This window comes from Amborella trichopoda, chromosome 11 (genome assembly GCF_054954075.1).
Source record: "Amborella trichopoda isolate Santa Cruz 75 chromosome 11, AtrichopodaSantaCruz75HAP2 v2.0, whole genome shotgun sequence".
Lineage (NCBI taxonomy): Eukaryota > Viridiplantae > Streptophyta > Magnoliopsida > Amborellales > Amborellaceae > Amborella > Amborella trichopoda.
The window spans coordinates 34595299-34667387 of NC_142346.1; the positions used below are offsets into that span (position 1 = coordinate 34595299).

Genomic DNA, 72089 nt, shown 5'->3' on the forward strand with positions numbered 1-72089 from the left:
TCCTCAGATATATCGAGAACATACCTATTTCACTCAACATCCTTTCATCCTTAAGAGCTAAAAGACTTTTAAGGACAGTTGATCAAATCAAAAGGCCGTCCACTGGTGTGAATGGGGGCTTGGGCATTCCTGATCACAGCAAAGTCCATGAAATCAGATGGCCAATCCTCCATGCACATTGATATGACAAATATCGTAGTCCCAATAAAAAAATAACACCTAAAATAATATCAAAAAACTTTTAAATAAATAAATCTATATAGAAGTTACTTGGATCTGTCTAAATCACACGAGGCATTTAAGGTTTGTTGGAGATTCTAATTCTCGAATCCCCAATTTAATCGATCACCGAATATTACACACTCAATACCAAATACGTAAAATCGATAATCCAATAATAAGCTGAAGGATCGTGTGCTATAGTTTAAGAAAATAAATTAAAGATGGAAAACATAGTCATGAGAGAAAATTAGAGAGAGAAACCATAACACAAATTTAACGTGGTTCACCTCGTAAGGCTACGTACACAAGCAAGCTGGCAAGTATTCCACTATCAACAGAGAAATTTATAACGGGATACAATGTTACCTCAAATGACAAAATTGACGAAAAATATCACCAGAAATACCTTCTTGTGATCACCTAGAAAACACGATTTACTTCGCTTCACTTTGGATGATCATCCTCATTTGTGGTTGCTTAAATTTTTCCCAAGTATCACGATTGCTATGTCACCTAGATAATATAGATGTCCCTAAATTAAGTTACTAATGCTTTGCATTTTTTTTTTTTTTTTGGTGAAGTGAGAGCCTTAAGTGTTATATATGGAGAAATGTATGTCTAGTCATTAAAGCACATGAATATATAAAATTTCAATTTAAAATCTTGGGGAACCAAGCACACACAGTATTTTAAAATTTTAAGGTAGTGAAATGAAGGGTGATGACATTGTTATATGAATATAATTAGAAATAATAAAAATTCAAAAACAAAAAGTTCAGGCAATTCTGATTCGGTGGTGATCCTGCTAGCCGCAAAACCCTAGGTCTCTCTCATACTCCGAGCATGCACCCACAATCGTTTCCATGTTATATGATATACCAATTTCTTTTTTTTTTCTTTTAACTTTTTTACATAGTAGAAATGGAATCTGTGACATCACATTGTGTCCGGAGGGGCCTAGCCAAGGGCCTAATCCATATAAGATAAACGTAGCGATCTTTTTTCTCTCTCTCTCTCCCTCAGGCCCCACAATGCTTTCCTCCAAGGTTTTAAAAAACATATTAGTGACCCAGATTGTCTATCCAAAAAATTGGTAGATCAGTGGTCCAAATTGAAGAATTGTTGTGATCGGTTAGATCAGGCCTTAAAACATTTTAAATATAATAAAACTCTATATCATCATCAAAACCTTTTTCCAACTAAAACTAAAAATCCCTATAAATTGGGTGCATTGCATTATGTACTTTTTATTCTTTTGCATGAATGCCTGAAAATTGAGACGTTGTTTTTTGTCAAAATTTCTATTAATATTAATTTTGATAGAAATGTTAATTATGACTTTTGATAAATACTAATGACTATGTCAAGTTCTTTTTCTTTAACAAAATGAAATAAAATAAAAGAACCTAAAAGGGAGAGCGAGTGGAAAGGGAATTATGACTAAAATAAGGTAATAGGAAAAGACAAGCAAAATATCGAGAGACATAGAAAACGCAAAATGTTAGGCAAAGAAGCAAAATGTTGAGAGAGAGAGAGAGAGAGAGAGAGAGATTTAGAAAAGTTTCACCCTTGTGCATTAATGAATTAGCCACCCACGTGAAAGACCATTAAGATGACACACTTATCTCAATTTAATAAAAATTTCCTCATGCAATTATATTTTTCATAGTAAAATAAGTTTAAGTGAAATGAAAAATTGAAACTTAAAAGTATTTTAAAAGTTCTATATTTAAAAAATAAATAAATAAATTCTTACTAAAATGAAAATAATGAAATCTCTCTTTTCCTCGCATGTTCGAAAGTAGAAAATGGTTCATTGGAAATAAAACTAAGTGAGAAATAAAATTTCTTAATCACAAAAATCATTTTCTCTGTTGTTTCTTCACTAAAAGATACAAAATTAGCATAAAAGATTGCAAAAATATAATATAAAAATTAGTATCAAATTAATATTAATAGACACTCTGGTAAGAAACAACATCTTAATTTTCTGGTATTTATGCAAAATAATGAAAGTACATAATGCACAATTCTCATGTTTTGAAAACTCAAAAAACAATATTTATAGGGATTTTTACTGATTTCTAAATAATTTTATGGCTGAATCCGATCGATCCAACCAATTCTCCGATCTAAACCGTTTTTCCACCCATCCACCTAATTTTTTGGATGGACAATCTAGGTCACCGGCCTGTTTTTTAAAAGCTTGGGGTGGAGAGCATTGTGGGGCCCTTTGAGAAAGAGGAGACCGCTAGCTGCATCTTATAAGGACTGGGCCCTTTGCCTAGGCTTGTCAAGATACAATATGAGGTAAACGGTTCTATTTTTACTATGTTAAGATGTCGAAAACAGAAAAAGAAGTGGTTGTATCCTATAACAAGGAAACTGTTGTGAATGCATATTTGGAGTACGAGAGAGACCTCGGGTTTTGGGGCGATCCAGTTCCGGGGAACCAGGAATCACTGAACAAGCGTCGGCCGAACTTTCTATTTTAATTGTTTTATTATTTCTAATTATATAGTATAACAATGCCATCACCCTTCATATCCAAACCCTAAATTTTTAAAATACTGTGTGCGCCTGGTTCCCCTAGATTTTAAATTGAGATTTTAAGTATACTTGTGCATTAATTACTTGATGACATGCTTTAATTACTAGATCACACTTCACTAATTTTAGTCACATCTATTTTATCCATGCAACCGCAATACGTGGGGAAAATTTAAGCACCACAAATGAGGATGATAATACATTGTCAACAATTAGGAGTCTAGATTTCTATATATATGGTCTATGAACATCATTTTTCATGCTTCCTTTTCTTAAATTTGTAAGAGCAATGAAATATATGGCCATTCTTGCCCTCTTCTTGGTGCTACTGTTACTCTACGTAGGTAACAATTTGAACCCTATTTTCTTTTCATTTATGTGCATTTCAAGTTTTTGACATAATATTTTCTCTTTAGTTGGCTACATTAAAACATTATTTAGGTTATAAAGAATGAATTCGGGAGTGAAACCTATAGCCTACTCATACTAAGCTCTTGTTCTTGTATAATAATTTGTAGTTCTACAATATATGCAGTGCTATTATTTGTCAACAACTGTAGTTGAAAGGGTGTCTACTATAGTTATTATCAATGTTTTGAAACTCATCTTTGTCCTCAAGGCTCAGCCCTGGCCCAAGCAAAGTTACTTGAGAGAGTCTGATTTAACTCGTCTAGGTAGTCTAAACTCCTAAAAATCCAATAAAATTAAAAAAAATTCAAATAAAGTGTTAGAAAATAGTAATAACCAAACTAAACCATGAAGTTTCTATAAAGTGTAGGATTTATGAAAACAAAATTAAGCCTTGCTTCAAATCCTTGTTTGGAAAGCACTTTCAGCAATTGAAATCTCCATGATGATTCTAAAATCAATTTCCAAAACCGACAACAAAATTTGAAACTAAAAAATTGTAGAGATCTCATGGATATGTGAACACTTTTTTTGAAAACGAAATGGATGGTTTAGATAATTTGTTACAATATACATTATTTTTAGAGTTAAAACCCTATTTTTTTTCACAAACATAATGTTCAAAGGAACAGGGCCGGGCGTCTGTCGCGAGGCCTACTCTCTAGATATACGAATAGGGCCCAGGTTGGAATTCACCACCTTAATACAAATTATGCTCGAAGTTTTGATTTTTGTTGATTCCATCTTATTTCCTTCAATTTTTATGGCTTTGTAGGTTGTGGAATGGCCAAACAAAAGATGAAGTGCATCAGCGATATATATAAGGATCATTGCAACAAGCTGACATGCAAATTGGCTTGTGTTAAGGAATATTGGAGCCTACTTAGCAAGGCTGTCGACGCTCATTTTTGTCACGGATCAGGAATTTGCATTTCATGGGTTAGTTTCCCGTTTTCTATAAATGAGATTTCAATTTAACGAATGCTTTTCATTACATCCGAAGTCACACATTTATGCCTTAGCTCAGTGATTTGGAGTTCAAAAAGTAATGCAGATTTGGTTATTCATGAAGAGTTAAAATATAGGGTGAGGTTTGTATAGAGCCTAGGCTCTAAAAAATCAAATTAGAGCCTACCTTCTAATAGTATCAAGAAATGTGGTTTCATTATTGGAAATCTTTGTGATTGCTTTAAAATATATTTGCAGATTTATTTATAAGTTTAAAGCTTCAAAAATAGTGTAGACCGACGTATCTATGAAAATCTAGAAAATTGAGGGTCCAAAAATGTGTTACAAACTGTACTATTTTCAAAACTTGCAATTTATTTTTTTTTCATGTCCATGCATCTTGATATCGAGATGATCAATTTGAAGATATTTGAGCATCAAAACAACCTCTTCTAATGAAATTTTTGATGTAGGATCAAATTGTTTAGAGCCTCGGCTCTATTTAAACTTTTCCATAAAATAAATGTTTCAGACAGAGTTTTAAATAGTCTATTCTTCATTGAAAATCCATTTTCTACAATTCATAATTGTAAGATTGTTGGCTAATAAAGTTTGGAAAACATTTATATAAGGGTGAGGCTCTAACAATCAAATTAAGGTGCACCACATAAATACATTAGAAAAGGTTGTTTCAATGCTGAAAAACCCTAAATTCGATCATCTTGATCTCAAGATGTAAGGCTATGAGAAACAATAGATTTCATGTTTTGGAAATAGTACATCTTGTAATGTATTATCTAGACCATCAATTTTTAAAGTATTCATAGATTTGCTCGATCTACACTATTTTTTAACTTTAAATTTTATAATTAGAGTTCAAAATAAATTTTCAGACCATCCTAACGATTCATTATACTGAAATAACATATTTCGATACTATTTGAAGGTGCATCCTATTGTGATTGTTTTGGGCCCCAGCCTTATACAAACTATAACCATAAAGTTCTCGGGCCAAAATCCACCTCTAAGAAAGAGTCCAAATTTGAAAAAGTTATACTCCCTGGGGCAACAAAAATCTATCCAAATGACATAAGTATACTTCCTTGGAGTAACTTTGACTTTTCCTTTGTCATTTATGGGTGTTAAGGTCAGTTCAAGTCCAAGCCAACCCAGATCCAGATTTTACCCAAATGGGTCCGAGATAAAAAAAATAGAAAACAAAAATAAGGAAAAAGTTTATATGATGTTGCAACTTTAAAACGTAGAATTAGTGATGAAATGTTGTTTTAATGTTAAAAAATCCTTTAATTGATCATCTCGACATTGAGATGTATGAATATGAAAAGAAAAAAAAAAAAAAAATTTGAATCCCTTAAATAGTGCATCTTGCAACACATTATCTAGACCGTCCATTTACAAGATTTTCACATGTGTATAGATCTACTTGATTTTAACCATTTTTAGAGTTTAAAATTTTCTAATTAGATATAAAAATGATTTTAAGATAATCCTAAGTATTGTTTATAACAAACTTACATGTTATGATAAAATTTGGAGGTGCCCCTTAATTGGATTGTTTAAGGTTGTAACCTTGTAGAAACCACAACCTACAAATAAATTTTATTATATATTATCAAAACATAAAAAAAAGTTATTGTACACACACACACTATCCATTTATCTGTCTTACTAGGAGGTCGCAACTATGTCCAGTCATTAGATGTCAAATTTAATGGCTTGGAGTGTGTCACACAGTTCAATGATTTTTTTTTAACCTTGAGTTTACTAAATAACACACTCAAAATCACTATTCCTACAGGATTGTGAGCTCATATTAAAAGGAAATAGTATCTTTGTATACATTTCTATTATTATATATACTTGTTGAGTCAAGTCAATTTGACTTCGGAACTAACTTGATCTGATAGGGTCTAAGATGAATACAAATCTAACACTAACCCATTAGATCCAATGTTTAGGTCTAGATCCAACCAAATTGCTACCCCTGTATGTCATATCAATGTCGCTTGAGGACTGGCCTTCTGATTTCATCGACTATGTTGTAATCATGAAATGCACAAGCCCCATTTGTTTGTTTCTTTTTTTTTTTTTTTTTTTTAACGAAAACCCCGTTCATACCAGCAGATAGCCTTTTGATATCATCAACCATCCTTAAAAGCTTATTAGCTTTCAAGGATGCCTTATTTGCGTTCACTTGCTTAACACACTCCCCTATAAATGAACTTGTATTGATTTTATGGATAGTGCTCGTTCTTTAATGAACTTGTTTGCTTTATTATTCAGGCATTTATGTGGGATTGATTATTTTCTGCGATAAAATTTGTGAAGCTTTTTGGACAGATAAGCAATTCTTAAAGTATTTAAGTAAGATTTCAACTCAAAAGCAAGCAACCCATATTGTGTGTACAAATTATGGTAAGTATTTTAGAAAAATTTAAAAAAATGGTAAAAATATGATGAAACCTTATCTGGATTGCACTTTGGGCATTGGAAATCTCTATAATGGCTTTAAATCAATTTCCATTATTGACCATGAAATTTGAAGCGCAAAAAATAGTACAAATCTTGTGGATCGTGAATACTTTTTTTTTTGGTGAAATGAACTGTTTAGATAATGGGTTACAATATATGGAATCTTTAGGGCTTGAGATCTTGATATGTTTTCACAACCATAATTGTCAACGCTGAATAATCGACTTGAAAGTTTTCTAATGACAAAACTGTAATTTTTGGTGAGTTTTAAGGTGAAGTTTCACTTATTTTAATAGGGCTGCGGCCTTATCAAAACATTTTCCTTGTCTTAAAGCTACAAGAAATACATTTTCCTTTCCTTAAAGCTACAAGAAATATGTAGCGCTTCATTGTGAACAAACTCTCATACTCAAAAAAAGAGCCTGAGCTTAATTGGTTAGCACTTCATGACCTGCAACACTACATCCTAGGCTCAATTCTTATCAAGGGTAGGGGCCTTTTTCTCACTGACTCACCCAAAAAAAAACAAACTCTCATTCTAAGAAACACTCACTTTTTAGACTCACCCAAAAAAAACGAACTCTCATTCTAAGAAGCACTCACTTTTTAATCTACTCATCTTTACTGTGTTGTGTCATAGCAATCTAATCAACGGTTGCAAAATTATGATGGGCTCAATCACATCGATTATCTCACGTTTTAATGGATCTCACTTTCTTTCCATCGCAATTCATCCAAAAATTAATTGACTTCAACACTCAAGACCATAGATTTGGATAGTCACATTGGGAGTATTCATTATCAATCCAAGAAAAAAAATTAAACCAAAAGAAATTACAGCACAAGAGGCAAAGTCGCATTTAAGGTTCCAAAAACAAAAGATGTTGCATTTATTTAAAGCAAACCCAATTATTCCACATCAACATAGCCTTGCTTGATTTAACCTAGCATTTATTTGATTTAACCAGATAAGATAATTCGTCATTATCATAGTTTTTTCTCAATTAATTGCTCGGCTAGAATTAGGATAACAAAATGATGAATATGGTGGCTAGCATGAATGTGTGCACTAGCAAACGGTGGGACCAATGTAGTCACTACTTCCTCCTCCCTTAAAATGATTTATGCAGAAGAGGCCGCATGAAAAAATATTGCAAGTTTTAATGGGAACCTTGTTTGTACAGTCGCCTTGTGCCATTTCCTCACCTGCAGGGGAGGGGCGGGAACTGTTATAGCCAAAAGACTTCCTACTCCTGTGGACTACTATCTATTTGTTCCTTCAAACAAAATACATGTTAGGGATACGTTTTAGATTTCAAATTTTGGGGATGTAATCTCTAAAACACATATACTAATCCCAATTCAAAAACGTTCCTAAAGAAACTCTCTATGTAGTAGAAAAAAATAGCGCCTCAAAATTGAATCGAGACTGTCCAATTTTTGTAATGCTGGATTAATGTGCCCTAAAACTCAAAATTTTAATATTTTATTTTTAAAATAATCATCTAATTATTCTTATATGGTTCCCAAAATTTTGGACAAAACAAATATTCCCAAATAGGTGTTTTGGACGAGGGAGAGATGCACAATATACTCCAATGGGAGCATAGTGCACTTGCTCATTGCTAAACACCCCACCAACAATAAAAATAATATTAGAGATAAAGAGAGTGAGAATTACTAACTCATTGCAAAGAAATTTGAAAGAATACTATCATAAGCTATTTTGAACATGCTAATCCAAATATACTTTAATTATTTAAGTACCTGATAGGGTCTAAGATAGTCTCAAACCTAGCAATAACGCATTGGGTCCAATATTTAGGTCTAGACCCAACCAAATTGCTAGCCCCATTCATACCAATAGATGGCCTTTTGATATCATCAACCATCCTTAAAAGCCTGGTAGCTTTCAAAGATGGCTTCATTGCATTGACTGGCTTAACCCACTCCCTTATAGATGAACTTGTATTGATTTTATGGATGGTGCTTGTTCTTTAATGAACTTGCTTGTTTCGTGTGTTTGCTTTACGGCTCGGGTATTTATGCCGGATTGATTATTTCATGAGATAAAATTTGTGAAGCTTCTTGAGCAGACCAACAATTCTTAAAGTATTTAGGTAAGATTTCTACTCATAAGCAAGCAACCCGTGTACAAATTATGGTAAGTATTTTAGAAAAAATAAAAATAATAGTAAAAATAAGATAAAATGTTATCTGGAAATCACTTTGGGTATTGGAAATCTCTATAATAGCTTTAAATCAATATACAGGCTATGAAATTTGAAACTAAAAAAATGGTACAAATCTTGCAGATCCGTGAATACTTTTTTTTGGTGAAATGAACTATTTGGATAATGGGTTACAGTATATGTTATCTTTAGGGCTACAAATCTCGATATATTTTCACAACCATAATGATCAAGGCCGAATAATTGACTTGAACATTTTCCAATGTCAAAACTACAATTTTTGGTGAGTTTTAAGGTTAGGGTTTACTTATTTTGATAGGGCTTCTGCCTTATCAAAACATTTTCCTTGTCTTAAAGTTATAAGAATTACATTTTCCTTTTCTTAAAGCTACAAAAAATATGTAGCACCTTCTTTTTAAGCTGCTCATCTCTACTGTGTTGTGTCATAGCAATCTAATCAACGGTTGCAAACTTAGGATGGGACCTATCACATGGGTTATCTCCCGTTTTAATGGATCTCACTTTCTTTTCATCGCAATACATCCCAAAATTGAATGACTACAACACTGATTTGGATAGAAAAATTGGGAGTATTCATATTATTCATCCCAGAGAAAAACTAAAACCAAACGAAATTACTGCACAAGAGGCAAAGTCCCATTTAAAGTTTCAAAGACAAAAGATGTTGCATTTATTTAAAGCAAACCCAATTATTCTACATCAATGTAGCCTTGCTTGATTTAACCTAGCATTTATTTGATTTAACCGGATAAGAAAATTTATCATCATCATAGCCTTTTTTAAATTAATTGGAGTCGACTTGCATTAGGATAACAAAATGATGAATATGGTGGCTCGCAGGGATGTGTACACTCGCAAATGGTGGGAGCAATGCAATCTTTGTTTCCTCCTCCCTTAAATTGATTTACGCAGAAGACGCCACATGACAAAATAACTCAATTTTCCATGGGGACCTTGTTTGTGCAGTCGCCTTGCGCCATTTCCTAACCTAGAGAGAGAGAGGAAATTATTATTGCCAAAAGACGTCCTACTCCTGCGGACTACTATCTATTTGTTCTTTCGAGCAAAATACATGCTAGGGATACTTTATAGATCTCAAATTTTGGAAATGTAATATCTACAACCCATATACTAATCTCAATTAAAAATAGTTCCTAAAGAAACTCTCTATGTACTAGAAAAAATAGCACCTCAAAATTGAATCGTGACCGTCCAATTTTTGTAACGCTAAATGTACGTATCCTAAAGCTCAAAATTTAAATATTTTATTTCAAGATAATCATCTAATTATTCTTATATGGTTTCTGAAATTTTGGAATTAAAATCTTCCTAAATAGGTATTTTGGGCAAGGGAGTGATGCCCAATAAACTCCCATTGGAGCATAGTACACTTGCTCATTACTATATACCCTACCAACTATAAAAATAATATTAGAGATAAAGAGAGTGAGAGATAATATCTCATTGGAAAAGAAATTTGAAAGAATACTGTCGAAGCTATTTTGAAAATGCTGACCCAAATAAACTGTAATTGTTTTAATATCGATGATTATTCTTCTATGGTATTTTAATGGGTAGATGGTGCATTTTTTTTTGGTAATTTGAACTTTTGTTTTGGTTAATCCGTAGGAATGACGGGCCCTACCCTGAAAGGGGTGCAATACAAGGATTTCCCATCGGGTCAAAGATTCAACAACTTTACAAAGATTTATACTATCGAAACCATATTTCTCGATACTATTTGAAGGTGCTATTTATTTTGGTTGTTTGGAGCTTCAAGTCTATACAAATCGCACCCCATAAGAGAATATTACTCAATAAATATCTTGAGGGATTTTATAATGATGTTGTGCAAAATATAAGTCAGAGTTTATGGGCTCAGCTATGTGACTCGGACTTGGCCAAGTTACTTGGAATTGATGACGTTTGAATATCTTGAGGGATTTTATAATGATGTTGTGCAAACTATAAGTCAGAGTTTATGGGCTCGGCTATGTGACTCGGATTTGGCCAAGTTACTTGGAATTGATGACGTTTGATGGTTTGCATGTAACTCATAATTTATAAACAAAGGTTTAAAGGAGCATAAAATAATCACTAGTATTCATGATTTGATCTAGTTGACTCGAACGCGGCTGAGTAACTCGGTCACTTTATCTTGCCGAAATCAATAGTAGCCTACAAACTCGGTAAATTAAAAATTAGACATAAAATCATAAAAAGTATATTTATTTAGTATATTAGATATTCCTATATAATTTTGAGGATGAATCAAGAATTTTTTTAATCGTTTGCTTAATTTGTATATTTTTCCCTTCTTGAAACTTTCATGATAACTCTAGCTCTAAATATTTTTTTTCAAAATCCAACTGTATATCCATCTTTCATAAATTTTAGACTTTTAATCTTATTTATGGTGTAGTTTGGCTTTTACTATTTTATGACACTTTATTTGTTTATTTCTTTTTAGAGTACTTTACATACAGACCCTAAAATTTTACGTAAAGTACGAAACACTCTATGTATAGGTGAAATTTACAAAGAACATCGGTCAGCCTACTTTTTTTATTTTTTTTCCAAAGTGCCCCTCGATCAACTCTAATTATAATTTTTTTTAGCTTTTTCGTCAGTAGGGCAGTGCTTTAAATCTTAGGACATTGTCTTACAAACGAAAAGGCTAAAAAAAAAACTTAAAAAAAATCATAAAAATTCGGGTTGACTGAGATGCAATTTTGAAAATAATGAAAAATTGGGTTGACCGACCTTCCTTGACTTTCTGTCTATAAGCAGAGCTTTTTATATTTTACCTAAAATTTTAAGGTTCGTATGTAAATTACTCTTCTTTGAAATTTATAGGCTTTTAAGGAATGTACACTACCCAAGCGAGTTCCATCAGACTCTCTTAGGTTTCACTCCCCAATTCATTCTTTATAACCTAAATAATGTTTCAATGTAGCTAATTAAAGAGACAAAAACTTGAAATGTACATAAAATAAATAGAAAATTGTGTTCAAATTGTTACCTGCAGAAGAGAGTAACAGTAGCACCAAGAAGAGGGTGGGAATGCCATGTATTTCATTGCTCCTACAAATTAAAGAAAATGAAGCATGAAAAATGATGTTCATACACCATATATATAGAAAGACAATGTGTTATCATCCTCATTTGTGGTGCTTAAATTTTCCGCAAGTATCGCGGTTGCTCATGTCACCTGGATAATATCGCTGTGCCTAAATTAAGTTAGCATGCTTTGCATTGCTTTTTTTAGTGAAGTGTGAGCCTTAAGTGCTATATATGGAGAAATGCATGTCTAGTAATTTAAACACAAGTATACATAAAACCTCAATTTAAAATTTACGGGAACCAGTACAGGCGCACATAGTATTTTTAAAATCTAGGGTTGGCATTCGAAGGGTGGTGACATCGATATACGAATATAATTAGAAAAAATAAAAATTCACAAAATAGAAAGTTCGGCTAGTTATGATTCAGTGATTCCTGGTTCCCCATAATCAAATGGCCCCAAAACTCCAGGTGTCTCCATACTCTGCACATGCACCCACAATATTAATGTGGTTGTGCGGTTTTCCACTCATACGCTTGAGGATCAATTTCCTGTATGCTTGACATCTCTCCCTTGAACTCTTTTACCCTTACTGCATGGGCTTGTTGAGGTTTGATGTCTTGTATTCTGAGGAAATATATCTGCCAAAGTTCGGATATATCCGTACATGGGATTCGATATATCTGGGACTTGATATATATATTCGTATAAGGGTATTTCGATAATTTGTACGATCTATCTGGGACTCGATATATATCGTTGCGATTGGGGGTTCATCCAAAAGTTGAGGGTTCAGAGAAAAACGCAGATCTCTTTGTAATTAAATAAAAATAGAGTGGCGTGAGGAAGAGAACAAATTGTAACCCTATTTTCATTGCTAGTAAAGAAGTTCTAATCTCCCGTAGACGTATGCATGTTGCTGAACCACATATATCTTTTAGTTGTGGTTGGTTGTCTCTTTCTTTTGTGTTTGTTTCTTCTTTTTTGTTTTCATGGATTGCTTTTCATTTCTACAATTTGGTATCAAAGTCTACATGGTTATTCCACGTTATGGGGTTTGCTACCACGATGAGGGGAAAGGGCTCAAGCATCAAGTATGATATTGAGAGGTTCAATGGAAAGAACAATTTCACCCTTTGACGACGAAGGATGAAGGATCTTTTGATACAACAAGGTCTGGCTAAGGCTTTGCTAGGAAATTGAAGAAACTAGCAAAAATAAACGATGAAGAGTGGCAAGAGAATGAGGAAAAGGCAATACGTGCGATTCATCTGAATCTCTCAAATGACGCCTTGCGTTATGTGGTGGATCTCGAAACTGTTCCGGAGGTTTGGACAAAACTCAATAGTATCTACATGATGAAATCTCCGACGAATAAGTTGTTCTTAAAGAAGCAGTTGTATTCTCTTCAAATGGAAGAAGGCACAAATCTGCTTGAACATCTCAGCGAGTTCGACGAGATCATAAGCCAGTGAGCACGCCTTGACGTCGAAATCAAGGATGAAGACAAGGCCCTACTTCTGTTGGCTTAACTTCCAGGATCATACGATCACCTGGTTACGACTCTACTTTACGGGAAGAAGACTCTTGAGACGGACGAAGTTACTGCTACTCTTATATCAACGAGACAAGGAAGAATACTAGCAGTATTAAATCTCAAAGAGAAGGTTTCTTTGAAAAACACAAAGAGAGTCATGAAAGGGGCAAATTAAATCAAAAGAGGTATGAAAACTGAAGTTGGTCAAAATCAAATGGGAAGGGCAATTGTATTTGCTATTACTGCAAAAAGGAAGGTCATAAGAATAGAGACTGTCCGAAAAGAAAGGATGATATAAAGAGGAAAGAAATATGAAAAACATCTGATGAAGCTAGCGTGGCCGATAGCTTTGACGGAAACGATGGAGATCTTCTCTCTATATCTTCAGGTAAGAATCAATTTACTAATTCTTGGATTTTAGATTCTGATTGTTTTTTTCACATGTGTTCAAATAGAAACTGGTTCGAAACCTACAAATCATATAGTGGTGGGTCTGCTCTAATGGGGAACGATGCGGTATGCAAGACTATTGGAATAGAAACTATCAAAATCAACATGTTTGATGGGATAGTATGAACCTTATCAGATGTGAGGTATGTCCCACAATTAAAGAAAAACTTAATATCTCTGGGGGCTCTTGATTTGAATAGTTACAAGTATACAACAATGGGTGGAGTTCTTAAAGTTAGTAAGGGATCTATAGTTGTCTTGAAAGGTCAGATGACTGGGAACCTATATAAGTTAATAGGGAATCAGTTATAGGTGGAGCTTCTGTAATCACAAATGTTGACTCCAACACAGATGCCACAAATATCTGGTATATGCGTTTAGGCCATATGAGTAAACGAGGAATGATGAAACTTCATAAAAGAAAATTGTTGAAGGGTGTCAGAGCCTGTAAACTGGATTTCTGTAAGTATTGTGTTTTCGGTAAACAGTGCAAGATTAGATTCAAAACTGCAATTCATATGAGCAAGGATATACTAGACTATGTACACAATGATGTATGAGGACCTTCACCAATCAAATCCAAGGGTGGGGTAGAGTACTTCATTACTTTCATTGACGATTACTCAAGAAAGGTCTAGGTCTACTTCATAAAACACAAAAGTGAAGCATTCACGAAGTTTAAACAATAGAAAGCAGAGGTAGAAAGGAAGACATGAAAGAAACTAAAATGCTTGAGAACAGATAATGGAGGGAAGTACAAGTCTAGAGAATTTTAAGAACTTTATAAAGAATAGGGGATTGTATGTCACTTTACCACACCAGAAACTCTTCAGCAAAATGGTGTGGTTGAGAAGATGAACATGAATCTTTTGGAAAGAGCTCATAGTATGAGATTGAATGCAGATTTGAAGAAAAGCTTTTGGGCAGAAGCAGTTAACATGGTCTGTTTTATCGTTAATAGGTCACGATTTACGGCAATTGATTGTAAAATTCCAAAGGAGATGTAGACAGAAAAGCCAGTAGATTACTCTATGCTGAGGATCTTCAGATGTCCAGCTTATGTCCATGTGCAAAGTGGGAAACGTTCTAAATTAGACTCTAAGTCTAAGCAATGCATCTTTCTCAGTTTTGAGAAGGGAGTGAAGGGATTCAAGCTTTGGGTCCCACTTCACATAAGGTTGGGCTTAGTAGGGATGTTGTGTTTGATGAATCTCACATGGTAAAGACAATCAACATGCAAGATGACAAAGTGCAAGTAGATGAAAGTGATGAAAAACGATCGACAGTCAAGGTGGATCTAGAAGATCCTGAAACACCAGAAGAGGAAAGATCATCTAGTAGCATACCAGAACAACAGCAATCACATGGTGAACCCTATAGTTTGGCAAAAGGCAGAAAGAAGCGTGTTCACAAAGCCCATATGAGATACAGCTTTGAAGACATGGGAGCCTTTGCTCAAACTGTTGGTACTGGGGAAATCGATTCCTTCGAAGATGCTCTAAGTGTTACACAGAGTGATAAATGGATGATAGCCATGATGGTGGAGATGGAGTCTCTGAAAAAGAACAAGACTTGGGAGCTTGTCAAGAGGCCCAATGGAAGGAAAGTGATTGGGTGCAAGTGGATGTTTCGAAAGAAAGAGGCAGCAATAGAAAAAGAATGTGAAAGATTCAAGGCTAGGCTCCTAACAAAAGGCTACACTCATAAGGAGGGAGCTGACTACTATAAAATATTCTCTCCAGTTGTCAAGCACACTTCAATAAGGCTATTGCTTATTTTAGTAGCCATGTTTGATTTGGAGCTAGAACAGCTTGACGTGAAGACAACGTTTCTTCTTGGTGATTTAGAAGAACAAATCTTTTTCAGAAACCTGAAGGTTTCAAGGTGCATAGAAAGGAAGATAAAGTTTGTTTACTCAAGAAATCACTTTATGGTCTTAAGCAATCTCTTAAGCAGTGTTACAAGTGTTTCGACTCTTTCATAGTGCGGATTGGCTATTCAAGAAGTGAGTATGATTGTTGTATGTATTTTAAGTTCATGATGATAATTCTCTTATTCTCCCGATTCTTTATGACATGCTCATCGCTGTCAGGAATGCATGAGACATAACTTTTCTTAAGTCTATATTAAGTTCTGAGTTTGATATGAAGGATCTAGGGGCTGCTAATATGATCCTTGGTATGGAGATTCATAGAGATAGAATTGCAGGTAAACTCTGGGTAACTCAGAAAAGGTATGTTGAAAAGGTGCTGGAGCGTTTCAACATAACTTTTCTTAAGTCTATGTTAAGGTTTGAGTTTGATATGAAGGATCTAGGGGCTGTTAATATGATCCTTGGTATGGAGATTCGTAGATATAGAAGTGCAGGTAAACTCTAGGTAACTCAGAAAAGGTATGTTGAAAAGGTGTTGGAGCGTTTCAATATGAAAAAGGCCAAGTCAGTTAACACTCCATTGGCGAGTCATTTTAAGTTATCTAAACGGTAGTCTCCCACTATGAATGAGGAGATAGAGCAGATGTCTCTGATGCCCTATGCTAGCGTAGTCGGAAGCCTCATGTATGTTATGGCTTGTAGCAGGCTGGATTTATCTTATATTATCAGTGTTGTCAGTCAATATATGAGTAATCCTGGAAGGGAGCATTGGAATGCTATTAAGTGGATTTTCAGATATCTGAGTGAGACGTTAGATCTCGAAATTATGTTCAGCAGGAAGAGAAGCTCTACAGAACTGGTGGGATATATTGATTCCGACTATGCTGGTGATTTAGACAAGCGAAGATTTACTATAGCGTATGTCTTCACACTAGCAAGTGGATCTGTTTCATGGAAGACAATGCTTCAACCCACGATTGCCTTGTCTACGACAGAGGCAGAGTATATGGCAGCAGTTGAGGCTGCAAAGGAGGCGATCTAGTCGACTGGTATGGCTCGTGAGTTGGGGGGGAGTAAAAAGGGTTGCATTGTGATAATTAGAGTGTCATAAATCTTGCAAAGAATCAAGTGTTTCATACAAGGATAAAAACACATTGATGTGATATATCACAAGATCAAGGAGCTTGTGTCAGAAAGAATCATTCACCTGAAGAAAATTCATACGATTGACAACCCTGCAGATAGGCTTACAAAGCCGGTCACCACAAAAAATTTCAAGCTTTACTTGGACTTGCTTAATGTCTCTCATTGTTGAGAGTGAGGGAAGCACCCCATGGCAGGTAGGGGTGTAGTAGCGTACCTTTATGGAGGTACGGGCATGAATACAACTTCAGGGTGGCTCGATAGAATTCAAGCCAAGATGGAGATCGTTGAGGATTGATGTCTTGTATTCTGAAAAAATATATCTGCCAAGGTTCAGATATATCCGTACATGAGATTCGATATATCTGGGACTTGATATATATATGTATATCCGTATAAGGGTATTTCGATAATTTATACCATCTATCTGGGACTCGATATATATCGTTGCTATTGGGGGTTCATCCAAAAGTTAAGGGTCAAGGGAAAAACGCAGATCTCTTTGTAATTAGATAAAATTAGAGAGGCGTGAGGAAGAAAGCAAATTGTAACCCTATTTTCATTGCCAATAAAGAAGCTCTGATCTCCCGTGGACGTAGGCACATTGCCGAACCACGTATATCTTTGCGTTATGGTTGGTTGTCTTTTTTTTTGTATTTGTTTCTTCTTTCTTATTTTCGTGGATTGCTTTTCGTTTCTACAGGGCTGTCTTCCATACTCTTCCTTGAACTCTTCTAAGTAATGTTCTTAAATCACCTCTGGAAGTTCTCTACCAAATGACACATGCAAAACCCTGGATAGCAGTCCGGGAAGATACGTTCTAGTAGTTGTAATAGCCATTTTTTTCAGTCCGAACAATCACAAGTCTTGCTGTGTATAGAGCAACTCCTTCAGGCAATTAAGAAACTATATCAAAGTATGTTTGCCCTCATTCTCTACTACAGTGAACGCTATTGGAAACATGCCACCATCAACATCCGCATTGATAACACTCAACAGAGTCTCTTTGTATGTTCCCTTAAGAAATGTCTCATCTAAACCAATGAGAGGCCTACAACCATACAAAAATCTCTTGAGGAAAGGATGAAAGCACAAAAATATATGTTGGAATCTATAGTCACGTTCTGTAGGTATGTATCTTAAAGTTTGGGGTTTGGTGACTCGTAGCTTCTCCATATATAGGGATAGCTCTATATATGACTAGTTATGTGACCTCAGAATCATTTATGTCACAACAACATCACACCATGTTCGCATTGAACATCATTCTTAATATATTTGGGTCTCATAGTTATTTGGTCGGTCAAACGGGGTTTAAATTTCCTCATTACCTACTGGCTTCGTGCTAATGGATGGTGAGTCATTCCCAATTGATCCATACAAGTGTGGTGATTTAACAATTCTCTCACCTTAAAATAATTTGTGGTGGAACTCTAGAGCATTGCACTATCCAGTTGTACCCCTCCTTAGGTGATTAGAATTAAAAGATCTTGGGACAAAATTTTGATATATATAATAATCTTCTAAATGATTACTGAGTAACCTGACATCCTCGAATTATTGTCGTACATAGAGATGAATATGTGGGTAGACTGAACTGCATAGAGAATCCGATAGATGCATATCATCGGGATCAAGTCGGATGTGTCTCGCACTTTCGGAGTCCGCATCACATGTATGTACTACATTTTGGACGATGGGAATGGGCACTGGTTGAATGGGGCGGCTGAAAAGGTAAGTTCAAAGGATTCAATAAGTGTTAATTATAAATCTTGAAATACACGATAAATATATATGTCATAAGTATTACCTGATCCTCGTTGATGGTCCTCATGATGGAGCTACACCCACTACATTTGTTTGATGTTTCCTATGTATTACTTCGCATGGTTAATTCGCAATACGTACATGACCATTGGAAGCCACCAACAACATACATGTCACATCTGCATCTTTGTTTACTTCTACTAAACTATCTCTTTCTAGATATATAATTGTCAAATTTCTACAGTCACAATGCGTAATAGATTGGTCCAATGATTCACTCCCATTATACAAAGTAGTTTTCACATTCTCACCCTGATATAAAATGGAATTCTCTCATTCTATATATAATTTTAAAAATCCCCCCAAAAAATATGAGTTCAAATTAGAATCATTCAATTTAGTTTTTGATTCATTGCTGCTACTACAATTATTGACTTGTCTATAAATATTGTTGAGATCCAACACATTTGCAAAGTATTCAACAAAATTCTTAAGAGAGGCACTAATGGAGAAGCCACCTCAAGATTGTTACCGAGTGGGATTTATGTTGACCCTAAATTATCAAGAAAAATAGTAAAAATATCCTAGTGATTTTCATGCATTGCACCCCCATTGCCAAAGTAGTCTTATGTATTTTACTTTTATTTTCATCCATTGCATCCCCATTGCCAAAGTAGTCTTATGTATTTTGCTTTTATTTAAGATTTTTCTATGTATACGTAGGGGCCTGTTATAATACCAAAAGCAATGCATTTTTTAATTATTTTACGTTCTTTTTTATTTTGTTTTCTTGATATGTAGGGCCTGTTATGATACAATAGGTAATACATCTTGAAAGAGTTCTTAATTATTCCTTAACTATGGTCTTGGCCATCTCTATGTAACTTTTGGAGGAATTTGGGGAAGCAATGTCTGATCAACCCAATTTATCTGATGTTTCTTATCAGGTACAAAGGACTCAATTTATCTGATGTTTCTTATCAGGTGCAAGGGACTATATCATTTCCAAGTCAATGTGCATATGTGGTGCTACGAATGTCATGGAAAATGATCTACTCCCTGATAAGACTCTTATGGCTACCATCAATGGCATCTTGGAGCCGAACACGAGCAGTGCAGAAAATGGTGGGAGCTGGGTACAAGTTCAAGGTATGTGTGCTGATCATTTGGGATCTTTTTTTTGTTTTTTTCCAAAGGAAAGAACTTGGACATGCATGTCCATGTCATTTTAATGTGGTTTTTGGATAAGGGGCCCTCTAATTATTATTTTATCTCTAATGTGGTTGTGCACATCAGTTTTCTCGACAATGTGAGATCATGTTGTTGTTTGTCTACTTTAACAATGTATATTTGCTTTATGGAAATTGTGAGGAAACTAGTAAGATTGTATATATTCTACAATGTGGTATACTTCCATATTGCAATAACATCTTCATCTAATTCCATAGGATAGGTTTGACATGCCCCAGGTGTTCAACAGCAGAGGAGCCATAGAAAAATTGCTGTAAGAGTGTGATGATGAAGATTCTAGAGTTACAATTAGTATCAAGAAGCCAAAGTGATGCATTTTGAATGGGGAACAAAGATAGTTTGTATGGGACAACAAAAGTAGGAGGCTCTAGTTTGAAGTGTGTTGATAAAGATATGGGGTTTAAAAGTTATTAAGTCAAAGGCATGATACCTTTAAGCGTATGTAGTTTCAACGCCAAAAATTATTTTTGGGAGAGAAAGAGACGAAACAATGTTGTAATCATATTATTTGAATTTTATATGAGCAATGTTAGTGAGGATTTTTCTAGTAATTTATATGGAATTATCGCATGCTTTGCTCTCTTTCTCGCAAGTCTCTTCCTTTTCTAGTAATTCATATGAAATTTTCGCATTCTTTGCTCTCTCTCCCAAGTCTCTTCCTTATTTGATGGGTAAGTTGTGGTTTGAAACTTCAACACTCTTTCTCTCTATATCTCTCTCTAAAATTTCAAAATAATTTGATGTACTTTATCTTTATGTGTCAACGTGAATAATTCTTATTTGATGATTAAGTTATGGTTTGAACCCTCAAATCTCTTTCTCTCTTAAGTCCAAGTAAACTATAGTTAATTAGTTATTGCCCAAGGCACCAATAGTACTCCATTTATTCTAGTTTGAGTGGCAATGTCACCCAAAGAGAGTCAAAAAGCATAAACAATACCCTAGTGATGTATTTTGGTTTTGTTTTAATTTTTAAATAGCAATTTTGTGGGTCGTAAATTTCAAATAAAAGAAGGAAATACCATGAAACAGGTTTGCTTGATGCCAAATTGGAAAATGCAGTCCCTGCCCCAACACATTCACAAGGAACAAAGAATGATGCTTTGCTTGAAATCATATTTAGTGAATTAACAAAAGATGGAGCATTTAATGAAGTGCAAATATATTCATTACATTTGATGCACAACATCAATATTGCATCCACATTTCAACCTCACAATAATCATTATGTACAACTCCAAAACTACATATACAAAGTTGTCACATGTAAATGCTCAAAAATCTCATAGGAAAAGTAGCTTTTCTAGCCCCAAAATTGTGTTAACATCACACCAAGAATCGTGTGGTAGCATTTCCATTGCCATCACCTTCTTTTCCAATTGTTCGTTGACGACACATTGAAAACCCCATGCCTTGGCCAAACTCTTGTAAACTTCATAAGCATCATCATGACTTGAAAATCTTTTCCAATGGTATGGAACTAAATCACTAGAAACTATTTCTAATGGGTTTTCTACAATTGAAGCAAAGCCCTCTACAAGCATGGTTTCATTTGGAGGACTTTCCATATGTGATCTACTTAGGTACCTGTAAAAAAGGACTCAAATTTGATTGTGAGTACCTGCAAAAAAATCACTAAATTACATAATATTTATACATTAGTGATTTTTGGGGCTTGTTCGTAAAAATTATAATGGCTAAATAAATCAAAACCACAAAGACATCCATTTGGGCCAAAACTGACCCTCATTGTTCACTTGAAACTGAAAAATGTAGATTCATACCTCTTTTTTTTGTTTTTTGCTTTATTTAATTTTTTTTTTTTTTGTCCTCTCATAATCATAACAAGCAAAACAAGTCATAAGTAGCAAACCAAACTATCAATAGGGTTACTAACACATCAGCAACTCGTATGTAATACATATATCAATAAACCACATATCAAAACAATTAGTAACCATAACAAGCAAATAACACATCACTAATCATATACTCATATATACTACATTAGAGATAAAATAATAATTAGACAGCCCCTCATCCAGAAACCACATTTGAATGACATTGACATGCATGTCCAAGTTCTTTCCTTTCGAAAAAAATAAAAAATCCATGTTTGAGGGTGTAACAACGACACATAAGAGGAATTTTGAGAACAAGCGAAAACACAATGCAAGACTACAAAATTTTTTAGCATTGTAAGAAGCATAAATGGGCCAAAACAGAGCTGCTCTATTATTACCATGTTAATCCTTCACAATTCGTCATAAAGAAATGGGCCAAAAACAGAGCTGCTCTATTATTATTATGCTACTGAACATTGTAAGAAGCATAAATGGGCCCAAACAGAGCTGCTCTATTATTACCATTAATCAACATAAATTTTTAATTTTTAATTTTTTTAAATAGAAGTGATTTCTCCATTAGTGTTCTATTAGGAATTTTATTGAACACTTTGTAGATGTAATGTTTCTCACCAAGTTTTACAAGCAAGTTAATAATTGGAATGGGTACAATGCATCAAAATGTGTTTCTAAAGAAAAAGTCAGTGGTTCTATAAGGTTCTATTGCAAAAGAAATAGCAGCCCAAAAACAAAATTTGCATTTTGAAAAGATCCAAAATGCTCATATAAGAACCCGGGGCTTCATTACCTATCATGACCATCTCTCATTTTAGGATCAAATCTTCCACTCACGCCTCCTTATCTTGTGAAAAATAAGCAAACTAGCAACTGCATGAGACCGTCATATTCAAAATCCAGATTTTGAGAGTAGCTTTGAACTTGAATGAAATAATGGGTTCTCAAATAGGCAAACCTCCATTCAATATTCAACAAAAAAAAGGGTGTCTTCCATCATTGGCATTACAACCCTAATAGAGGTCTTGAGAGAGAGGGAGGGCAAGGCGTGAGAGAATAGTAACCCAAGAGAGAGAGTATGGGATAGTTTCATTCATTTCTTCCAGCGTTTCTTAGGGGAGAGAGAGAGTATGAGGGAGGGCAAGGCATGAGGGTCAGAGGGAGAGAGAATGGGGAAGGCGAGGGGAGGAGAGAGAGCAAAGGTGTGCCAGAGAGGGGATAGAGTAGGTGGGGAAAACTTTAAAATTTCTTCGTTTTTTTGAAAGTTGTTTTTTGAAGTTTTGAGCGAAAAGTCTAAAATGCCTTAGTATAAAGGCTTTGTTCATCGAATAATGTGAGGGTAGTAAATGTAAAGCGGTACTTCACAGGTCCATCCAACTTAACTTATGGTTTTTGGAGGGTTGGTAACGCTAGAAAATTCCAATATATATATATATATATCAATAAGCGAAAATAAATAATGATTTCGACTACCATCATCACTGTCCAAAGTTCATCGTACAGTCACGATTGTCCGGTAGTATTTTATTTTTCATTTTTTTTTTATAAATCGAAATGACCTGAAATTTAGAGCGTGTATTGATAAAAATAGATGAATCTATGAAAAATATCAAAAAAAAATTTTATGTGAAACCAGTTGACCAAAATACCCTCAAAATATTTTTGGGGTATTTTGGTCAATAATATTTTTGAGATTTATTTTTTTTATATTTTTATTATATGTGTCTCACTAAGATGTACATACGGTTCAAATTTCAGGTCATTCCGATTTATAGAAACAAAATGAGAAGTAAAACTCTACCAGATAATCGTGACCGTACGATGAACTTTGAACGGTGATGAGGGTAGGTAAAATTACTGTTCATATAAGCGAAAATTAACAGTGATTTCACCAATCCTCATCACATCCAAAGTGCATTGCATGGTCACGATTGTCCGGTAGTGTTTCATTTTTCATTTTTTCTATAAATAGAAATAACCTGAACTTTGGAGCATATGCTCATAAAAAATAGGCGAATCTAAGAAAAATAACAAAAAAAAGTTTACATGAAAATAATTGACCAAAATACCCCCAAAACGCTCCAGGGGTGGTTTTGTCAATTGTTTTTCACAAAATATTTTTTTTAATATTTTTGTTTGCTACGGCTCACTATGATATTCACACGCTCTAAATTTTAGGTCATTCCGATTTGTAGAAACAAAATGAAAAATAAAACGCTACTAGATAATCGTGACCATGCGATGAACTTTGGACGGTGATGAGAAGACTTTTCCGATATATATATATATATATATGAATGAGGTTTGTATAGAACCTAGGCTCTAAACGATCAAATTAGAGCGTACCTTCAAATAGTATCGAAAAATGTGGTTTCAATACTGGAAATCTTTTTGATAGCTTTAAAATATATTTTTTATCTTTATTTATAAAGTTTAAAGCTTCAAAAAATAGTGTAGATCGAGAGATCTATGAAGACATGAAAATCTTTAAAATTGATGGTCTAAAAATGTGTTACAAAATATACTATTTTCAAAACTTAAAATCCATTTTTTTTTCATGTTCATGTATCTTGATGTCAAGATGATCAATTTGAGCATATTTGAGCATGAAAACAACCTCTTCTAGTGAAATTATTGAGATAGGCTCGAATTTGATTGTTTAGAACCTCGGCTTTATAGAAATGTTTCCCTATGTAAAAATAAAATAATATATATATATTGATCAATTTATAATGGTGAATTATTTTTTTTATATTTTTATTAGGTGCAGCTTGATGAGAAGAACACACACCTAAAATTTCAAGTGATTTGGATTCATAGAAAAAAAAATTAAAATTCAACTACTACCGGACATCCGTAATCGTCAGTTGGCCCAAATTGAATCTGGTCCGCTGGGCCCGATTTTTTTTGGGAGCTAGTGGGCTCACGTAAGCTTTTTCACACACACACACAGATATATATATATATATATATATATATATATATATATATATATATATATATATATATAATTTTTTTTTTTTTTTTTTTTTTTCTTGTAACCATATAAAAATCCTTTTGTTTCTCTTTCTTTTTTCAAAAATTTATTTTATTTTTTATGGAATAATTTTATTAACCTAGGTTGGAAGGTTTGAAGATACCATTCCCGAATACCCTGATTTTCTGGAGCAAGGTAATCTTGTTTGATATAATTAATATCTATTTTTCTCTTTTTTCTTTCTAATTTAGTAGCTAAATATTTTTCTATATATGCATCATATGCATCATCATTATTTATATCTTTTTCTACTTGTAATATATTATCTTCTATTTGTAATGTAATTATTTGAAATTCAGCTATGTCAGGTTCAGATGTATACGTGTGAATAACTACATGATCAGTTGTTCTTTTGACTCCTTGTAATTGGAAGTCTGAAGATGTTGTAGGTATTGAAGGAGAAGGAAGTATGATAACATCGGGAGTAGTATGACAAGATTTTCTAGCAGGGATTAATGGTTTTTTATTTCTTTTCCTATTAATATCTATATCATCCTGTACTAGAAGCTGTTGGAATTTTATTTCAATATTTCCATCCTGATGTTCTATTATTTGATTTGGAATATTATTCACAGGTACTTCCCTGGGCTGGTTTGCATTTTGCAATGCCCATGATTGAGGTAGAATAATATCGGACCAAGTAATGGTTTTTGGTATAATCGTATTTGATTTTTCTATATTAGTTTGAAATAGTATAGTTTGATCCTTTTTATCAGCTTGCATAATATTAAGACAGAGAGTATTCATTACTTTATAATACTATTGCTAAATTCTAAGAACCATGTATCATATTAAATCCATGAGTTTTCAAATTTATAGTTAATATATCTAATATATTTGGATCGGTTAAAGAAACAGAAAAATTTGGAAAGCAATTAAAATATATGGGTCCACTACATAGGCTGGATTCTACCATGCCTATGAGTGAATCTGATAACTTATTGTGTCTTGTATTTCTTAGGCATACAAGCACTGAAGTGTTTAACCCTAGACGGGTTAAAGGTTTAATGGCTATTTGGATTAATCCAATGTGCAAATATTTATAATTATTTTCCTTATGTTTGTCAATAATTTTTCTTGATAATAATTGAAAGACTTCCTGGTTTTGCGTTACTGATAGACTTTCTTCTACTGTTTTTATAGCATAACCTAATTTGAATTTAAATGATCCTTTCTGATAAATATCTTTAATTGGTACTTTAGGAATATTCCAATTTTGGATATGAGATTCAATATCATTTATGATGATCTCCTCTTTATTTTTAACTCTTAAGGTTTGAGATTGAGTTCCAGTATTACCTTTAAGATTACTAATTAAATTTGCCATCTGTAGGTTACGGATAATAACAATCTAGATGATCAAGGGTCCAGCGTGTTCCCCTAAGCGGCTCTTCTTGGCCTTGGTGGGTACTTTGCCTAGACTTTCCTTTCGCCTTTTGCCTTAACTCTCGGACCAACTTTCTTAAATGTAAATTTAAATAGGTTTTTATAGTAATATTGTAACTTTTAACTCTTAACAGTTTACTATTTTTACTGTTTGGCTCTGATACCAAAACGCGCAGGGATCTACAATAAAAACATTATATATTGTTTAAAGTAAGTATGTGAATATTAAACTGTTATATTTTAGTATTTCTTGTAAAATTTTGTAAAGGTTTAGACAAAATAGAATTATGCAAATGAAAAGTATGATTGATATATCGATAACTAACCACAGTGTGTGATTGAAATTACCTATTTTAATACTGAACACTATTTTGAATTGCATAACATCAACATCAAATTTCATTCTTATAGAAATTTGTACAGATACATCTAAAAGGAATACAAACTGTAAATTTACAAGTAACAGACTGTATACGAACTGGTACAAACTACAAAACAAACTATCTGTAAACAAACTGTAAAATAACAAACTTACTGTTTACATATGCAATAACTGGAAAAGAGTTTCCAGTGTTGAGGGCAATAGGAAGGAAGAGAGCGAAAATTACAATCACACATACTAGGTATAAAGGAAAGGAGGAAAAGATAGAACTTGGAAATCAAGGTGAATTATTGTGACCTGGTATTCATGAGCTATGAGGTCAGGATAGCTGTTGCAGAGGATGGAGCAGGTAGAAGATAGAAGAGTGTCTTCTGAGAGAGAGAGAGATGAAAGAAGAGGAGCAGAGAAGAGAAGAGAAGAGAGGAGAAGAGAGCCTCCGAGGTTAAGGTTCTGAGTGACCTTCCTCTGCTTATATAGAGAAGGAAAATGGGATGCCTTCGTAGCGAAGGCAAGGTGACGAGACGTAAAGTAAAAAGGGGTGTGACATAAAGAAGATGCTGTCGGCTGTCGGCAGAAGAAAACAAAATAAAAAAGAAAAAAAGTGAAAAAGCCTTTTGTCATGGTCGGCACTTAAGGACAAAAAGGCATCTGTGAATAGTTCACAATTTTGTCTTTTATGTCGGTGCTACAGTGACGGTATCTTTGAATAGTTATCATTTTGTCTTTTTATGTCGGTGGAGAGCATCTTTGCACAATCATGGTTTGTCGTATGTTGGTGAAGAATATCTTGACACAGTAATGTGTCATGGTCTTTGACTGAATTCATCTAGGTCATCTTCTTCTTTAGGGTATGTTTCTTCTAGGGGATAGTATCTATTGTTGTGAGTTGGTGATGACTAGACGGTCTCATCTGATGAGACCGGCTTTCTTCCTACTTCTGCAAAGATTTCCTTCATTTGTTGTTCCAAGGTTTCTTTGGAAGCATTAGGGTTTGATTAGCGCATATTTCTCAAATATGTGGGAAAGTCAAAGGAAGTATTGGCTGTATTATGTCCACTTGGACTCGGATTATATACAGGTTTTTGTGGAGGTATGCGTTTGGGTCCTATGGTTGTGGGATCCATATTAAAGATGTCCCACCATTTTACTGAGATGGTTTTTCCCAGTCGTAGAATATAGGTATGGTCAGCTGTATTATTGACAGAGATTGAGTATTCCCATTTCATAATCCATGGGAGTTGGTATAGTGCAACAAAGTATAAGTGATTGTCTGTATTATCATCACTATTATTGAATATAACGAATTGTTCCTGCACTTTTTGAAAAAGAGGAGGTAAAATTACAGTAGTTGATCCTCAAACTAAAAACCAATTTTTAAACCAGTTGGGGAATCTTTCGAAAATGGGTAAACGAAACTGAATATACCAACTATGAGTATTGTTTGGATTTTGGTAATAAAACATTTTATGTCATGCTTCTATGTATTCGGCATACTTGTAGTATTTGTACGAAAAATCAGGATTATATAATTTTTTGCCTTGAGCAGGATTGCAATCCCACTCATCATAAGAAAGCAATTTTTTTATCTGGATTTTTGAATATGCAATTACTCTAGTATTTTGTTGGTAATAATGGACAACAGAGATGGATCATGTTTTCATGAGGATTGCTTCATAATACTCACGAGTTTTGACTCCATTGGTTGGATTCAAATGGTTTATCAGGTATAGTGGAGCAAGTTTGATAGGGTCCATATTCGTATGGTGGTCATCGATTGTAATATCCATAAGATATGCTCTTTCAATATATGCAGAGCGAGGAAAATTAGGCCTTTGGTTTGGTTTTGATTAAGCTGGAGTATAGGCGGGAGTGGATGTATTAGTGTCTGGATAAGTGATTTGGTGAATAGGAGAAATGGAAGGTGAAAGGGTTGCCAAAGGCAGGTTCTCACCTTCAAATGGTATTATTTTCAGAGGGCGTTTCTCATTGCGAGAAGAATTGCTACGACAGCCCATGAGAGTAAGTGGATTGGACAAAGTATTATTATTATTAGCTGCAAAGAGCTGTAGTGCAAGTGATAGTGGTGAATCGTCGTTGGCGTCAGTGTTGCCCCCTGCAAAAATTCACAAGTGAGAAAATCAGGAAGAGAATTAGAAGACCCGGGAAGGTGTTCAATAGTAAAATCAAAAGAGGACAGGATAGCCTGCCAGCGGGCAAATATTTGTTCAGCAACAAAATTTTGAACATTGCGTCAGCAAACAAAATGGCTGGCAATCCAGACCAAGAAGTTGCCAAAGCAATAGTAAATGGATTTACTGGCTGGTTAAGAGGCTGGTGGGATTTCTATGTTGATGATGAAACAAAAAATAGAATCCTCACCAATACAAGACAATGAACCGCCAGAAATGAACAAAATCAAGAAATAATTTATACTGAACGTGATGCAATAGACACCTTAATATACACAATTACACTACATTTTGTAGGAAGCACGACCCTATTGACAGCAAGATCAGAGGATCTGCTATCCAATCTTCGTTGTCCTACATTATCCCATTATAAATGGTACAAGGATGTCTTTTTCTCAAGATTACTAATACGAGAAGATTGTCAATTAGCCCATTAGAAAGAAAAATTTATTGCTGGCCTACCATACTTATTTGCCGAAAAAGTCAAAGAAAGACTTAGAAAGAAACATAATGGAGTTATAGTATAATCTGCACATACACTTGGAGAACTATTTACAGAAATATGTGCTAAAGGATTAGCTTTATGTACTGATCTTAAACTCAAAAGACAATTGGATAAACAGCAAATTACCAAGCGTAAAGAACTTGGTGATTTCTGTGAACAATTTGGATACCATTTAGATAGAAAAAATAAACCGGAAAAGTTATATAAGAAAAAGAAAAAATACAAAAAAGACAAATATAAATCCAATAAAGTACATAAACAATATAAAAAGTCCAAACAAAAATTTATAAAAAAAATTCTCTCCAAATACTAAAAATAAAAGGAAACTTCCAGTATGTTATAAATGTGGAAAAGTTGGTCATTACAAACACCAATGCAAATTAAAAAAGAAAATAGAATCATTACACTTAGATGAATCAATTAAATCAAAATTATATAATATAATAAATTATGATTCCATATCTTCAGATTCTACTGAATCACATATAGGAAATATTCAGGATGACGACCTTTTATGGACAGAGTCATCTGCTTCTTCAGATAGTTAAAAGTTACAATATTACTATAGAAACCTATTTAAATTTACATCTAAGAAAGTTAGTCCGAGAGTTAAGTCAAGAGACGAAAGGAAAGTCTAGGCAAAGTACCCGCCAAAGCCAGGAAGAGCCGTTTAGGGGAACACGCTGGACCCTTGATCGTCCAGATTGTCATTATCCGCAACCTACAGATGGCAAATTTAATTATGTAAAGGCTTAGCATCGATAGCAAGATTAGGATAAAAATCACTCACATAATTTAAACATCCTAAGAACCTTTGAAGTTCTTTCTTGTCTAGTATTTGATCAAGAAATTTATCAGCAAATTGTATGGATCGATCTATAGGAATAATAGTGCCATGATGAATATTATGTCTTAGAAACCTAATATACAATTTTGCCTCTATTATGAAAAGAGTGAGTGAACAACATATTACTAAACAAAAAGAACCTTCTATTTCAGAACTGAAACATGAAATTAAAGAAGTAAAAAAAGAGGTTCATCAATTAAAAAATAGAATTAAGACCCTAGAATTACAAAATTTATCTCATCAAAATTCAGATACAGATGAACTAGAATTCAATCATCTTATTACAATATATAGTCCTTATCCACCGGAAGATATACCAGAAACCTCAGAAGCTAAACCACTTCTGATAACAACTTCTTCTGTAAATCTGATAGATAAAATTATGATTAAAAAATGGTTTGTTCAAGTCACTATAATAGTAGCAGAAGATTATCGCTTTCAAACATGTGCTGACCTTAATTGCATCAATGAAGGATTAGTACCGACAAAATATTTTGACAAAACAACTCAGATCTTAAATACTGCAGATGGCAGTAGACTCTTTATCAATTATAAATTATCCAATGCTTCTGTTTGTAATAATCAACAATGTATCAATATACCATTTATCATAGTCAAAGGATTAAGCCAAGCAGTTATTCTTGGAGTCCCATTTCTTACATTACTATATCCCTTATCAATAGATCAAACAGAAATATCTTCTAATTATCAAAATGTACCAATACACTTTGACTTTATTCATAAACCAAAATTAAAGGAAATCAATAACGTCAAAAGTCAATTACACAATAAAAAAAAATTTCTTTGTACTTTAAAACAAGAAATTAAATATAAATATGTAGAAGAACAAATACAGAATCTTTTGATCCAACAAAATATTCAATCTATTCAACAACAAATCGAAACCTCTATCTATAGTGAGCATCGCAATGCTTTTTGGGAAAAGAAAAAACATAGTATTAGTCTACCATACGAACCTGGATTTGATGAAAAACAAATACCTACTAAAGCTAAACCAATACAAATGAATACTACTTTATTAGATAAATGTAGAAAAGATATTACTGACCTCAAAAAAAAAACGTTAATAAGACCAAGCTCATCACCATGGAGTTGTGCAGCTTTCTATGTCAATAAAAATGCTGAAAAGGAACGAGGAGTTCCTCGATTAGTCATTAATTATAAACCCCTCGTATCATAATTTATTATATTATATAATTTTGATTTAATTGATTCATCTAAGTGTAATGATTCTATTTTCTTTTTTAATTTACATTGGTGTTTGTAATGACCAACTTTTCCACATTTATAACATATTGGAAGTTTCCTTTTATTTTTAGTATTTGGAGAGAATTTTTTTATAAATTTTTGTTTGGACTTTTTATATTGTTTATGTACTTTATTGGATTTATATTTGTCTTTTTTGTATTTTTTCTTTTTCTTATATAACTTTTCCAGGTTTATTTTTTCTATCTAAATGGTATCCAAATTGTTCACAGAAATCACTAAGTTCTTTACGCTTGGTAATTTGATGTTTATCCAATTGTCTTTTGAGTTTAAGATCAGTACATAAAGCTAATCCCTCAGCACATATTTCTGCAGATAGTTCTCCAAGTGTATATGCAGAGTATACTATAACTCCATTATGTTTCTTTCTAAGTCTTTCTTTGACTTTTTCGGCAAATAAGTATGGTAGGCCAGCAATAAAGTTTTCTTTCCAATGGTCTAATTGACAATCTTCTCATATTAGTAATCTTGAGAAAAAGACATCCTTTTACCATTTAAAATGTAGAATTACAGATGCACCTCAAAAATCTATCGGAAAGGTTGTTTTAACGCCGGAATATAATTTTTTTTTTCTTTTTTTTGCAGTTTCAGAAGTAAAGCATATTGCAACACATTATCTAGACCATCTATATTAAAGATTTTCATATGTTTATAAATTTCCTTTATTTTAACTATTTTTGGAGTTTAAAATTTTCTAATTAAATATAAAAATAGATTTTAACATTATCCTAAGATTTTTTTACAACAAAATTACATGTTGCGATAAAATTTGGAGGTGAGCCTTAATTGGATTGTTTAATGTTGCAACCTTATAGAAATCGCACTTGAGACAAATTTTAAAATATACACTTTTTTCATTTTAGTGGACAATCACAAAAAAAGAAAATTTTGAAAACATATCTTAGAAAGTGTTTTTTAAGCCATTTAACATAGGCCGCCCATTTTTGTGTGATACTTAGATCTGGACATTAGAAGGATTTTTTTGCTTTCGAAATTTTTTAGATAAATTTATTAGATAATTTTTTAGATAACTTTATTATATGATGATAAGGACACCTCATTTTGTGGGCTAGTCATACTGATAGTGACTATCTATGCATGGACTATATGCATATGGCTTAATGCAATTAGTTGTTTATCATGAGATAATTTGTGAGATTAAATGTGAGAGAAATCCAATAAACTTTGATAAGTCCCACATTACATTACATGAGATATTGTTCTAATTGATTCAAACTTATAATGTGTTTGGTCACTCGGATATGTATAATTGAACCTCTCTTGATCTTGAGATTGGATCCAATTAATAGGTTCATGATGACACCTGTTAGCCATCTAATCCGAGTGTAATATCAATAAGAGATTGAATCTATTAGATGGTGAAATGTTTGAAAGTCCGAGCACTACTCCTACACTGTGGTTTTGAATGGATAAAGTACCAGTTCGTGACTAAAGAAACTTTGAGAACAATGCATGATTTTAATAAATTTTTGTTTAAGTAAAAATCGGTGTTACTTGAGAATTGATATGTACATAGAGTTGTGAACTTTTGAGCATATGAATAAATGTTGAGAGAGCAAGTACGAAGATATATGTGAACATATATGTCAATCTTTATAAGCATAAATTATCATGAACATACACATAAAAGTATTGTACTCTTTACCATACCGTATGTTCCCATATTTCTTTTCCTTTAAGGATACCCATTGCATTCTTAGAATATGTGATTATTGAAGATGATGATTACTTCCACAATTAGGACCTAGTAGATTAGTAAGTCAAGCATTAGCGTGAGTATGATGTAATATGTTGACACATAAACTACATGATATTTGATTAAATATGTGGATGAAGGAGATCGAACATGACATTTAAATTGTGATTCGTGGTTTATGTGACATACACCAGATATAGAAAGAGTTCTTGACAATTTATTATTGCGATTGCATATGTTTGACCACACTTGTTTTTATTAATTCATAACTATTGATTATGTTAATGGACCATGTTAATTGACTATGCTTATGGAGCATACAATGGTTTATGCTTATGCATGATATGAGATTAAGAAAGTTAACTTGGTTGTTGATACTTGCCCCCTTGCTTGATATGAGTATTGCTTTTATGGTAGATAATGAATGTTTTAAATTATATCATTGTACATAAGAATGAGGGAGAGAATTGTTTATAAGGCCTCAAAAAGCCAAGTGAGAGAATGTTGGCTATGTGGCTTTTCAAGGCCTTAAAGCTAATAGTCTTACGCTCAGTGGAAGTTAGAGAGAGACTGAATCTGGGTGCTTGGCGAACTGGGGCCTAGATTCATATATTTCGAGTATACGTTTTGAGAGTGTGAACTCTCAGGAACGTGTGAGGGTCACCTCCCAGTCAGGACTATATTAATTAAAATGCCTCATAATTGATGTGATAAGCCAGGGCTTGGAGAATCTAATTGAGAATAATAGAACCCGAGTATTGAAAAAGTATTCGCGCTGTATGGAATGGTCGGCTCATGGGACATGAGCCCGTATCCTGGCACGAGACCATTCCATGGCATGTGCACCCACAATCGTATGGGAAAGCCACTCTTCTATAGTATTATCCGACTTAGAAGAGCTAGTGTGCATGTGCTTTGATAGGACCTCTATATTTGAGTAGGAACATGTCCCACAAGGGTGCACCAATAATCCATTGAACCCCTCGGGATGGGAAGCTCTAGCTCAATGACTTTCATGTGACCAACTATGTGTCCCTGCCACAGACTGTGGAGCATAGTTCTATTGGGTCAGCTTGATACACTGGTGGAACATCATTCAGGTTAGCCCAATGAAAGACTCTGACTAGTGTTATAAGTTTAGATATCTCATTTACCTTTGGCTTATATTAATCTAAAATTGATGAGAAAATATTTTATATTGATGAAAAATTGTGTAATAATATTGATAAATTATTTAGAGAATTTTTGAGATTTTTGAAAAAAATTTTAGTTCTTTTTTTAAACAATAAATATGATTTTCAAATTTGTTTGACATAAATATCAAACAAAGACATTCTATAGGGATGCCACATGGATCCCAAGTGGCCATAGGGATGCCATGTGGCACCCCCACCTCCCAACTCACGGATGACATCATGCTGATGTCATATTTATGTGGGGACATATTTGTCATTAATGTTTTTGTTGGTATTGTGTTATAACATGTTATCTTGTTATTTAAAATGTTATATATTGTTATGACTTAAGTTTGATTTAAGTCACATGTTTGTTTTTGCCCATATGTGTCATTTTTTGCATGTGTGAAGTCATGGAATTTTGAGAATTAATTTAATTCATATTATTATTCACATATGATCTTGTAGCATGTGAGTATATCTTATGTGGCACCACCTTATGGGCTTGACCTATATGAAACTTTAGTGTTGTTAAAATCCTATTGGTGGTGACATAAGATATTTTATTCACATGTGTGGATGTCCCATATTATCTTTATGTCCATGTCCTTGCATTTTATTTACTCTCACAAATTATTCAAAAACCATGGACGTAAGTATAAACATGAATTTAAACTTAATGAGAAATAAAAGATGGAGCTAAGGGCTTCAAGGTAAAATGACTATAAACCTAGGTTTTAAGGAGTGAAATGTATCAAAAACTCATCCATTGATCTTGGTGATAAGATATGGATGAGTGGCTTGGATAAAAACCTCTCATGTGCCATTGATCTAAGGCATCAAGGATTAAGAGCAAATTCATCTTTGTGATCTAAGTATAAAAGTAACTTTTAAGATCAATTATAACCCTAACTTGAGTATTCACTTCAAAGAGAGAGAGATCCCTTGAAAAATATGGTCACCCATGAGACTATCTTCTTTCTTGAACTTTCATTTGAAATCCTTCCATGGGGTAGTCCATCATTTATGTGATCAAGCCCATACTATTGTTTCATTAAGATATTGATTTTTCTTCTCATATTTTTAATTCCTACCTCATTTCCATTATCAAAGCTTGTTGTAATTCTTAATTTACAGTAGCTTTCTTTATTTTTGGTCATGAAAACTTGATATTTGAAGAGTCCCACAGCAATAGTGTAGTTCATACACATAGTATATGTACACTAGCTCGCTTACTCCATGATCTTGAGTAGTTTCAACTTGATTTCTTGTTTTTATTTTTCTGAAATTTTTACTGAGAATATATAACTGATGAGATATTTATTTCATCATATTTGAGTATAAGAAATATTCCATTGAGTTCCATTTTTAATGTTGAAAAGTTCATGTAGTCCCTTATAGACCACATGGTGTCGTTTCACCATAACTTCCTTATTTTGTGTAGTATCTCTCTCAAACTTTGAAGGGCTATTTTGATACTTGTCTCTCTCATGGTTTGATCTTCATTGAGTGAAATAAATGTGATCATTTGCTTCCCATTGGATTGATCTCTTTGAGTTATTATTATCACCCGTGCCTTAGACAATGAGACAAAATTAAGTCTTCAAAATGCCCTTTCGTGGCCCGGGCACAAGGGTTCAAACTATAGTTTCCCCATGTATGTTTGTATGTTAATTTGATGTATTTACGATTATTAAATAGATTCATGATTGGTTAAATTGTGTATGTTGTGTGAATATTGAGATTGTTTTTTAATCTTGCGGTATAAGCTTTACTACTATGCATTATTGTTTATACGAATTGAAATGTTATTTAATTATTATGATCAAGTGTATGATGTGTATGAGATATTATGATATATGATAAGGATGAAGAATAAAGATGAAATTATCATATAATTTTAATATAATGAGGAATTGCGAGTGCAAGTTATGCAATATGTTGTAGAGATGTACAATGTGAATATTTGAATATTGTATTCAATTTAATTGAATTTTTTAGGGATATGTAAGGGACCTATTAGGGTTGAATTTTATTATTCAAATGTGTGTAAAACATGTTTGTAGGCTGGAATATATGTATTATGGTTCTGTTTTGAGATATTCATGCATTTAAACCCTTGAGTTTTTATAAAAAGAAAATTTTTTAAAAGATTGCATTTCTAGCCCATTGGCCTTATACGACCAACAAATTTGACCATTTAATTAATGTATACAATCAACATTCTTATAGTTTACAATCCTTGTATTACCCATTGAATCTTAGAGTGAGATGAAGAGGATTTGATAGTTTGAATGGACATGAAATTCCCTAAAATAAGAATAACTTTGAGACCCAAAGATATTAAGAATGATGTTCAATGCGAACATGGTGTGATGTTGTTGTGACATAAATGATTTTGGGGTCACATGACTAGTCATATATAGAGCTATCCCTATATATGGAGAAGCTACGAGTCATCAAACCCCAAGCTTTAGGATATATACCTAGAGAACATGACTATAGATTCCAACATATATTCTTGTGTTGTCATCCTTTCCTCAACAGATTTTTGTATGGTTGTAGGCCTCTCATTGGATTGGATGGGACATTTCTTAAGAGAACATACATGGGGATTATATTGAGTGTTATTAGCGCTGATGCTAATGGTGGCATGTTCTCGATAGCATTCACTGTACTAGACAATGAGGGCATACATACTTTGATATAGTTTCTTAGTTGCCTGATGGAGTTGCCCAATACACAGCAAGACTTATGTCATTTGACGATTGTTTGGACTGATAGAAAGGGCTATTGCAATCACTAGAACATATCTTCTAAGATTGCTATCCAGTGTTTTGCAAGCGTCATTTGGCAGAGAACTTCCAGAGGTGATTGAAGAACATTACTTAGAAGAGTTCGAGGAAGAGTATGGAAGGCAACCAATGCAATAAGGGTAAAAGAGTTCAAGGAAGAGATGTCAAGAATACGGGAAGTTGATTCACGCACAACCACATTAACATTGTGGGTGCATGTTCAAAGTATGGAGAGACCTGGAGTTTTGGGGCCATATGATTCTGGGGAATTAACTTTCTATTTTTTGAATTTTTATTATTTCTAATTATATTCTTATATCGATGTCATCATCCTTCGGATGCCGACCCTAGATTTTTAAATGTGTGCTCCTGTATTGGTTCCCCTAAATTTTAAATTCAGATTTTATGTAAAAGTTTCAAGAAGGGAAAAATATAAACATTAAGCAAACTATTAAAAAATTCTTGATTCATCCTCAAAATTATATAAGAATATCTAATACATTGATTTACTAAATAAATATAATTTTTATGATTTTATGTCTAATTTTTAATTTACCGAGCTTATAGGTTGCTACTGATTTCAGGAAGGTAAAGTGACCGAGACACTCAGCCGCGTTTGAGTCAACTAGATCAAATCCTTAATACTAGTGATCATTTTATGCAGCTTTAAACCTTTGTATATAAATTCTAAGTTACACTGCAAATCATCAAATGTCATCAATTCCAAGTAACTTGGCCATGTCCGTGTCACCTCATCTTAGTCCATAAATGCTGACTTTTAGTTTGTACAACCACATTATAAAGTCCCTCAAGATATTCACTGAGTAGTATTATCTTATGGGTGCGATTTGTATAGAGTTGAGGCTCCAAACAATCAAAGTAAAGAGCACGTTCAAATAGTATTGAGAAATGTGGTTTCAATACTAGAATCTTTGTAATTACCTTAAACATATTTTCAACTTTAATTACAAAATTTAAAGTTTAAAAAATAGTGTAGATTGAGCAGATCTATGAAAACTTAAAAACCTTGAAAATTGACGGTCCAAAAATGTGCTACATTATGCACTATTTCCAAAACTTAAAATGTATTTTTTCTCATGTCCATGTATCTTGATGTCGAGATGATCAATTTGAGGATATTTGGGCATCAAAATATCCTTCTAGTAAAACGTTTTAGAGCGTTTTAGAATTGTTTAGAACCTTGACTCTAGATAAATGTTTTCCGTATTTTAATGATGTGACATTAATGGACAATCACCAAAACAAATTGATATTTATCGATTACTTTACAAACATATTGGTACACTTTAGCCTACTCATGGATAAACCCCTATTTTTTAGCCCCTAGATTTTGAAGCACGCTGCAATTGTCTACCAAAGTGATTGAAAGAATACAATTTTTTCAAATTTATTTTCCAATGAGATAGTAACTCTAACTCTCTTTATCTTTAATATTGTTTTTATTGTTGGTGGGGTATATAGTAATGACCAAATGTACTATGCTCCAATGAGAGTATATTGTGCATTACTCCCTTGCCCAAAATACCTATTTAGGAAGATTTCAAAGTCCAAAATTTCGGGAACCATATAAGAATAATTAGATGATTAATTTCAAAATAAAATATTTGAATTTTGAGTTTTAGGATACCTAAATTTAGGATTACAAAAATTGGGCAGTCACAATTCAATTTTGAGCACTATTTTTTTCTAGTACATAGAGAGTTTCTATAGGAACATTTTTTAATTGAGATTAGTATATAGGTTTTACAAAATACATTTCCAAAATTTGAGAGGTAAAAAGTATGCCTAGCATGTATTTTGCCCGAAGGAACAAATAGATAGCAGTCTGCAAGAGTAGGAAATCTATTGGCTATAATAATTCTCCCCCTCTCTCTCTCTCTCTTTCTCTCTCGCTCTCTCACTAGGTTGGGAAATGGCGCAAGGCGACGGCACAAACAAGGTGCCCATGGAAAATCGCAATATTTTTTCATGTGGCCTCTTCTGCGTAAATCATTTTATGGGAGGAGGAAGCAGCGATTGCATTGCTCCCACCGTTTGCGAGTGTACACATCCTTGCTAGCCACCATATTTATCATTTTGTGGTCCTAATGCTAGCCGACTCTACTAAATTAAAAAAAGGCCATGATGATGATGAATTTTCTTACCTGGTTAAATCAAACAAATGCTAGGTTAAATCAAACAAGGCTACCTTGATGTGGAAAAATTGGGTTTGCTTTGAATAAATGCAATATCTTTTGTCTTTGAAACTTTAAATGGGACTTTGCCTCATGTGGATTAATTTCTATTGGTTTAAGGTTTTTTCTTGGATGGACAATGAAAACTCCCAATATCCAAATCTATGGTCCTGAGGGTTGTAGTCATTCAATTTTGGGATGAATTGCGATTGAAATAAAGTGAGATCCATTAAAACATAAGATAACCCATTTGACAGGTCTCATCCTAATTTTGCAACGGTTGATTAGATTGCTATGACACAACACAGTAGAGATGAGTAGCTTAAAAAGAATGTGCTTAGAATGAGAGTTCATTATTTTTTCAGTGAGTTATTTGGGAAAGGGCGGCTACACTTGGTAGGAATTGAGCTTAGGACAAAGCGTTGCAAGTCGTCAAGCGTTAACGAATTAAGCCCAGGCTCTTTTCCTAAGAATGAGAGTTCATTCACAGTGAAACGCTACATATTTCTTGTAGTTTTAAGAAAAAGAAAATGTGATTTTTATAACTTTAAAACAAGGAAAATGTTTTGATAAGATTGCAACCCTATCAAAATAAGTAAAACCTCACCTTAAAACTCACCAAAAATTGCAGTTTTGACATTGGAAAATGTTCAAGTCGATTATTCGACCTTGACCATTATGGTTGTGAAAACATATTGAGATTTGTAGCCCTAAAGATGGCATATATTGTAACCCATTATCCAAACAGTTGATTTCACCCTAAAAAAAAGTATTCACGGATTTGCAAGATTTATACTAATTTTCGAGCTTCAAATTTTATAGTTTGTATTAGAAGTTTATTTAAAGCCATTATTGAGATTTCTGATACCCTAAGTGCTTTCCAGGTAAGGTTTTATCTTCTTTTTACCATTATTTTGAATTTTTTAAAAATACTTACCATAATTTGTACACACAATATGGGTTGCTGGCATATGAGTTGAAATCTTACCTAAATACTTTAAGAATTGCTTATCTGTTCAAGAAGCCTCACAAAATTTATCGCGGAAAATTATCAATCCCGCAGAAGTGCCCGAATCATAAAGCAAACACATGATGCAAACAAGTTCATTAAAGAACAAGCATTATCCATGAAATCAATACAAGTTCATCAGTAGGGGAGTGTGTTAAGCAATGAATGCAAAGAAGCCATCCTTGAAAGCTAACATGCTTTTAAGGATGGTTGATGATATAAAAAGGCCATCTGCTGGTATGAACAGGAAGAAAAACAAAGAAACAAAGAAATGGGGCTTGTGCATTTCATGATTACAACATAGTCGATGAAATCAAAAGGCCAGTCCTCAAGCGACATTGATATGACATACAGTGGTAGCAATTTGCTTGGGTCTAGACTTAAATATTGGACCTAATGGTTTAGTGCTAGATTTGGGTTCATCTCAGACCCTATCAGATCAAGTTAGCTCCGAATCAAGGTCAAATTGACTTGACTCAACAATTATATATAATAATAGAAAAGTATACAAAGTTACTATTTCCTTTTAATATGAGGGCACACTCTCGTAAGAATGGTGATTTTGAGTGTGTTATTTTGTCGACTCAAAGTTAAAAAACATTTATTGAACTTTGTGACACACTTCAAGCCATCAAATTTGACATCTAATGACTTGATATAGTTGTGACTTCCTAGTAACATCAAATTTGACATCAAATTTTTTTATTTTTTATTTTTTGATATTCATACATCTCAATGTCAAGATGATCAATTAAAAGATATTTTAACATTAAAAACTTTTTGGATAGATTTTTGAGGTGCATCAATAATTTTACATTTTAAAGTTGCAACATCATATAAACTTTTTCCTTATTTTTGTTTTCTATTTTTTATCACGGACTCAATTGGGTCAAATCTGGATCTGGGTTGGCGTGGACTTGAACTGACATATTAACACTCATAAATAACAAAGGAAAAAGTCAAAGTTACTCCAAGGAAGTATACTTATGCCATTTGGATAGATCTTTGTTGGCCCAGGGAATATAACTTTTTCAAATTTGGGCTCTTTCTTAGAGATGGAATTTGGCCCTAAAACTTTATGGTTGTGGTTTGTATACAACCTAAACAATCACAGTAGGGTGAAACTTCAAATAGCATCGAAATATGTTGTTTCAGTATCATGAATCTTTATGATGGTCAGAAAATCTACTTTGATCTCTAATTATAAATTTTAAAGTTAAAATATAGTGTAGATCGAGCAGATCTATGAACACCTGAAAATCTTAAAAATTGATGGACTAGATAATACATTACAAGATGCACTATTTCCAAACCTTGAAATCTATTGTTTCTCATAGCCTTACATCTTGAGATCAAGATGATCGAAATTTAGGGGCTTTCAGCATTGAAACAACCTTTTCTAATGTATTTTTGGGGTGCACCTTAATTTGATTGTTAGAGCCGAACCCTTATATAAATGTTTTCCAAACTTTATTGGCCAACAATCTTACAATTATGAATTGTAGAAAATGGATTTTCAATGAAGAATAGACTATTTAAAACGGTGTCTTAAACATTTACTTTATGGAAAAGTTTAAATAGAGCCAAGGCTCTAAACAATTTGAGCCTACCTCAAAAATTTCACTAGAAGAGGTTGTTTTGATGCTCAAATATCTTCAAATTGATCATTTGGACATCAAGATGCATGGACATGAGAAAAAAATGGATTGCAAGTTTTGAAAATAGTATATTTTGTAATGCTTTTTTGGACCCTCAATTTTCAAGATTTTCAAGTTTTCATAGACAAGTCGATCTACCCTATTTTTGAAGCTTTAAACTAATATATAAATGTGAAAATATATTTCAAGGCAATCACAAAGATTTCCAATAATGAAACCACATTTGTCGATATTATTTGAAGGTAGGCTCTAATTTGATTGTTTAGAGCCTAGGCTCTATACAAACCTCACCCTATATTTTAACTCTTCATAAATCATCAAATCTGCATTACTTTTTGAACTCCAAAATCACTGATCTAAGGCATAAATGTGTGACTTCGAATGTAATGAAAAGCATTTATTAAGATTGAAATCTCATTTATAGAAAAAGGGAAACAACCCATGAAATGCAAATTCCTGATTTTTGACAAAAATGAGCGTCGACACACTTGCTAAGTAGGCACCAATTTTCCTTAATGCAAGCCAATTTGCCTGTTAGCTTGTTGCAATGATCCTTTATATATATCGCTGATGCACTCCATCTTTTGTTTGGCCAATCCACAACCTACAAAGCCACAAAAATTGAAGGAAATAAGATGGAATAAAAAATAAGGAGGTGAATTTCAACCTGGGCCCTAATCGTACGTCTAGAGAGTAGGCCTAGCAGCAGGTGCCCGGAGCTGTTCCTTTGAACATTATGTTTGCGACAAAAAAAAAGGGTTGCAACTCTAAAAAAAAGTGTATATTGGAACAAATTATCTAAACCATCCATTTCGCTTTCAAAACAAGTGTTCACATATCCATGAGATCTATACATTTTTTTAGTCTTAGATTTTGTTGTCGGTAGTGGAAATTGATTTTAGAGTCATCATAGAGATTTCAATTGCTGAAAGTGCTTTCCAAACGAGGATTTGAGGCGAGGTTTTATGTTGTTTTCATAAAACCTACACTTTATAGAAACTTCATGATTTAGATTTGTTTTTACTATTTTCGAACACTATTTGAATTTTTTTCAAATTTATAGGATTTTTAAGAGTGAAGACTACCCAAGCGAGTTAAATCAGACTCTCTCAAGCAACTCTGCATGGGCCAGGACTGAGCCTTGAGGACTCAGATGAGTTTCAAAACATTGATAATGACTATAATAGACACCCTTTCAACTATAGTTGTAGACAATTATAGCACTGCATATATTGTAGAACTACAAATTATTATACAAGAACAAGAGTTTAGTATGAGTAGGATATAGGTTTCACTCCCGAATTCATTCTTTATAACCTAAATAATGTTTTACTGTAGCTAACTAAAGAGAAAACATTATGTCAAAAACATGAAATGCACATAAATGAATAGAAAATGGGGTTTAAATTGTTACTTGCATATGAGAGTAACAGTAGCACCAAGAAGAGGGCAAGAATGGCCATATATTTCATTGCTCCAACAAATTTAAGAAAAGGAAGCATGAAAAATGATGTTCATAGACCATATATATAGAAATCTAGACTTCTAATTATTGACAATACGTAATCATCCTCATTTGAGCTGCTTAAATTTTCCCCATGTATTATGGTTGCATAGATAAAATCGATGTAACTAAAATTGTTGGTGGTATAAGACCAAGGGGCTAGAAATGTAATCTTTTTTAAAACATCCATTGTATAAAAACTCAAGGGTTTAAATGCATGAGTATCTTAATACAAGACCATAATACACATATTTCAGCCTACAAATATGGTTTATACACATTTGAATAAAAAAATTCAACCATAATAGATTCCTTACAAATCCCTTACTCAAAAATACAATCAGCTTAATACAATATTCAAATATTCACAATGTACATCTCTACAACATATTGGATGACTTGCACTCGCAATTCCTCATTATATCAAAATTATATCACAATTTCATTTTCATTCTTCATCTTCATTATATATCATAATGTCTCATACACTAGATCATAATAATTCAATAAGATTTCAATTCGCATAAACAATAATGCATAGCATTAAAATTTATACCGCAAGATTAAAGAACAATCGCAATATACACACAACATACTCAATTTAACCAATCATGAATCCATTTAATAATTGTAAATACATCAAATTAACTTGAAAACATTCATGGGAAAACCATGGATCGAACCCCTTGTGCCCGGGCCACGAAAGGACCTCTTGAGGAATTAATTTCGTCTCATTGTCTAAGGCATGGGTGATAATAATAACTCACGGAGATCAATCCAATAGGAAACAAATGATCACTTTTATTTCACTTAATGGGGATTAAATCATGAGAGAGACATATATCAAAATAGCCCTTCAAGGTTTGAGAAAGATATTGTACAAAATAAAGAAGTTATAGTGAAACTACACCATGTGCCACATAAACTTTTCAACATTCAAAAAGAAACTCAAGGGACTATTTCATATGCTCAAATATGATTAAATAAACCTCTCAATAGTTATATATTCTCAGTAAAAATTGCAAAAAAATAAGATCAAGAACATCAAGTTGAAACTATTCAAGATCATAGAGTAAGGATGCTAGCCTACACATACTATGAGCATGGACTGCAATATTGATTTCAAACTCTTCAAATATCAAGTATTCGTGACCAAAAGTGAAGAAAGCTACTATAAATTAATAATTACAGGAAGCTTTGATAATAAAAATGAGGTAGGAATTAAAAATATGAGAAAAAAAATCAATACCTTAGTGAAACAATAGTACGGGCTTGATTACGTAAATGATAAACTACTCCAAGGACGGGTTTCAAAAATGAAAGCTCAAGGAAGAAGATAGTCTCATGAGTGGCCACATTTTTTTGTTAAGGGCTCTCTCACTTTCTCTCTTTAAAGTGAGTACTCGAGTTAGGGTTATATTTGATCTCATAAGTTACTTTTATACTAAGATCATAAAGATGGATTTGATATTGATCCTTGATACCTTAGATCAATGGCACATGAGAAGCTTTTATCCAAGCCGGTCATCTATATCTTACCACCAAGATCAATGGAAGAGCTTTTGACACCCTTCATTCTTTAAAACCTAGGTTTATAGTTATATTACCTTAAAGCCCTTAGCTTCATGTTTTATTTCTCATTAAGTCCAAATTCATGTTTACACTTATGCCCATGGTTTTTTAATAATTTGTGATAATCAATAAAATACAAGGACAGGAACATAAAGGTAATATGGGACATCCATACATGTGAAAAAATATCTTATGACACCACCAATAGGATTTTAACAGTACTAAAGTTTCACATGGGTCAAGCCCATAAGGTGGTGCCACGTAAGATATACGCACATGCTACAAAGTCATATGTAGACAATATTATTAATTAAATTAATTCTCAAAATCTCATAACTTCACACATGCCAAAAATTATACAAATGAGCAAAAAAATCATGTGACTTAAATCAAACTTAAGTCATAACAATATATAACACTTTAAATCACAAAATAACATATTATAACATAGTACCAACAAAAGAAATTAATGACAAATAGGTCCCCACATGGATATGACATCAACATGATGTCATCCATGAATGAGGAGGTGGGGATGCCAGGTGGCATCCCTATGGCCACTTGGGATCCATGTGGCATCCCCATAGAATGTCTTTGTTTGGTATTTATGTCAACCAAATTTGAAAATCACATTTTTTATTATTTAAAAAAATATGAAAAATTCTTCAAAAATCTCAAAAATTCTCAAAATGATTTCTCCATATTATTACACAAGTTCATATCAATATAAAATATTTTCTCATCAAATTTTGATTAATATGGGCTAAAAGGTAAATGAGATCTCTAGACTTATAACACTAGTTGGAGTCTTCTGTTGGGCTAACCCGAATGACGTTCTACCGGTATCTCAAGCCGACTCAACGGACCTATACTCTACAGTCTATGGCAGGGACACATAATTTGTTACATCAAAGTCGTTGAGCCACTAGGGGTTCAATAGATTACTAGTGCACCCTTGTGGGATCTGTTCCTACTCAAATATAGGGGTCTTCTCAAAGCACATGTTCACTAGCTCTTTTAAGTCAGATAATACTATAGAAGAGTGGTTTTTCCATACGACAGTGGGTGCACAAGCCATGTAATGGTCTCGTGTCAAGATACGAGCTCAGGTCCCATGAGTCATCCATTCTATACAAGGCGAACACTCTTCAAAATACTCGGGTTTTATTATTCTAGATTGGATTCTCGGAGACCTGGCTTTTCACATCAATTATGAGGCATTCTAATTAATATAGTCCCTACTGGGAGGTGACCCTTACACCTCCTTGAGAGTTCACACACTCAAAACCTATACTCTTAATACCTCAAATACTCGAGGTATGGATTTGGACCCTAGTGCGCAAAGTATCCATATTCGGTCTCGCTCTAACTCCCACTGAGCGTAAGATCATTGGCTTTAAGGCCTTGAAAAGCCACATAACCAACATTCTCCGACTTAGCCTTTTGAGGCCCAATAAACGATTCTCTCTCTTATTCTTATACACATTAAAATAATTTAAAACATCAATTCTCTATCATAAAAACAATACTCATATCAAGCAATGGAGCAAGTATCAACAACCAAGTTACCTTTCTCAATTTCATATCATGCGCAAGCGTAAATCATTGCATGCTCCATAAACGTAGTCAATCAACATGGTCCGTTAACATAATAAATAATCATGAACTAATAAAAGCAAGTGTGGTCAAACATATGCAATTACAAGAGCAAATTGTCATGAACTCTTTCGATGTCTGGCGTATGTCATATAAACGACAAATCACAATTTAAATGTTACGTTCGATCTCCTTCATCCACATTCAAATGTCATGTAGTTTATGTGTCAACATTTCACATCACACTCATGCCAATGCTTGCTATACTAATCTATCATGTGCTAATTGCGAAAGTAATCATCATCTTCAACAATCACATATTCTTATAATGCAAAGAGTATCTCTAAAGGAAAAGAAATATGGAAACATATGGCATGGCAAAGAGTATAGTACTTTTATAGGCATAATGGTTAACAAGATATATGTTATGTGCTACGGTCTCCCCATAATCAATCTTATATATCTCCTACGTATTCTCAAGTTTCCTAATCACTTTTATAGAAACTTTTATGTGCATGTTCATGACAATTTATTCTCATAAAGATTGACATATATGTTCACATCTATCTTCTTACTTGCTCTCTCAACGTTTATTCATGTGCTCAAAAGTTCACAACTCTATGTACATATCAATTCTCAAGTAATACAGATTTTTACTTGAACAAAAGTTCGTTAAAATCATGCTTTAATCTCATGCATTATTCTCAAAGTTTCCTTAATCACGAACTGGTACCATATCTATTCAAAATCAAGGTGTGAGAGTAGTGCTTGGGCTTTCAAGCATTTCATTATTCAATACATTCAATCTCGTAATGATATTACACTCGAATTAGATGGCTAGCAGGTGCCATTATAAACCTATGAATTAGATCCAACCCCAAGATAAAGAGAGGTTCAATTATACATGTCCGAGTGACCAAGCACATTATAAGTTTGAATCAATTAGGACAATATCTCATATAATGTGAGACTTATCAAAGTTTATTGGATTTCTCTCACATTTAATCTCACAAATTATGTCATAATAAACAATCAATTGCGTTAAGTCATATGCATAAGGTCCATGTGACTAGCCCATAAAATAAGGTGTCGTTATCATCATATAATCATATCATAATCCACATATAAATATGCAGCTCTACATGAGGTCTCACATACTATTAAAAACATTTTCAATTGGCTTATGCTTACTCCACTAAAAGGCCTACTAGCTTTTTAGAGACCAGTAGAAGCTATCTAGTGGATCATCTATGTGAAAGTGAATGCATATGATCACCATGGCATTAAATGCATGTATAGATAAGTGATGAGCTATTAACATAATTTTTCTTGTCCATTGAGCCTAACGTTCCATGTAATAATCATCATATGTCATTCATAACATAATACCACATTCACTTATGCACATAAAAATTATGACGGAATCATGCATCATTAAGTACTCACAATATGATAATATAATACATTATATTATCTCATTATTTAGGAAAGCTCAAATTAATGAAGCATGTACGTTGAGGCACCATAAGGACTAGTCAATGTCATATTCATGATACATCTCATGAGTTCTCAAATCTTGAAGAAATTCTCAAGTAATAAATATTTCTCATATCTCATAATTCTCAAGCAATCACAAGTACAATCCTTATACATGCCATATATATTGAATTAGCCATATCCATAGGATCGGTAATTTGAATCATAGATCATAGATATAGAATCAAATTGCTTAAGCATATGCCACATGTCTTAAGCTTATATAAGAGTTGACACAAGCATTCAAAATCTCAATATGTAAGTATCAGCATGATTCAAGTTTATAGCTTATATGACGAGTCCAAGCCTTTCAATTATTGAACTCATATAATATACCAATATATTCTACCAATAGTTACTCACATGATATCATAAAACCAAAATGGTTGCTCTCTAAGAAATGAATTCTCATAATAGTAAAATCATGTTTATAAGTAGAAAGAAGTCGTACCTTATGGTTTTAAAGTGACCAAGTAATAATGTGCCAATACCTTTGTCTTCTATCTGTGATTTGGTTTCACCCCTTATTCTCTCTTTATGATCATTGTCTCATCCATCCATATGTGTCTTTAGTCTTGTTGTCAATTTCATCACACACTATCCTAGACTAGCCCGGATGTAGACCAAGACTCGGGTATCGGGTATTAAAACTTAACACTCACGATTCAGTGGGGTTTATATAACCCTCCCACTGATCTAAAATGCCCTAAGAACTCATAAAGACTTTAAACAACTTATACATCATAGTGGGATTACAAAAATATAAAGTACCAATGCCCTTCTCACACATTGGATATAAGAAATAATGTTTTTCTGGTTTTTTAAGATGAGTAAGGTCCAATTCAATGGACATAACTTTAAATTTACACATCATTTAATCATGAGACTTATTTTCAAATAGAATAAACTCAAAATTAAACAACTTTCATTTAGAAAGTAGTATTGAATAATGGCCCAAAGTGGATCAAACAACATGATTCTCATAGGGTCAATTTTTGCTTTGTGTAGCAGAAATTATAGTTCGATACCCCTCAAGTAAAACAACCATAATTTTCTAACTATGGGGAATTATTTAATGAGCCCAAAAGTATATTTAAACTAGACTCCATTCCTCAAAAGAACAAAGTTGTCTTAACACTTTTCCATAAGTTTTGATTGATCAAAACCCCCAAAGAAAAAGGTATAAAGTTCTTAGAAATGTGTTTCTCAGATCTGACACACTTTAATAAACGAATAATAACTTCCAAAATATACACAATATTGTCATGAGACTTTTTCCATATGCAAATACACTCAATAAGACAAAATACTACCAAATATTATTCTATTACATGAAGTACTGAATGCCCTACCATTCTCTCACAAATATACAACAGTTCTGAAAAATATTCATTCACAGTTCCCATGCCAATGACACTATCAATTCTTAAATTCAAAGCATATACATCATGACAATCATAATCAAGTGTTTATGCAATTTGAAAATTAAATTATACACAATATAGGAGGATTAAGGGATCATATTAGAGCCCTGCTCTGATACAATTTGTTGGTGGTATAAGACCAATGGGCTAGAAATGCAATCATTTTGAAAAATTTCCATTGTAAAAAAATTCAAGGGTTTAAATGCATGAGTATCGTAATACAAAACCATAACACATATATTCCATCCTACAAACGTGGTTTATATATACTTGAATGAAAAAATGCAACCTTAATAGGTCCCTTACAAATCCCTTACTCAAAAATACAAACAGCTCAATACAATATTAAAATATTCACAATGTACACCTCTATAACATATTGCATAACTTGCGCTTGCAATTCCTCATTGTATCAAAATTACATTATAATTTCATTTTCATTTTCGTTCTTCATCTTCATCATATATCACAATATCTCATACACATCATACACTAGATCATAATAATTCGATAAAATTTCAATCCGCATAAACAATAATGCATAGCATTAAACTTCATACCGCAAGATTAAAGATCAATCTCAATATACGCACAACGTACTTAATTTAACCAATCATGAATCCATTTAATAACTATAAATACATCAAATTAACATGCAAACATACATGGTAAAACCATGGTTTGAACCCTGAATGCACGGGCCACAAAATAGCCCTTTGAAGACTTAATTTTGTCCTATTACCTAAGGCATGGGTGAAGATAATAACTCAAGGAAATCAATCCAATAGGATGCAAATGATCACTTTTATTAACTTAATGGGGATCAAATTATGAGAGAGATATGTATCAAAATAGCACTTCAAAGTTTGTGAAATATAGTACATAAAATAAGGAAGTTATAGTGAAACTACACCATTCAAAAAAGAAATAAATATCTCATCAGTTGTATATTCTCAGTAAAAATTTCAGAAAAATAAGATCAAGAAAATCAAGTTGAAACTATTCAAGATTATGGAGTAAACAAGCTAGTCTACACATTCTACATGTATGGACTGCACTATTGCTTTGGGACTCTTCAAATATCAAGTATACATGACCAAAAGTGAAGAAAACTACTATAAATCAAGAATTACAACAAGCCTTGATAATGGAAATGAGGTAGGATTTAAAAATATGAGAAGAAAAATCAATACCTTAATGAAGCAATAGTAAGTGCTTGATCACATAAATGAATGGCTACTTCATGGAAGGGTTTCAAAAATGAAATCTCAAGGAAGAAGATAGTCTCATGGGTGGCCACATTTAATTGCCAATAGCTCTCTCTATCACTCTTTAAAGTAAATACTCAAGCTAGGGTTATATTTGATCCCACAAGTTACTTTTATACTTAGATCATAAAGATAGATTTGATCTTGATCCTTGATGCCTTTATATCAATGGCACTTGAGAGTCTTTTATCCAAGTCACTCATCTATATCTTACCACCAAGATCAATGGATGAGCTTTTAACACCCTTCACTCCTTAAAACATAGGTTTATATTTATTTTACTTTGAAGCCTTTAGCTTCATGTTTTATTTCTCATTAAGTCCAAATTCATGTTGACACTTATGGTTTTTGACGAGTTTGTGAGAGTCAATAAAATATAAGGACATAGACATAAAGGTAATATGGGACATCCACACATGTGAATAAAATATATTATGGTACCACCAATAGGATTTTAACAACTCTAAAGTTTCACATAGGTCAAGCCCATAAGGTGGCGCCACATAAGATATTCCCACATGCTACAAAATCATATGTAGATAATAATATGAATTAAATTAATTCTTAAAATCCCATAACTTCACACATGCAAAAATGACACATCTGAGCAAAAAAAAAAACATGACTTAAAGAAAACTTAAGTCATAACAATATATTACACTTTAAATAGCAAGATAACATGTTATAACATAATACCAAAAAACGAATTAATGATAAATAGATCCCCACATGGATATGATGTCAATATGATGTCATCTACAAGTGGGGAGGTGGGGGTGTCACATGGAATCCCTATGGCCGCTTGGGATCCATGTGGCATCCCCATAGGATGTCCTTTTTAGGTAGTTATGTCAAACAAATTTGCAAAATCTCATTTTTTATTGTTTAAAAAAATCTGAAAAATTCTTCAAAAATCTCAAAAATTCTCTAAATGATTTCTTGACATTATTACGTAATTTTTCATCCGTATAAAATCATTTCTCATTAATTTTAGATTAATATGGGCCAAAGGTAAATAAGACCTCTAGACTTGTAACACTTGTCGAAGTCTTCCATTAGGCTAACCTGAATGACATTCCACCAGTGTATTAAGCCGACCCAATGGACCTATGCTCTATAGCCTATGGCAGGAACACATAATTGGTCACATTAAAATAGTTGAATCAGAGCTTCCCGTCACCGGGGGTTCAGTGGATTACTGGTGCACCCCTGTATGACATGTTCATACTCAAATACAGGGGTCCTCTCAAAGCTCATGTGCACTAGTTCTTTAAGTCGGATAATACTATAGAAGAGTGGCTTCCACATATGACTGTGGGTGCACATGCCTTGGAACAGTCTCTTGTCAGGATACAAGCTCATGTCCCATGAGCCGACAATTCCATACAGGGGGAATACTTTTTTAAATACTTAGGTTCTATTATTCTCGATTAGATTTTCCAAGCCGTGGCTTATCACATCTACTATGAGCCATTCTAATTAATATAGTCATGATTGGGAGGTAACCCTCATACCTCCCTGAGCGTTCACACTCTCAAAACGTATACTCTCAGTATCTCAAATGCTTGGGGTATATAAATCTGGGCCCTAGTGCGTAAAGCACCCAGATTCAGTCTCTCTCTAACTCCCACTGAGCATAAGATTATTGACTTTAAGAACTTTAAAGGCCACATAATCAACAAAATTTAGTGAAGTGTGATCTAGTAATTAAAGCTTGTGATCTAGTAATTAATGCACAAGTATACATAAAATCTCAATTTAAAATCAAGGAGAACCAGACACACACAATATTTTAAATATCTTGGGTTTGGATATGTTATACTATATAATTAGAAAAAATAAAAAATTTAAAATAGAAAGTTTAGCCGATGCTTGTTCAGTGATTCCTGGCTCCACGGAATTGGATCGCCCCAAAACCCAAGGTCTCTCTTGACTCCAAATATGCATTCACAATAGTTTCCTTGTTATATGATACACCCACTTCTTTTTCTGCTTTTGACATCTTAACATAGTAGAAATAGAACCCTAGACATTATATTGTGTCTTGACATGCCTAGGCAAGGGCCCAGTCCTTATAAGATACAACTAGCAGTCTCCTCTTTCTCATAGGGCCCCACAATGTTCTCCATCCCAAGCTTTTAAAAAACAAACCGATGACCTAGATTGTCCATCCAAAAAATTAGGTGGAATGGGTAGAAAAACAGTCAAGATTGAAGAATTGGTTGGATTGATCAGATTCGGCCATAAAATTCTTTAGGAATCAGTAACAATCCCTATAAATTTTGTTTTTCGAGTTTTCAAAACATGGGAGTGGTGCATTATGTATTTTTCATTATTTTGCATAAATTATTTTGTAACTCTAGGATCTTTATCATCACACTCTTACGGCAATTATTCTATGGCTCCTTTGCTGTTGAACATCGTGGGCATGTCAAACCTATCCTATGTTATTAGATAAAGATGTTATTGCAATACGGAAGTATACCACATTGTAGAATATGTACATTCTTACTAGTTCCTCACAATTTCTATAACAAATATACATTGTTAAAGTAGACGAATAAAAACATGATCTCACATTGTCGAGAAAACCGATGTGCACAACCACATCAGAGATAAAATAATAATTCGACGGCCCCTCATCCAAAAACCACATTAGAATGACATTGACATGCATGTCCAAGTTCTTTCCTTTCGAAAAAAACAAAAAAAAGATCCCAAATGATCAGCACACATACCTTGAACTGGTACCCAGCTTCCACCATTTTCTGCACTGCTCGTGTTCGACTCCAGAAAGCGATTGATGGTATCCGTAAGAGTCTTATTAGGGAGTAGATCATCTGCCATGACATTCGCAGCACCACATATGCACATTGACTTGGAAATGATATAGTCCCATGTACCTGATAAGAAACAGCCCCTTGTACCTAATAAGAAACATCAGATAAATTGGGTTGATCAAACATTGCTTCCCCAAATGCATTACCTATGGTATCATATGGTATCATAACAGGCCCTATATGCATTACCTATGGTATCATATGGTATCATAACTCCTTTCAAGATGCATTACCTATGGTATCATAACAGGCCCTATATATCATGAAAACAAAAATGTAAAAGAATGTAAAATAATTAAAAAATGCATTGCATTTAGTATTATAACAGACGCCTACGTATACATAGAAAAATCTTAAATAAAAGAAAAATGCATAAGACTACTTTGGCAATGGGGATGCAATGCATGAAAATCATTAGGATATTTTTACTATTTTTCTTGATAATTTAGGGTCAACATAAAATCCCGCTCGGTAACAATCTTGAGGTGGCTTCCTCGTTAGTGCCTCTATTAGGAATTTTGTTGAATACTTTTCAAATGTGTTGGATCTCAACAAGATTTACAAACAAGTCAATAATTGCAGTAGCTACAATGAATCAAAAACTAAATTCAATGATTCTAATTTGAATTCATATTTTTGGGGGGGATTTTTTAAATTATATATAGAATGAGATAATTCCATTTTATATCTGACGCTTGGGTTTTTAGCATTGGAGTTGCCTAAACAAACACAAATACAATAAAAATCAAAATGAAGAGAGAACCCGACACCAAAAAATCAATCAATAAATAGATAAACAAAAGTGAAAAAAAAGAAACGGTCATCAAGTGCATATTTTAGTGGGCTTGTAAATTCATATTTGAGATGAACAATATGCCCTAGAGAGAGGGTCGAGAAAGAGGGATTATTAGCTTGCTTTATTCAGCAACTCGTATGTAATACATATATCAGTAAACCACAAATCAAAAGAGTTAGTAACCATAACAAGCAAATAACACATCACTAATCATATACTCATATATACCACATTAGAGATAAAATAATACTTAGCTCCTCAACCGAAAACCACATTAGAATGACATTGACATGCATGTCCAAGTTCTTTCTTTTCGAAAAAAATAAAAAATCCATGTTTGAGGGTGTAACAACCGCACATAAGAGGAATTTTGAGAACAAGCAAAAATACAATACAAGGCCACAAAATTTTTGAGGATTGTAAGAAGCATATATTGCCAAAACAGAGCTGCTCTATTAATACTATGTTAATCCTTCACAATTCGTCGAAAGAAATGGGCAAAAAACAGAGCTGATCTATTATTACTATGCTACTACGCATTGTAAGAAGCATAATTGGGCCAAAACAGAGCTGCTCTATTATTACCATTAATCAACATAAATATTTTATTTTTAATTTTTTTTAATACCAGTGACTTCTCCGTTAGTGCTCTATTAAGAATTTTATTGGACACTTTGAAGATGTATTGTTTCTCACCAAGCTTTACAAACAAGTTAATAATTGGAGTGGGTACAATGCAGCAAAAGTGTTTCTAATGAAAAAGTCAGTGGTTCTATAGGGTTCTATTGCAAGAGAAATAGCTGCCCAAAAACAAAATTTGCTTTTTCAAAAGATCCAAAATGTTCATATAATAACCGGGGGTTTCATCACCTATCATGACCATCTCTCATTTTAGCATCAGATCTTCTACTCACACCTCCTTATCTTGTGAAAATTAAGAAAACCAACAACTGCAGGAGACCTCCATCTTCAAAATTCAGATTTTGAGAGAAGCTTTGAACTTGAATGAAATAATGGACTCTCAAAGAAGCAATCCTCCATTCAATCTTCAACCAAAAAAACAGGTGCCTTCCATCATTACCGGTACATCCCCAATAGAGGTCTTGAGAGAGAGGGAGGGCAAGGCGTGAGAGAATAGTGACACAAGAGAGAGAGTATGGGATTGTTGCCAGCATTTCTTCCTGCGTTTCTTAGGAGAGAGAGAGTATGATGCAGGGCAAGGCATAAGAGTTAGAGGGAGAGAGAATGGAGTAGGCAAGGGGGGAGAGAGAGCAGAGGCATGCCAAAGAGGGGATAGAGTCGGTGGGCCAAAATTCAAAATTCCCTCGTTTTTTGGAAGGCTGTTTTTTGAGGGTTTGAGCGAAAAAGTATAATGATATCTTGTCACCATGATTATAATGAAACCGCACTACTAGAAATTCATGTTTGTGTCATTTGTATGACCTCAAAAATTGCGCATATCCTCTATTCATCTTACTAATTATTCTTAAAAAAAAAATAAAAAAAAAATTACACCCTATATATAGTAAAAATGAGGCCCATCCAACAATGAATCTAGACAATCCATTTGGTGAATATCAATATTTAGGCCTTTATGAATTAAAATCGATTTTTTCTTTTTTAACATTGTTAATCTAATGATAATAAAGTTATCCAAAAAAATTCGAAGCAAAAAGATCCTTCTAGGGCCTAGATCTAAGTATCACACAAAAATGGACGACCTATGTTAAAGAGCCTAAAAAACACATTCAAAATTATGTTTTCATATTTTTATTTTTTTGTGATTGTTCATTATACTAAAAATATTCTATATTTCAAAATTTGGGTCAAACAAATGGTTTTAACATGGTTTTTGAGGATTGTTTCATTATATTATTATACAACCATTGCATGACATTACTCATATATATATATATATATGGAAGAGACCACAAAACACCTATGGGCGAAAATAGACAGTATATTCTCCCAGAGGCTTGGTGCAGTCCGATTTTTTCGTACGGCGTGGATTAAAGGCCGTTACGGACATAGCAAGTCCGTGACAAGGATTTTTTCACACAAAATTGAAGCGAAAAATATTGGGGGACCGCCATGACTCACGTAGGTGCGTAGAAGTTTTTTGACAAAAATGTTACAGACGTAACATATTTGTGATGGGCGTGAAACACTGTAGCACTACGCCTATAGGCTTTTTTAAAATTTTTCATTATATATATATATATATATCGTGATGTTAGGGTGCTCACAAGGCATTACGCACACAACGATACCCCCCGTTCACTCGCGGTGTTACGCTCTCACTGCCGTGCGTGCACTGTTGTGCTCTCTTATGTCGTCCTACACTCTCTCTGTCGCCGAATGCTCTTGACTATCGCCGCGCACCCTTCACCATCGCCCTGTGCTTCTCCTTCCTATTGCCGTGCGCTCATCCTTCTTATCGCCGTGCGCTTCTCCTTCCTGTTGCCGCACGCTCATCTTCTCTTCTCTCTCTTCACTGCCATGCGCAATTTGCCATGCGCCTTCCACTGCCGCGTGCCCTTTTCCTTCCCTTCTTTTCACGCCGTGCAAACTATTTGGCAAGGAAGATGTAGGTCGTTACACAAACGTTACATGAAAAACGTTTGGGTTTTCTTTTCTTTTTACAAAAATTGCTCACATTAGGAATGAATGTTTATGCATTTCTTTTGCAAAGAACAAAAGTAGCTTGGGGCTATTAAATCAAATAAAAATTCCAACTAATTATGACAAGAAATAGAATTGACCTCTGTCATATAGTTAGATAAAGCATAATTCATACAATACTTTTTCGATGAAGTTAAATAAGCTATACTTCACAAAAACTACATCTCATGATATGCAACAAAACGAAAATCAATGCACAACACACTGATATGTTCTACTGTTCTTATATGTTCTTGTATGTATTTACCATATCCAAATCAGTGTGTAGTGCTTTGATTTTATTAAAAAATAAGTATAGTAATTTAATGAAAAAATAATTTTATTAAGCAAATTAGAAAAACACTTCCCATATTCATCAATAAACTTAATTTTATTAAAAAAACATAATTCTATTAAAAATAATTTTATTAAGAAAAATAGAAAAACAGTTCCCAATTTCATCAAAAAACATAATTTTCTTAAAAAAAATAACTTTTTTAGAAAAATCGATTTTTCAAAAACCCCAAAAGTGAAGCAATATTTCGATAAAGAAACTACCCTCAATGTTTAGATAATTGGACAAATAAACATACATGCATTGTAAAGGCTTCGATCATCTTTCAAACTCACCAAAAATCATAAAACAATATTAAGTATTTTTAATTTAATTGATGCCAAGGCAGAAATTTCAGATCTATGAAAATTTCATGATATAGTGCAACGAAAAAATTCATATAAAAAAATTTACTCAAACATAAATAAACATACCAACTTTATTTGACATATGCAGCCTCAATGATCGAAATACACATCTGAATTTGATAAAAATCAACCAATAAATGGACAAAAAATCTGCATTTCTTGGTAGAACACAAGTTCTCGGAGCAGCAGCCTTTTGGGCAAAAATAAACCTTGATTTTTTATTTTCTGAACAAATTAAAACTTGAATCTAGTAAATACTTCGAATAGACTTTGAATCTAGTCAATCCAAGAAACTCCACTTTTTTCAATGTTTAAATCCAAATTACATGTTTTATATCAATTATTATATAGTGATTTAAACCATTAAAATACTAAAAAAACAAAAACATTAGCTGCAAACCGAATAAAAAGAGGTGAAAAATTGGATTCACATATTTTTTGCTATATATAACAGTCTTTATTTCAAAATAACGTTGTTATTTATACGGTACCGTTATTTTTTAAAAAAGGCCGTTATATCAGCGAACCGGTCTGGTAAATTGAAAACCGGCTAGTTTTATAAAAACACGGCCTGTTTGATGTTGAACCGGCCAGTTTTGTGGCCGATTTTTTTTGGAGAGTGCCGTCTTGTGAGATGTACCATGAAATCGGCCCTAACCAGACTCGCCACCCCAACGGTAGCGATCTAACCGATCGGTTCAGGTTCAGACCACCCAGTTTTGTGAACATTGCTCAAAACCAAATCATAACATCATGGTGTGAATCCCAAAACATACTTTTCATGAAGGAAATAAATAACTGACTTTCACGTCACAAAATAAATCATACTGCGGAATTTCAAGCGGAACACTATCTAGCAAAAATGTCTTTTCTCTCTACTCTCATGGAGACGTACAATGGTAGCACATATATTTCCTCGGCCTCATATTACTTTGTTAAGTAGGCTTGATAAATATAGCTATTTATGTCTCAATGAAAAACATACCATATTGTAGAAACTTTAGGATGACATGTCTTCAATCCAAAATTTTTATTTCGCTCTTTCCAAAGATATTTCTCTTTCAAATAAATTTTATTAGAAAATAGACTCAGAAAAAAAGTCTAAAAATGCAGTGTGGATCATAAAACAATCTGTTATTAATGAAAATAAAATCATGACTTCAAGTCATTGAAATAATTTTTGTTACAGAAAATAGCACTTACGCACCTTTCAATAAATAGACTATATCATTTAAAGCATAAGGAATTTCTTGATGAAACTATTTTTATTTGAAAGTAGATTCAATTTGATGAGTTAAAGTCAAATTTTATCTAGAAATAAAATTATATGTTTGAGGAAAAACAAAGTCACGGGACTTAATGGACAGTTCTTGGATTTTACTAGGTCAGAACTAACACCCTTCATCGATTAGTCCATAACTCTCAATTCCCTTTGGATCTCCCATTGAAGTTTTGCAAGTAGATCCTACTTTCAAAGACACACAATATTACTAAAGTATGCAATAAAAATATACATCAGTATCTTCTTCATATCACTGCTCCAAAATAGCTCAGAATACCAATTTTGTATAGTATCAATTTTCAGTCTTTGAATATTCCAATAATTCTTAACCATGATTGTATTACTTAAAACAAATGTCATTAGCTTTCTTATATATTATTCCTAAGCTTGTTCTAGACTCAATAAAAAGAAAAGACAACTAATGACATCAAGTATCAATAGCTCTAATACCAATAAATGAAAGACTAATGCGATCTTGTTGGGGGATTTTTTTTTTTTCTTCTTTTCGCTCATTTTATTTTCTTTTTATTTTCTTTTAGCAAAGATCACTTACAAGTAGTCTTATTTCAATAACTCTTGCTTCAAAGAAAATAAAATTAACAAATCTAATAACTTAAAAACCTTGATGCCATTAAACCAATTTTTTTTAAACAAATAAAATATCCACAATTCTTATGCTTGAGAATATAAAGAAAATATAATTAAATATGACAAGAAACAAAAAGAGGATGTCGGAAATTACCTCAACCTGGCTTATTACATCCCACACCGAGTCACCACTATCCGATAGTGCGTGATCAATGATCAACCTTTAATCTCAACAGAGAAAACAAGGTTAGGCCAAACTCTCTAGTAGAACTATGACCTCCTTTGTCATAAATCTCAAACCCTTAGGTGAATCAGCTTAGCAATCTAGTTTAAGAGAAACACTTCTCTTTTTTACAACAGCCCTATAATCTAAAACCCTAATGAAATATGAGAGATCATAAGAGACCCTATGAGAGAGATGACAACACTCAATAACCTAAACCCCTTAGGTTCTTTCGTAATATGAGAGAGAGAGAGAGAGAGAGAGAGAGAGAGAGATATCAAAGATGAGAAAGTGGGGTATGCCCCCTTTTGACATTCATGAGAGAAAGAAAAAGAGAAAGAGATCGAAAGATAAGGTGTAGAGATTTTGGATAGAGACAATCCATTTTTATAGGCTTTGCACAAGATTAGAGTTTCTTAGGGTTTGCCTCCTCTTTTGAGATTGAATATGAACCATTGATCTTGGGTGACTTGTGAGGTAAGAGATTTGAGCCCTCCATTCCATAGATGGGCCCATTAATGTGCTAGAACATTTATCCCTCATTCTTAAACCTTTTTCCCATCAATAGAAAAGAAATAAAATATTCCATTTATTTACCAAAATTATGCACAATCCTACTCATGCTTTCTAAAAAAATTTTGAAAGCTTCCTCAAGGCAAAATCTTTCCGAAACACTTAAAAACTTTCTTTTCATGGGCCCCACCCATATGCAATGGTGGGCCGATTAACATATCGGGTCTCCCATGCAATATTAAAATTATTAACATTAACTATATGATTTTTAAAAATCCATAAAATCAAATTTGAATATTTAAATTAATCTAAAATCAATATATTTGTTTTTATAAATCCAAATTTGATAAATAAAATATACAGAGATCTAGAAAAATTCAAATAATACTTTTAAAAATCATATATCATTAAAACAAATATAATTAAATTCATTAGATGAGAAAAAGATCCATATGGTCTAAGAATTAAATAAATAAACGCTGGGGCACTCCACCTTCAATTGTGGACTACGGTCCACACTTACTTTATCAAACAGATCGAATGTTTTCCATGACCCATAATCCATGTAGGGGTTCATTAGTGGGTCACCAAAGTCTGGCCAATAAGCCAAGTGGTCGTAATCCCAGTTTATGGATTTCAGGTTCTCCCCTAGAGATGTACTAAGGTCACCTAGACTTGATGCGACCACAGCTTCTATGGTGCATAGGGGTATGTCTTGTACATGTATAAAATTCACCCTAAAAGGTAGTGCGCTTTCTCGAAACGGCTAGCATGACGTATGATGGTTAGCGGATGAGGCTTTGTCCCCCGTCTTTGAAGGACACCATCACACACAAGGGTCACACAGTCCCCGACTCACTCATCCGGGCATACTCCGACCTCATCAAGGGATGACATATTAGAACCCTTATCAGATAGTTTTCTATGCCCAGGTAACATAGGTTTTCCCAACTGACTGGCTTAGCTAGTCAAACTCAGTTTGGTATCATCAAACGTCGTTTGTTTAGTATGATCCATGAGGGACCACACTCCCACTGAGTTCATGTTCCACTATATTATTTCATTTTACAAGCACTCATAAATCCTTTCATGTCCACACACCCAACAGTACATGCATGTAATGCAGACTCCGAAAGTGCGAGATACATCTGACTTGATCCCGATGATATGCATCTATCGGAATCTCCATGCTGTTCAGTCCACTCGCATATTCATCTCTGTATCGGACAAGAATTCGAGGATATCAGGCTACTCCGTAATCATTTAGCAAATTATTACATATATCAAAATTTTGTCGTGAAGTACTTGAACATTGACCAAGATCATTTTGTTGCAATCAACTTGGGAGGGGTACAAATGGATAGTGCAATGCTCTAGAGTTCCACCATAAATTATTTTAAGGTGAGAGAGTTGGTAAATAACCACACTTGTACGGATCTAATAGGAAGGACTCACCAGCCATTAGCACGATGCCAGTAGGTAATTAGAAAAATTAAACCCTGCTTGACCCACCAAATAACTATGAGACCTAAGGATATTAAGAATGATGTTCAATACGAACATGGTGTGATGTTATCATACATGCAAGAGTGAAGGGGGAAAGAGGTTGTAACATAAATGATTCTTGGGTCACATACCTAGTCATATATAGCGTTATCCCTATAAATGGAGAAGCTATGAGTCACACCCAAACTGTAGGCTACATATCTACAGATCATGACTCTAAGTTCCAACATATATTCTTGTGCTTTCATCCTTTCCTTAACAAATTTTTGTATGGTTGTAGGCCTCTCATTGGTTTGGATGGGACATTTCCGTAGGGAACATACAAGGGGACTCTGTTGAGTGTTATTAGCGCAGATGCTGATGGTGGCATGTTCCCGATAGCATTCATTGTAGTAGAGAATGAGAGCAAACATACTTGGATATAGTTTCTTAATTGCTTGAAGGAGTTGCTCAATACACGGCAAGACTTGGGTCGTTTGATGATTGTTCTGACCGACAAAAAGGGCTATTACAACCACTAGAACACATCTTCCCGGACTGTTATCCAAGGTTTTGCATGCGTCATTTGGCGGAGAGATTCCAGAGGCGAATTAAGAACACTACTTTAGTAACGATCTTATGGAAGGCAGCCCGTGCACTAAGGGTAGAAGAGTTTAAGAAAGAGATGTTGATCCTTAACGCTCACACTTCACCAGAAAAAGCAATGCCAAGCATTGCTAAGTTAGGCATTCGATATTATACTAGTGACAAGAGCAACCGTGATACTCGGGGGAAATTTGAGCACCACAAATGAGGAGGATAACACATTGTCAACAATTAGAAGTCTAGATTTCTATATATATATATGGCCTATGGACATCATTTTTCATGCTTCAATTTCTTTAATTTGTAGGAGCAATGAAATACCTGGCCATTCCTGCCCTCTTCTTGGTGCTACTGTTACTCTCTTCTGCAGGTAACAATTTGAACACAATTTTCTATTTATTTTATGTGCATTTCAAGTTTTTGAAACAATATATGTCTCTTTAATTAGTTATATTGAAACATTATTTAGGTTGTAAAGAATGAATTGGGCAGTTAAACCAGAGACAGTCTGATTGAACTCACTTGGGTAGTGTCCATTCCATACAAGCTTATAAATTTTAAAAAGAAGAGTAATTTATATACGGACCTTAAAATTATAGGTAAAATATAAAAAGCTCCGGTTATAGGTAGAAATTGCAAAGAAGGTCGGTCAACCCACCTTTTTTTAAACAAACAAAAAAAAAAAAAATTGCCCCTTGGTAACCCTATTTTTTATTATTTTTAATGTTTTTTTTTTTTATCCTTTTCATTAGAAGGACAATGTTCCAAGCTTTAAGGAACTGCCCTACTAACGAAAAGCGAAAAAAAATCAAATTTTGAGCAAACAGAGGGGTAATTTTTTAAAAAAGAATAAAAAGAGTAGATTGACCGACGTTTTTTGTAATTTTTACCTATAAGTGGAGAGTTTCAAATTTTACTTGAAATTAGGGTCAGTATGTAAATCACTCTAGAAAGAAATAAACAAATAATGTGTCATAAAATAATAAAAGCCAAACCACACCATAAATAAGATTAAAAGTCTAAAAATAATGAAAAAAATACACAGTTGGAATTTGAAAAAAAATATCCAAAGCTAGAGATGTTAAGAAAGTTTCAAGAAGGAAAACTATACAAATGAAGCAAATGATTCAAAAAACTTTGATTCATCCTCAAAATTATATAGGAATATCTTAATACATTGATTTACTAAATAAATATGCTTTTTATGATTTTATGCTTAAGTTTTAATTTACCGAGTTTATAGGCTACTACTCATTTCAGCAAGGTGAAGAGATCGAGTTACTCAGCCGAGTTTAAGTCAACTAAATCAAATCTTGAATACTACTGATTATTTTATGCTCCATTAAATCTTTGTTTATAAAATTTGAATTATTCTACAAATCATCAAACATCATCAATTCGGAATAACTTGGCCAAGTCAGAGTCACCTCAGCCGAGTCCATAAACGCTGATTTATAGTTTATACAATCATAGTATAAAGTCCCTCAAGAGATTCACTGAGTAATATTATCTTGTGGGTGCGATTTTTATAGAGTCGAGGCTCCAAACAATCAATGTAAAGCTTACCCTCAAATAGCCTCGGCTCTATATAAATTTTTCCATATTTTATTGATGTGATATTGATGGACAATCCCTTAAAAAAATTTATATTCATCGACCACTTTAAAAATTGATATTTATCGACCACTTTACTAACATATTTGGTCCACTTTAGCCTACTCATGCATAAACCCCTATTTTTTACCCCCTTGATTTTGCGTTGCAATTGTCTACCAAAGTGATTGAAAGAATACAATTTTTTTGCTTAGTTCTTGATTAAAATTAAGGAAGAAATACACTTGGGAAGACCAAAGGCATCACGTTGTTGAATGGTTGACCCACTCCGATTGTTCCCACTGATTAACCAAAAAAAAAATTTAAAATTTTAAAAAAAATAAAAAATGCACCATTTACCCATTAAAATAAGAATAGTCATCGATATTTAAACAATTAAAGTTTATTTGGATCAGCGTTTTCAAAATTGCTTATGATTGTATTCTTTCAAACTTCTTTTCCAATGAGATAGTAACTCTCATCCTCTTTATCTCTAATATTATTTTTATTGTTAGCGGGGTATAAAGTAATTAGCAAGTGTATTATACTCCCAAGGGAGTATATTGTGCATCACTCCCTCACCCAAAACACCTATTTAGGAAGATTTATTAGTCCAAAATTTTGGGAATCATATAAAAATAATTAGATGATTATTTTCAACATAAAATATTTGAATTTTGAGTTTTAGGATACGTAAATTTAGCATTGCAACAATTGGACTGTCTCAATTCAATTTTGAGGCACTATTTTTTTCTAGTACATTGGGAGTTTCTTTAGCAACATTTTTTAATTGAGAAAAGGTATGATGATGAAGAATTATCTTATCTGGTTGAATGAAATAAATGACATGTTAAATCATGCAAGGCTACGTTGATGCGGAATAATTGGGTTTGCTTTAAATAAATGCAACATCTTTTGTCTTTGAAACCTTAAATGGGACTTTTCCTCTTGTGTAGTAATTGCTTTTGATTTAGTTTTTTTCTTTGATGGATATTGAATAATACCAATGTGACTATCCAAATCTATGGTCTTGAGTGCTGTAGAAATTCAATTTTGGGATGAATTGCGATGGAAAGAAAGCGAAATCCATTAAATCGAGAGATAATCCATGTGATAGGTCCCATCCTAACTTTGTAACCATTGATTAGATTGCTATGACACAATAGCTTAAAAAGAGAGTACTTCTCAAAATGAGAGTCCGTTTTTTTTTTGGGTGAGTCAATGGGAAAAGGGTCCCTACCCTTGATAGGAATTGAGCCTAGGACGTAGCAGTTGCAAGTCATCAAGCACTAACCAATTAAGCCTAGGCACTTTAAGAAAAGGAAAATGTATTTCTTGTAGCTTTAAGACATGGAAATGTTTTGAAAAGGCAGCAGCCCTATTAAAATAAGTGAAATCTCACCTTAAAACTCAGCAAATATTGCCGTTTTGACATTGGAAAACTTTCAAGTCGATTATTCAGCCTTGATCATTACGGCTGTAAAAAAATATCGAGATTTCAAGCCCTAAAGATAGCATATACTGCAACCCATTATCTAAACAGTTCATTTCACACTCAAAATACGTTTTCACGGATCAGCAAGATTGGTACTATTTTTTGCACTTCAAATTTCATAGTCAGTATTAGAAATTAATTTAAAGCCATTATAGAGATTTCCGATACCCAAAGTGCTTTCTAGATAATGTTTTACCATATTTTTACCTTTTTTTCAATTTTTCTAAAATACTTACCATAATTTGTACAAACAATATTGGTTGCTTGCTTATGAGTTGAAATCTTACATACATACTTTAAAACTTGCTGATATGCTCAAGAAGCTTCACAAATTTTATTGCAGAAAATAATAATTCCCGCATAAATTCCCGAAACATAAAGCAAACACATGAAGCAAACAAGTTCATTAAAGAACGAGCGCCATCCATCAAATCAATACCAGTTCATCCATAAGGCAGTGGGTTAAGCAAGTGAAGGAAAAGAAGCCATCCTTGAAAGCAAACAGACTTTTAAGGATGCTTGATGACATCAAATGGCCATCAGCTGGTATGAATGGTGCCTATGCAAAAAAAAAAAAAGAAAAAAAAAAGCCAAGCAAGCAAACAAACAGGGTTTGCACATTTCATGATTACAACATAGTCGATGAAATCAAAGGCCATTCCTCAAGCAACATTGATATGACATATAGGGTTAACAATTTGGTTGGATCTAGACCTAAATGTTGGATTTAATGGATTAGTGTTAGATTTGAGTCAATCTTAGATCTTATTAGGTCAAGTTAGTTCCGAATCAAGGTAAAAAAAAAGAGTGGTGATTTTGAGTGTCATTCGTAGACTCAAAAAAAGGTAATGAACTTTGTGACACACCCCAAGCCATTAAATTTGACATCTAATGACTTGACATAGTTGTGACCTCATTGTAACAAAGATAAATGGATAGTGTGTGTGTGTATATGATTATATTTTTTATGTTTTGATATTATATAATAAAATTTATTTTTGGGGTGTGGTTTCTATAAGGTTGCAACCTTAAACAATCCAATTAAGGGGCACCTCCAAATTTCATCATAACATGTAATTTTATTGTAAAAAATACTTAGGATTATCTTAAAATCTATTTTTATATCTAATTAGAAAATTTAAACTCCAATAATGGTTAAAATAAAGTAGATCTATTAACATATGAAAATCTGAAAAATAGACAGCCTAAATAATGTGTTGTAAGATGCACTATTTATGGGACTAAAAAACTTTTCTTTTTTTCATATTCATATATCTCAATGTTGAGATGATCAATTCAAGAGTTTTTCAACATTAAAGCCACTTTTCTGATCGATTTTTGAGGTGCATATGTAATTCTACATTTTAAGGTTGCAACCTTATATAACCTTTTTCATTATTTTTGTTTTCTATTTTTTTATCTAGGACCCAATTGCGTCAAATCCAGATCTGGGTTGGCGTGGACTTGAACTGACCTATTAAAACAAAGGAAGCAGTCAATGTTACTCCAAGGAAGTATGTTTACGTCATTTGGATAGATCTTTGTTGCCCCAGCGAATATAACTTTTTCAAATTTGGGCTCTCTCTAAAGTATACCTTAGAGAAGGATTTTGGCCCTAAAACTTTATTGTTATGGTTTGTATAAGGCCGAGGCCCTAAAAAACCAAATTAGGGTGCACCTTCAAATAGTATCGAAACATGTTGCTTTACTATCATGAATCTTTTTGATGGTTTGAAAATTTACTTTGATTTCAAATTACAAATTTTAAAGTTAAAAAATATTGTAGATCTAGCAGATCTATGAACACTTGATAATCTTAAAAATGGACGGTCTAGATAATACATTATAAAATGCACTATTTTCAAGACTTGAAATATATTGTTTCTCATAGCATTTCATCTTGAGATCAAGATGATCGAATTTTAGGGTTTTTCAGCATTGAAACAACCTTTTCTAATATATTTTTGAGGTGCGCTTGATTGTTAGAGCCTCATCCTCATATAAATGCTTTCCAATCTTTATTAGCCAACAATCTTACAATTACGAATTGTACAAAATGGATTTTCAATGAAGAATAGACTACTTAAAACTCGGTGTCTGAACCATTTATCCCTTTTATGGAATACTTTATATTGAGCCGAGGCTCTAAACAATCAAATTTGAGCCTACATCAAAATTTTCACTAGAAGAGGTTGTTTGATGCTTAAATATCTTCAAATTGATCATCTCGACATCAAGTTGCATAGACATGTGAAAAAAAAATATTACAAGTTTTGAAAATAGTGTATTTTGTAACGCATTTTTGGACCATCATTTTTCAAGTTTTCATAGATATGTCGATCTACACTATTTTTGAAGCTTTAAACTTTATAAATAAATATGAAAATATAGTTTAAAGTTATCACAAAGATTTCCAATATTGAAACTATATTTGTCGATATTATTTGAAGGTAGGCTCTAATTTGATTGTTGAGAGCCTGGGCTCTATACAAACTGCACCCTTTATTTTAACTCTTCATAAATCATCAAATCTGCATTACTTTTTGAACTCCATAATCACTGATCTAAATTGTTGAAAGTACTTTCCGGACAAGGACTTGAGGTGAGGCTTTATTTTGTTTTCATAAAGCTTACGCTTTATAGAAACTTCATCCTTTATGGTTTAGTTTGGTTTTTACTATTTTGTAACACTTTATTTGAATCTTTTTCAAATTTATAGGCTTTGGAGGAGTGTAGACTAGACTCTCTCAAGAAACTTTGCTTGGGCCAGGACTGAGTCTTGAGGAATGTGATGAGCTTCAAAATATTGATAATGACTACAGTAGACACACTTTCAACTACAGTTGTTGACAAATTATAGCACTGGATAGATTGTAGAACTACAACTTATTATACAAGAACAAGAGCTTTGTATGAGTAGGCTATAGGTTTCACTCCCGAATTCATTCTTTATAACCTAAATAATGTTTTAATGTAGCTAACTAAAGAGAAAATATTAGGGAAAATATATCCATATCCCCCATTTTTAGGTTTCATTTCTTGATAAACCAAAAGTTTTAAAAGATATCTTCTAACCCCTTGACAACTTTAAACCTATTTTTTAACCTAAACAAATGTGAGAACGACGTGCTCTTTCTAAACCCAATATTTTCTCTCTCATCACTTATATATCCAAGTTTATCTCTTTCTCTCTTCCTGCGTCTCTCACTCTCTCTCCCCTCATGTGTTTCTCCAAACACCTCTCTCTTCCCGGTATCCTCTTACCTCCATAAAACATTTATCTCTCTCTAGAAGTTTGGCGGATGGCTTTTAGAAAAAGCATGTCTTTTAAGATTTGTTTGGCCTAAAAAAATAAGTTTAAATTAGCTCAAAGGGTTAGAAGAAATAAAATATAAAATTTTTATGCCCCAATATATCTTTTAAAACCTTGGGTCTATTGTGAAATGAATCTTAAAAATAAAAAGTATAGAGATATTTTCCCAAAATATTATGTCAAAAACTTGAAATGCACATAAATGAATAGAAAATGGGGTTCAAATTGTTACCTGCATAAAAGAGTAACAATAGGACCAAGAAGAGGGCAAGAATTGCCATATATTTCATTGCTTCTACAAATTAAAGAAAAGGAAGCATGAAAAATGATGTTCATAGACCATATATACATATATCTAGACTTCTAATTATTGACAATGTGTATCATCCTCCTCCTTTGTGGTGCTTAAATTTTCCCCAATTATTACGGTTGCAAGGATAATATCGATCTGACTAAACTAAGTTTGCATTGCTTTTTATGGAGAAGTGTGATCCTTAAGTGCTATATATGGAGAAATGCATATCTAGTAATTAAAGCACAAGTACACCTAAATTCTCAATTTAAAATCTAGGTAACTAGTGCAAGCGCACAAAGTATTTTCAAAATCTAGGGTTACGGTTTGGATAGGAAGTGTGATGACATTGTTATACTATATAATTAGAAATTATAAAAATTTTAAAATAAAAAGTTCTGCCGACATTGGTTCAGTGATTCGTGGTTCTCCGGAACTGGATTGCCCCAAAACCCAAGGTCTCTCTCGTACTCCAGATATGCATTCACAGTAGTTTCTATGTTATATAATACACCCACTTATTTTTCTGTTTTTGACATCTTAACATTGTAGAAATAGAACCCTTGACATCATATTGTGGCTCGATGAGCCTAGGCAAAGGGCTCAGTCTTTATAGGATACAACTAGCGGTGTCCTCTCTCTCAATGGGCCCCACAATGCTCTCCACCCCAGGGCTTTTAAAAATTGATCGGCGACCTAGATTGTCCATCCAAAAAATCAGGTGGGATGGGTAAAACAATCTAGATCGGAGAATTGGCTCGATTGATCGGATCCAGCCATAAAACATTTTAAAAATCACTAAAAATCCCTATAAATATTGTTTTTGAGTTTTCAAAACATGGGAGTGGTGAATTATATACTTTCATTATTTTGCATAAATACCTGAAAATTAAGATGTTGTTTCTTATCAAAGTGCCTATTAAAAATAATTTGATATTAATTTTTATATAATATTTTTACATTCTTTTATGCTCATTTTGTATCTGTTAGTGAAGAAACGAGGGAGAAAATGATTTTTGTGATTTTATAAATTTTATTTCTCACTTAGTTTTATTTCCAATCAACCATTTTCTACTTTCGAACATGAATGCCTATTTTTAAAGAGTAAAAGAGAGATTTCATTATTTTCATTTTAGTAAGAATTTATTTATTTAGTTTTTAAATATATAACTTCTAAAATACTTTTAAGTTTCAATTTTTCGTTTTGCTTAAAGTTATTTTAGTAAGAAAAATAATAATTACATGAGGTAATTTTTATTAAATTGAGATAAGGGTGTTAGTGGCTAATATTTTACCGCAAAGGGTGAAAATTTTCTAAATCTCTCTCTCTCTCTCTCTCTCTCTCTCAACATTTTGCTTTGCATAACATTTTTTGTTTTCTATTTCTCTCTCGATATTTTGCTTGCCTTTTCCTATTACCTTACGTTAGTCATTGTTCCCTTTCCACTCGCTCTCCCTTTTAGGTTCTTTTATTTTATTTCATTTTGTTAAATGATAAAGAACTTGACATAGGCATTAGTATTAATCAAAAGTCTTAATCGAAATTTCTATCAAAATTATTGAAATTCTGACAAGAAACAACGTCTCAATTTTTCAGGCATTTATGCAAAACAATGAAAAGTACATGAAGCACTACACCAAATTTATTGGGATTTTTAGTTTTAGTTGGGAAAAAGGCTGTGATTAGTATGATGATGATATGGAGTTTTGTTATATTTTAAATTTTTTAAGGCCAGATCTAATTGATTCTTCGATTCGGGCCAGATCTAACCGATTCTTCTATTCAGACCACATCTATTGATCCCACCCAGTTTTTGGATAGACAATCTGGCTCACTGATCTGTTTTTTAAAACCTTGGGTAAAGCATTGTGGGGCCTAACAGATAGAGAGAGAGAAGAACGCTAGGTATATCTTATAAAACCCTCCGAACACTATGTGATGTCAAGGATTCTATTTCGTGAAGATGTTAAAAGAAAACAAATAAAATAAATTGGTATATCATATAACCTAGAAACTAGGGTGCATGTTGGGATTATGAGAGATACCGGGGGTTTTGCAGCCATCTAATTCTACGGAAACAGGATTTGCTGAACTTTCTATTTTTGAATTATTATTATTTTTAATTATATTTATATAACAATGTCATCACCCTTCATATCACATCCTCAGAGTTTTAAAATACTGTGTTCGTTTGGTTCCCCAAGATTTTAAATTGAGATTTTATGTATTACTGTGCTTTAAGGACTAGACATACATTTCTCCATTTATAGCACTGAAGGCTAACACTTCACCAGAAATAGCAATGCAAAGCATTGCTAACTTAATTTAGGCAGATCGATATTATCTAGGTGATATGATCAACGTGATACTTAGGGAAATTTTAAGCAACCACAAATGAGGATGATCATTCGAAGTGAAGTGGCGTAAATTGTGTTTTTTAGATGATCACGAGAAGATATTTCTGGTGATATTGTTCACCAATTCTTTTCTTTGAGATAACATTATATCTCATTGTAAATTTCTCCATTGATAGTGGAATACTTTCCGGTTTATCTGTGGACATAATCCTACAGGGTGAACAACGTTAAATTTGTGTTGTGGTTTATGTCTTTCATTTTCTATTATGACTATATTTTCCGTCTCTAATTTATGTTATTAAATTGTTGCACCATATACTTGAGCTTATTATTGGATTATCGATTTTACATATTCGGTATTGAGTGTGTAATATTCGGTGATCGATTAAATTGAGGTTTCGAGTATTAGAATCTCCAACAAACCTTAAGTCCCTCGTATGATTTAGACAGATCCGAGTAAGTTATATATAGATTTATTTATT

The 72089-nt window shown here is 33.2% G+C and overlaps 1 protein-coding gene and 1 long non-coding RNA gene across 4 annotated transcripts; both read right to left on the reverse strand.

Moving 5' to 3' along the window:
* Positions 1–21044: 21044 nt before the first annotated feature.
* On the reverse strand, positions 21045–22990 carry LOC148779874 (uncharacterized). 2 transcript variants are annotated; one of them, XR_016043503.1, is made up of 2 exons: positions 22572–22990; positions 21045–21506 (listed from the first exon to the last, which is right to left on the reverse strand). It is a non-coding gene; the product is annotated as an uncharacterized LOC148779874 (long non-coding RNA). The 2 variants fall into 2 exon arrangements; XR_016043504.1 differs by having other exon boundaries at positions 21045–21540; positions 22572–22989.
* A 19354-nt stretch (positions 22991–42344) lies between these two features.
* Positions 42345–55905, reverse strand: LOC110007496 (E3 ubiquitin ligase PARAQUAT TOLERANCE 3-like). Of its 2 annotated transcripts, none has more exons than XR_016043505.1 (3): positions 55413–55905; positions 53599–53787; positions 42345–42564 (listed from the first exon to the last, which is right to left on the reverse strand). XR_016043505.1 is itself a non-coding variant. In XM_020668797.2 (3 exons), the coding sequence occupies exons 1-3, from the start codon at positions 55377–55379 to the stop codon at positions 42473–42475; spliced, it is 294 nt and encodes a 97-aa protein (XP_020524456.1). In that variant the 5' UTR covers positions 55380–55903; the 3' UTR covers positions 42345–42472. The 2 variants fall into 2 exon arrangements, 1 of the variants encoding a protein (XP_020524456.1); XM_020668797.2 differs by having other exon boundaries at positions 55367–55903.
* Positions 55906–72089: the final 16184 nt, after the last annotated feature.

Coding starts and splice junctions, on each gene's coding strand:
- LOC110007496 (XM_020668797.2), bottom strand. Junction 42,565..53,598: donor AAGCTGGGTACCAGTTCAAG/GTATGTGTGCTG, acceptor GTGGCTTTGTAG/GTTGTGGATTGGCCAAACAA.